The sequence below is a fragment of the Salminus brasiliensis genome, chromosome 4 (assembly GCF_030463535.1).
Source record: "Salminus brasiliensis chromosome 4, fSalBra1.hap2, whole genome shotgun sequence".
Lineage (NCBI taxonomy): Eukaryota > Metazoa > Chordata > Actinopteri > Characiformes > Bryconidae > Salminus > Salminus brasiliensis.
In genome coordinates, this window is record NC_132881.1 from 32,373,491 (window position 1) to 32,445,579 (window position 72,089).

At 40.2% G+C, this 72,089-nt stretch overlaps 1 protein-coding gene across 9 annotated transcripts; it reads right to left on the reverse strand.

Annotated features, from left to right (window-relative positions):
- Positions 1–24,113: 24,113 nt before the first annotated feature.
- pax2a (paired box 2a) lies at positions 24,114–51,999 on the reverse strand. 9 transcript variants are annotated; one of them, XM_072678059.1, is made up of 11 exons: positions 51,957–51,999; positions 49,881–50,046; positions 48,874–49,071; positions 45,570–45,655; positions 45,321–45,440; positions 44,299–44,343; positions 37,904–38,079; positions 35,444–35,564; positions 26,467–26,568; positions 24,667–24,753; positions 24,114–24,235 (listed from the first exon to the last, which is right to left on the reverse strand). In XM_072678059.1, the coding sequence occupies exons 1-11, from the start codon at positions 51,997–51,999 to the stop codon at positions 24,114–24,116; spliced, it is 1,266 nt and encodes a 421-aa protein (XP_072534160.1). The 9 variants fall into 9 exon arrangements, with proteins under 9 accessions (XP_072534160.1, XP_072534159.1, XP_072534161.1 ...); XM_072678058.1 differs by having other exon boundaries at positions 49,881–50,058; XM_072678065.1 differs by having other exon boundaries at positions 24,178–24,254.
- Between the last annotated feature and the right edge of the window lie 20,090 nt (positions 52,000–72,089).

Here is a 72,089-nt window from a genome sequence, read left to right on the forward strand (position 1 = left end):
GAAAATATAGGTTCTCTACACACCCAAATCTAATTTAAAAAATAGTTCTTCAAAAAACCAGTTTCTCAATGGGGAATCAAAAGTGGTTCTTCACTGATGTCTCTGAAGAGAACCCCTTTTTGGCACCTATATGTGTTTAAGACAGTAAAATAAGAGACCATGCTAGATTTGATTTCATTCCTTCTCCTTGCCGTGCTATTCATGCTATTCATGATGAAACTCCCCATTGCATGTTTTTCTCTACTTCATACATCATTCATTTAGTATCAATTCTATTTTTTGGGAGGGGAAAAATATATGTATAGCTGAAGAAATTGATACAGTCCGACTGTGTTTAATGCCGGCAATGCCTAAATCGGACCTTGGATTTGGAAGGGTCGTCACTGGCACACACGAGTGCATGCATCACAGAGCAGGAGTGCTCAGCCAACTCCCCCAAAAAGCCTGTCCCCCGGTACGGGGAATTACACGACCTCTCTCAGCTCACCGTAACCCCCTCATTATACACACACCAATGAGCTCGGATCATATTTTCCTGGGCAGTGGGAAAAAATGGAAATGGGAGGCGGGGTGGTGCCATGCATTTGAACAATGCTTTGCTGTTTTTTTAAATGGATTCATGGAGAAGTTTAGGAGCAGCGCTGCTCAGTAGAAATCCCCATTTGTGTGCAACTTAGAACACCTTATGGGAAAATTGGAGATGTTCACCTTGAAGGAAAATGCATTGGGCTTGGCTGAGGTTGATTTAAATGGAACATCTTGCTTTGTAGATGGAGAACAAATCAAATATCACTATTTATCTGTTGTTTGTAGATGTTTTTTATTTAGTAGTGTTATTTCCCTTTTAACAGTTACACTGACTGTGTTCTGTAATTAACGCTTATTCTCAAGATAGATATTTAATTCATTTTAATTTAATAACATTTTGTGTGTAATGACTGCAGTAAACAGTCATGGAGAGTTCGAAAAGAACTAGAGTGGACATTGTGTGCCTGAGCCTCTGTGCACTGCCTCCATCCATGGCCTCTCTCTTTTGGTCCCTCCATTCATTTTCAAATTAACCTCCTAATAGACCTCATCTGTCCATAGAGAGCCTATTAACTAAAGATCTGTTTTCATCTGCTGGACAACCTAGCAGAGGGGAGACCCCTGCCACACAGACCTGCACTCCTATGCCGTGAGCAGCACCAGGAAACAAAAATCGAATCAAAAAAGAGGCAACAAAAGGATTTCATTATATATAGTTAATTATCTCCTAGGCCTGGGCCGACCCTTTCCTGGCTAAAGAATTAGAGGGCCTTAATTGCTTTATCACCCAGCCCTGTGATTTCCAGCAATCAGGCTGACTCCATTTAATTTAACTGCCAGGAGAGGAAAGGGAGTGCAGTGCTCTCTGGCTGCTCTGGAGCACTGGAGCAGGCGCAGTTTAGAAGGGTGAGCCCCAAACTGGCAAATTTAGTGTCTGTAAATTAATGAAAATCAACAGCAAAGGCGGACGATTGCCCCTGAGGTGTGCTGGTGAAGGAAGCTGTACTGAAGAATGGCATGGATACAAAAAGCCTGTTTCAGCAGCGGCCTGAGATGAAGGCAATCCTTGCAGTGGCTCCCTCCGGATAATTGAAGGGTCCAAGGGATTTGGATGGCACTGCTGATATCTGAACAATTAACACGGCCTCTATGAGCACAGGGAAACCTGGCAGTGTCTTCCTGAATGTCAGCATGTCTGATTAAAAGGCATATATTAATTAGTGACATGTTACTTCATTAGACTGAAAGGATTAACATTCCTTATCTGTGAATACATTTTACATTTAGGTCTAGAGGGAAATAAGTCCTTAGTTATGAGAGGCTCTCTGTGTAAGATTTCGCAAAGCATGCTGTGGCATAAATCCTACATTAAAGTGTGTTCACTGAGAACTCAAGCAGAATAGTTAGGAGTGGACATATCTAAATTAGCTAAATTTCATCACAGAGCCTTTCTAAGTACATAATATAAATATATATAAATACATAATAGGTTATAATAAGTTTATTATGTACTTTCTAAGTATATCATTTCTAAGTAAATAATAAAATGTATGTAATAAATTATTGTTTTTGTGTTGTTTACTTTTATTATTACATAATTAAGTCAATGTATTGTTTATATATGTATATATATTATAATATTATTATATAATATTATACATATATTTTTTCAGTGATTTTCACTTTTTGCCAAAATTTAAAACTGCTGTCCTTCACATTATGTATTTTTAATATAGCACTATTGTAAATGTAATGTATTTTTATGATGCATATTGTGTATTGTCAAATGTTTTTTTTTTCTTATACCACCCACCCTGAACAATAGTCATGCTTCACTCCTTTTTAATTCCCAGAATATCCCCTCATGTAGAGATCATTGGCTCTGAAAGTTTGTGGAGTTCATATTTAGAGGAGGGAAGTGTATTACTCTACTGTCCCTTTGCTCTCCCACTCATCCTTGTGAGGCTAATGAGGTCAAATTTAAATCCAAAATCCCTGACAGTACATTTTCTGACGCTGCTGCTGCCAGGTTCTGCATGGCTGTTTGGATCAAAGAGTGGTTATCTCTTATATTGAGCTGTTCTAACCTCTGTCCAGTCTGATTAAACAGAGAATGCTGTGAATTTCCTCGTTAATCAGGACCAGCTTTCAGGGTCACTTAGTGTTTGAGACACTTTAGCAAGCAAAAATGCAAAGAGAGGTAGAAGAGTATACAGGCCAAAACAAATATCAATCCTCACAACATTTGAGCTGAATTGATTTCCAGGAACTCTTTGGATGGACAAAGACACAGAAGGAGGAAACAAGGAGTTTAGCTTTAACGTTTTAAAGAGCTTCAACAGATAGCTTCCTTTTATTGCTGCAATTATGCTTTATTTTAGTATGAATTAAATAAATGGTCGAGTGTGTGTGACTTGTACATTTTGTGTTTAGTGCAAAATAGGAATAGGGATTTTCTTTCTCACGTGGAAAGGGGGCAGGGGACTTTGGGGGGGGAAACTGGAAATCTCCAGCTGTGTTTATGAATTCCTGGTGCACCTGCCTGGTTAACAAAACTGTTGCATTCATGGATTATCCTTGAGGCTGTGGAGTGACAAAACCAAGGGAACAAAAAGTAAAACATGCAAATGCTAAAGTTTACCCTCCTTTATGAACATTCAGGACATTGGCCATTAATTAGTGGGAGAAAACGAAAACACAAGCTTTTCCTTCTTGTGCTATTGAAGCAGTTGTGCCCATTTGTAAAGTGCACTATGAAAACACAGTTCAAGGGCTCCAAGTCCATTCAGCCATTTATTAAAAGATGGGAAATATTTTTTCCCCACCAAATTAATGCATCAACAATTCACAATTTACACTTTTCCAATATGCCTTCTGAGGGAGCATATACGGTCTGAGCACCACTTCTACACTTCAGGAAGTTAGGTGGACTGTTTGTTTTCTTCGTGCAGCCTGCGCCAGACTACATCATCTGGTCTGACGACTTCAAGCCAAATCATTTTGATTTACTCTAACTGGGCTTACAATCTTCAGCAGACCAAGATGAACTTCAGACTTCTCTAATCCCTGTTTGCAATTTACAGTTTGTTTCCAACTGGCACAGGGTTTCTGCCTAATGTATTTACATAGCATCATTCGAGTTGTTTCAACAGTAGGTTTAAGTGTAAATTGTCAGTTCTTGATTAAAATGTTGACTTCTTAAAGCAGAATTAACTTGATTAATGTAATTGAATGTAAAAGCCCATAGCTCAGCACAGGGCATGATCAGTGGAGATGGATTAAGAGAGAAGGCTTTCAAATTGAATACAGTTCTCCCCCCTCAGCCTGTTAATTGTGCTGTTTACCACTACCTGAGTCAGTGACCACTGCTACTTAGTTTCTCTAATGATGATGCACAGTCGGCTTGGGCTGGAGATAATTAAAAAAACGCTGGGCCTCTCTGTCTCTGCCTTTACTTTTTTGGCCCATTGACAGCTGAGCTCAGACGAAATATTGAGCTGTCCTCTTGGCAGCATCTTGACTGCCAACACCAAGCTCCTCAAGCAGTCTCTTGTGCTCTCTTTAGATAGAAAGAACGGAAAAAAACTTTTATTGGTCTCTCTGGTCTTTTGCTCATGATTGACAGAGGACTTTTAAACTTTCTTTTCTTTTGGTCTTGTTTCTCACTGTCAGCACATGACAAGGTTTTGTGATGCTTTGAGTATAGATTTGTTGATGCAGAACGTTTTTTTATTGTTTGATTTCCATGTTGCAGTACTTGGTTGTTATGAAAACATGCATATAGTAAGCAGCTTGCAGAAACAATATAAAAGCGCAGAACTTGTAATTTACCATCTCTCTTTTTGGATTTAGGCTCAAATATATTGTCTAACAATGTTTCACATAACATTTAAAACAGCTAGTGCTGTTCATTGAACACAGGCTGTATGTAGGCCTGTATGTACTTAATTCAGCAATAGCTCTTAAAAGTACTACAGAGTAGTAGTCGTGTTGTATTGATAAGGACACGTACACACAAAAGTAGTTAGTAGGAATTGTACTGTTTGTAAATCACAAAGTTGCTCAGATAGCCCATAATGATTTACTTACAGTTTTGTAATTGCATGTGTCTGTTAATAAATCTATCATGACTGTTCTATAACTAAAGTACAGGTCCATGAGTATTTGGGCCAGCATCACAATTACTATAATTTTGCCACCGTACGTCGCCCCAGTGAATTTACAATAAAGCAATCAAGATGTGACTTTCAGCTATATTTTAATCTAGACATTTAGCAAATATTTTCACAAAGTCACTTCAATTTCACTGACCCAAAAGAAACTGTACAAACTATGATTATTATAACTAGTATTTTTTTATAAAATAGTATTTTTAATTCTTGGATGCAGTCTGAAACCCATGGACATCACCAAATGCTGAGTTTCCTCCATTGAGACGCTTTGCCAAGCCTGGATTTCAGTTGCTGCTTTCTTGTGAGTCTTTCTGGTTTTATTATTTTGACTTTTGTTCTCACTAAATGAAATGCATGCTCAGGTTGGCTGAGATCCGCCATTTGAGAACATTCTATGTCTTTGCCTTAAAGAAGCTCCTGAGTTGCATTTGCAGTTTTGGGTTATTATCTGTCTTTACAATAAAGTGTCCATTTCCACAGCTTTTGACTGAATATGAGCAGACTGTACAGCTCCATACACTTTAGAATTCTCCTGCTACATCTACAAGCAGTCCTACCATTAATAAAGACCAGTGATCCAGTTCCATTGGCAGCCACAAATGCCAGTACAGTAACAGTGCCTCCACCATATTTGACAGGTAATATGACATTGCTTCAGATCTCAAACGCTTCCTTTACGTCTCAGGTTAATCAGTCTAATCTGGCCTTTCTGTTTCTCGTGATTGTACATGGTTTATTATATTTCGTCAGTCTAATAATGACATCCTTTACCTGCAATTCCACCTCTTTGGACCACATATTTAAAAAATCAGTGCAATTAGTGCAGCATTAATTAAATGGTAATTAAATATTTTTATACCCTTTACACCCTTCAAATCAAACCTTCGTCTGTACATAAATTGTGTTACTGTCCAAATACCTATGGACTTGACTATAGGGTGGTGACAGCTAGAGATGCTAACATACAACAATGGTGTTCAAATACATTTGGAAGTGTGAATATAAGATATAAGTAATAAGACCAATCAGTTCATATTCTCTCGCTCTCACTTGCTCTCTCTCCCTGTCTTTCTCTCTCTCTCTATCTCTATCTCTCTCTATGTCAGCGTTGTCCTACTGCACACACATGGCCACAGGCTAAGTGACATCAGACCTCATTATATTCATCACATGCCACATTTGTAACCTGTTAGGGAGTGAATTGTGATGAGAGGCTGATCCCCCATGCTCGTCCTCATTGGCTGTGCAGAAATGTTCCTTTGCATTGATAGGTGCAGGGGAGGGTTAATTGGATGACTTTCACCCTGTTATTTTCTGCAGAGCTTCTGTCATGCAGTAGCTACTACATTTCAGACCTTGACTTTGCAAAAAACGTTGGTGTCTGGATGAAAACAGCAGCTTGCAGGTCGTTGTGGCCACCAGATGAGAGATATGACATTTTTATTTGCTGAGTCTGGTCAGAAGTGTTTAACCTAATCTGTAGTAAACAGATAACATCAGTAGATGAGGCTGTTTAATGAACTCCTTGAGATTCTGGCAGAAATGACTCCTTGACCTGCTTCCTCTTGTGCTTAGAGAGAGAGTTTTGTGGGGGGTGGGTGGAGGAAACCAGCATTATGATTTCCTCCAGTCATATACTTCTAACCTAATGATAGCTATTACTCGTAGGCGATGTACTGAATATTTACTAGGAAACCAGTAGGTTGAAGGTTCCTTTCCCTGCCCCAGTTCTTGGACACCACTCCTGGTACATATTCTCCTATATGTACTCATTTATAAACTGTAATAGTGTCTGCTAAATATGTAAATGTACATATTCAATATACATATAGAAAGGCAAAATTACAAATGTATGATACTGGTACAGTTGGTACAAAATAACTACAATTGTTTTCCACTTTTTATTGTTTTAATTTTATAAAAAAAACAGATTCATATATAAAATATTACATGTATCCACATCTGTATTGATTATTTTAAAACAATTTTTCAGATCAATATGTTCAATGTGTTAATGTCCAAGTTTGTATATCTTACTGGTATTGCATATCCACTTTTATTCTCTTTTACAGAGATTGTTAAAGAGAACCTTGTATTTTTGCACAATCCATTCATTTTTCAAAAACATACCTACAATATGGTGCTGCCACTCCCATTCTTAACTGTTGGGATGGTGTTAGGTTTATGCCATACAATTCTTTTTTACATTTTGGCTAAAGTATGCCATGTTTGTTATAGAACCCAATCATTCTGATGCATTCTGGTAAACTCCAAGCACTAAGGTTTATGTGGTGCATTGTCTATGCTGTGTCTGTGTGCTATGCACAATTGATTCAACAATTTCAGTGGAATATCTGACCACTTGTATATTTGTAGCCATTTTCTTTTCTTGTACATGTCTACGACTCTAAATCCATAGTTAGAATATCCATAATCCATATTTAGAAGGCTCTTTGGTCTTCATTTTTCCAGCATTCTCTCAGATTCAAAGTTTGACTAAGGGAACTTGAATTAAGGGAGTATTTTATAGAGAAGAGGATAATGGTTTAATGATTCACAGGTAGAGGCCATTTGTAAGCTAGTGTTTCTGCAGTCTCTTTCGTCTGTGTTAAATTGGAGCTAAATACGTATGAAATGATGTTTTTAGGTCATATTCTTGTCAACTTTATCTAAAAATTACTTGAACATATTTAATTGTATCAATAAAATATCAGAATGTGGTTTGTATTGTAATCTGTATAGTATAGTATTTGTAATGTCATAACTATAATACACAAGTATACACTGCAGTTATACCCCTATCAGTCATAACACAGAAAAACTTCATCATCTTCATCTACAGTGGCATCTGTCAAGGGTGGATAAATTAGGCAGCAAGTGAACAGTCACTTCTGGTGAACAGTTCAGTTCAAGGTGGCATGTTTAAAGCAGGAAAAATGGACAAGAGTAAGGATCTGAGTGACTTTGACAAGAGCCAGATTGTGATGGCTAGACGACTGGGTCAGATCATTGTTTTTTTTTTTTCTGGAATGCAGTGGTCAGGACCTACCAAAAGTGCTCCAGGAAAAGACAACAGGTACACTGGTGACAGGGTCATTGCTAAGGCTCACTGATGCAGTCCTTGGAGGCCCCAACTCCATGATTAAAGGTTTGAGTATTTGTCACTGTACAGTGTACGCTGTACAGCAAAATGTGTCCTCCGCATTTAACCCATCTGTGGTAGTGAACACACACACACACACACACTAGTGAACTAGGGCCAGTGAGTACACACACACCCAGAGCGGTAGGAAGCCAACTCCAGTGCCCAGGGAGCAGAGAGGGTAAAGGGCCTTGCTCAAGGGCCCAACAGTGGCAGCTTGCCGAGCCCGGGTATCGAACTCTAATTTACAGGACGTTGTGGTGCCAAATACCACAGAACGCCTTCAAAGGTCTTATGGAGTCCGTGCCTCAAATGGTCAGATCTATTGTGGCGGCACGAGGGGGGCCTACTCAGTATTAGGCAGATGGTAATAATGTTGTGGCTGATTAGTGTATATCCGCAATGAATATTTTTGACCAAGCGCTCTTAAGAGGAAATCTCTTCCTAAAATCCACAGTTTTTACAAAGATTCTGACATCCACCAATGTTTTCTAATTTGGGATATGTTTAGTTTACTAGGACAATGTGATCCATCGTTATCAGAGCAAAGCTGTGAGCAATTCTGCGGTTTAAAAACACATCATGTGAATCTGACGTAGACATTGTTTTTAAAACAAATTGAAGAAAATCTTTAGGAAGATATTGGTGAATGTATGCATAACTGTGTCACCTATCTCTAATGCCTGTTATTGCTGGTTGTGGTCACCTGCATTCGGCGAGTTGTTAATCATTAAAAACAGAGGTATTGGAGTTTTAATCATGTCAGTTTATTATTTTTATAAGATTTTTTGTTTAGTGTTCAGTATTCAGTAATTTTTATCCGTGCTTGGTAACGTTTTCAAGATGCATGTTGTTCACCTGTCACATGTTACGGTCGCTGCGTAATAAGCATGTACCGTACACTTTGTACACCTTCAGCTGACCTTCCATCTGCACATAGTGATTGCTCCAGATTGTTTTGTTTTTACCAAGGGAAGCAAATGGCAAAAGGCAAATATTGGGTACATAACAGAAATTAAACAAGAGCTTTAAACAAGGAATTTGAACATTTACACCCACAGATCAAAATATGCTTCAGAAATATACAAAGGACATGTTTTCGCATATCATATTTTGCAATGATTTTACTCCAGAGACTCTGCACATTTGTTCATGGAGACTGATTTCTCCTGTACACACTGGAAATACACTGTGTTTGATTCAGGTTACAGGTATATGAAGCAGTGCGTATTGTCATCTTGATTTTTAAATATGAAGTCTCACTTAAGCTCTCCAGAGGGGGGGGAATGTGCTTGAGTCTTTTCCCTGAAACAGAAGCAGAGAAGGGAAAAAAATGCTCTCAATTTATGCTGCCACCAGTGCTGAGCATATGCTGAAATAATTAGGGGGAAAAATCTTGCGCTTATGCAAACTTCCAATTGCCAAAAAAATAATCTGTCTCAGACAAAGGAAAGACCCCCATGGTGCTAGGGTCCACAGTTTCTGTCATATGTATTCCTGTGGGGTTTCACATGACAAAATGCAGAAAGTTGTTTTGTCCCTCTTCCTGTCATGTTACACCCCTTAACCAGAGTGTTTTCTCCCTCCCCCTTCTCTCTCTCTCTCTCTCCCTCTCTTTACTTCTCTCTCGTTCTCTCGCTCTCGCTCCCTCTCTCGCTCTCTCTCTATATATATATCTATCTCTCTTTCTCTCTCTCTCTCTCTCTTTCTCTCTCTCGCTCCCTCTCCCTCTCATGTTGTCTCGCTGTCTGTGCTGTCAGCCCATAGCCTGGCACCTGCTCTCATGTTCCTAATTAGTCTCATTTAATTAATTATATTCTGCTGCACATCTTCTTATCTGCCTCTCTGCTCATTTTTTCCCATTTACTGTAGGCTGGGAAATAAAGAGCTACTCAGACTGGTGAAAGTGTGTGTGTGTGTGCGTGTGTGTGCACTCAAAGAACTTAAAGAGCCAGTTCCCTAGAGAACTAGTAAAAATAATAGGGGATCAGGAGGTTATGTTCATTTCTCATCTTAAAATAAGTCTGGAGAGTAGATCTCATTTTCTTATATTCTCTATATATAGGGGTAATTAAATGCTTGTAACATCCGGATGAATACACTGTTTTCTTGTTAATGTTAAAGGACATCACATGCTACATATGCAGTATATATTCTGTATAGTATATACACTTACGGAGCACTCTATTAGAAAAACTATACTAAAATTGGATAGAGATATTATATTGGATATTTCTCTCAAAATAGCCTCGGTTCTTCATGGCATGGATTCTACAAGATGTTAGAAAGATTCCTTTGAGATTTTGGTCCATGTTGACATGATTGCATCATGTAATTCCTGCAGATACACTTTTACGCTGTGAATTTCAGATGTGGTGACTTGGACTTGGACCACTGGAAAACACTGAACTCCTTGTCTTGTTCATGAAGCCAGTTTGTAATGATCTCTGCTTGTTGGCATGGTTCATTATCAAACTGGAAGTAGAAGTAGGAAGTTGAGTAAAGAGTAGCCCAGGAGTGAGGCACATGGACAGCAACAAAAGTCATGTAGGCTGTGTCATTAAAGCCACAGGAACACATTCCCCACACCATTATATCACCCCCACCAGCCTGGACATGCATACATACACTGATCAGCCATAACATTAATACCAGCTGCCTAATACTGTGTCATACCCTGTCATGTCATCTCAAGATGAGCAGATCCTGTAAGTCCTGTAAGTTGCTGTAAGCAACAGTGAGCCTTGGGTGCCTATAACCCTGTCATCACTTTACAGGTTGTCTTTCCTTGAAGCATTTTTGGTAGGTACTAACCATTCATCTTGCATTCACAATTCGGAATCAACTTATCAGAATGTCTCAGATCCTTATGCTTTTTCCCATTATTTCTGCTTCAAGAACAGACTGTTCACTTTCTGCCTAATATGTATATTCTACACTGTGACAGGTCATTAAGGTAATACATCTCTCTGTCTTTCATTGGTAGGAAACAGCCTGCATCTTGCCTGTGTTATAAACCCACTCCACGCCACACATGACCTCAACATAAACTCTTAAATATGTTTACTCATGTATACTCAATTCTGCTTTATCTGTTCCTCATGGCCTCACTAATTACACTGCAGAGCTGACTAGCTTCTGAATGCAGGAACATGCGTTATTTACATATTCACTGACTGAAATGTGTTTTTAATTTAATACATTTTCTTTTTTAAAAACATCCCCTTATCACTTATCACTGCAAGGCTGCTGCTACACAGACCAAATGCAAGCACAGAACATAATAAATAAATACATTTACAATATATTGCTTTTTATTGCTCTTTGTCATTCTTAAATTATACAGACAAAACATATAATCATACATGATACAGTTCCGGTTCAAACATGAACATAGGAGCCCCTTTAGTGCAACGGCCAATGTCTTAGTTGCTGTCATTTCTGAGCTCCAAAATAGCAAGTAAATAACAATAACCATGTATTTGTGTTCAAAATACTCCCATTAGTAATATGCACACATTGCAGTGTTAGATTGTGCTTGCACAAAAATTAATCCCTAAATATCTGTTTTGGCCTGAATAGCCTGCAAAACTGTGCTGTTTTAAAAAGTTCAAGATCAAGATCAAACAGCTTAAGTAGTAAGTCCAAAAAATTTTGGTAAGAATCAAGCATCTGAGGTGAAGATCTGTTCTATTCCTCCCTTTTCGAGGTCATTTTGGTAAAAAAATATTAATAAACTTTGAATATCACAGGCATAACCAGTCAAGTAAATTATGTTGGGGTATAAAGTCGATTCTAGAAGGGTATAAAGCCCTCCAGCATTAAGCTGTGGAGAAGTGGAACTGTGTTCTCTGGAATGATGGCGCTCCATTTAATACTTTTGGGATGTGTTGGGGAGTTGGCTATGAGGTTGGGTGGTGATCATCCAAATTCCTGACCTCACTAATGTTCTTGTCATTAAATGCAATCAGATCTAATTGAAAGTCTTCCCTGGTCAGCAGAGACAAATACTTTAGTCCATTTAGTGTATGTTTATCATCATTCTACTACATAGTGATAACACAGTCAGTCTTATTTGGTCCTTCTTTAGCACTTCTTATGTACATGGCCTCAAGTGCATGCAGGACATTTGCTTACTGACATACTCGTGCTCTACTTCTTTAGCTTGCCCACGAAAACAAGTCAACTTTAAACACAGCGTGTGAGCTGCAGTCAGGAGAGCACTTCAGCAAAGACAGTTTACCTAAGCACCTTTTTCTTCTCTGTTAGCTTCTCTATTTCAATTGTCAGATTCACTCAGCTTGGATGCCAGCATTGTCTATCAGCTTTAAAGCTGGAGGAGGTAAACAGTGGGCTGCAGTGGAGTGTGGACTGTGAGGGAGCTTGATCAAGGGGCTAGGACACAGGCCAGAGTGGTCCTAATGTACCCAGTCCAAAGTCAGAGTGCAGAGCCTATAGGTAATCACTCATCATTTGATCCATGATAGTGGGCTTAGTTAGGTTCCACTGTATAGAGAAAGCTATGAGACAGAGACCCATCAGGCACTAAAGGTTCGTCATTATGTGAAAGCTTGCTTGAAAGTTAGCAAAGTTAATGGAGAAGGTCACTCACATAACACTTGTTAGTGCCACTGCTAGGACCTGCAGGGACTGTAGCTACATTATTGATCCAAAACATTATGAGCACCCATGTATTATTCTGCTTGTACCACTAAAACAGCTCACTGTGCAAGACCTCTGAATATGACATTTGGCACCAGCAGATCCCGTTAGCTATGTATGTTGTGAGGTGGAGGTGCTATAGATCAGACATGCTGTTCCAGCACATCCCACAAGTAAGGTAGCATGACATAAACAAAAACAACATCCGACCAGGCCACCTTTCTCCATTACTTCAAGATCCAGTTCTGATGCTGACATGTACATTGTAGGCACTTTTGTTGGTGACATGAGCTAGCATGGGTAACCTGCCCAGTTTGCAGCTGTGAAGAACCATACACAGTGGGGTTTCATGTATTGTATGTTGTGACATGTATCTCCCATAACCAACATTAAAGGTTAAAGCAGACATTACAGTAGCTCAGATGGGATTGCTTTTGTTGCCCTCATGTTTTGATGAGCCGGGTGTCTCCGGTTTGTGGCTTGCCCCTCCTTGGACCATTGTTGACCAGGAACCCCAAAGTTTTAAGTGTTGATAGACAGTCATCTGGCTATACTAATTGGCTATACTAATTCAAGTCATACCGAATCATTTCTCCCATATCCACACTGACTATGAGAACCAACTATTCAGTTAAAGGCTAACATATTTTCCAGACTTTGACATGTTCTGCTGTCAGTGTTATTCAGTGGTCATAATGCATTGTGTCATTGTTGTATGTCATAAAACCCTCATCATCAATTTTGTTTACATTGTTTTTAGCATGTAAAGCTCATTGAAACAAGCAACATAATTCTGCCAAAATCTAGTAGAAAGACTTCCCTGGACAGTAGAGACAGTTTTAAATACCCTTGATTTCAGAAGAAACAATAAAAGAGCAGGTGTCCCAATACTTTTGTCCCTACGATGTAGCAAATATTTACCTCAGGTGCTGTGTTAATGCACCTTAAACACTGCTGGGCAGCTCGCAATGCGACCTGTTCTTCTGAGCACCCGTTCTGAATGGATGTGAGTTCCATTTGGCGGGTGCACTGCAGCCCTTTTCATTCAAGTGACAACCATGCAAGGCCATCCAAGGTAGCAGCACCTTCACTCACAGCAGCACAGTGGAAAGAGCCTCGAGTTTCACTTGGTGCTGATGGAGAGGACGGGCGGACGGGCCTGTGGTGAGGAGCTGCCCCCCAGCTGCCTCCCTCCAGCCTCCTCTTACAGCATGTCCAGTGCTCGGCTCAAGAAAGGGTCCCATCAATAATTCAGCCCACTGATCAGGACCTCAACAATGGAGAAGATCAAACTTTTGGCTCAGCTGCAGCAGAAGCAGCCCGATAGTATTTCCCCTGCTCAGATAGCTTTGCATTGACCATATGGACATCATAATTACCAATGGGATGAGGCGGCACCCGCTTGATCACCAGCCCAAAAATCACACGACACCTTAATTAGTTTGGGCTGCTCCAGAGCCCTGCCTGGGCTAATTTGGTGTCGTGATGACTTGTTTTTTAGAGGAGATACTTAAGATATGAATCTTTGATTCCATTTAAATCTGTCTCCTGTTCTAGTAATGAATTTACAGTGGAGCACAGGAAGTTTATGAAAAAATATTGTGAGCAGGGCTGCAAAACAATGCAAGTCATTTTCTGCTTATTTATAGTCTACTCAATTAAGATATGTAGACACGCTTGGGTAGCGCTACACAGAGCCGAGCTTTGCCTGTTACGCATCTCGAAGGTTTGTGGAGGTACAGTAATGTTCTGTCAGTCAAAAACATTTTCCATTTGAAACATTTTAAGCTGAATTTTGTATAGTTTCTGAAACATGTTGTAATTTCAACAAAGCAAGTTCTGATTCCACCTAAACTACATACACAAATCCTAGTTAATTATTCAGACTCTTCCATAAAGACTATCCCTCATTTCTAAGTAAAAGTAAAGTGGAGTTTTTCTGCATTTTCTAAGTGAAAATGCCAACATTCAGTTTCATAAAGTTGTAACCGAAATTGTAATGTCTGCATATTTTAATGCACAATTACTGTTTACTGTTACTCATTTGCTTCTTCCTGGTCAGGGTCTGGAGCCTACAGACAACCAGTCCATCAAAAGGTAACACACACACCCATTCATGCATACACAATAATACGTAGGGTCAGTTTTTTGTTTTTTGATATTTGATAATATGATATTTTAGTTTTTAATTAATAGAAATTGTTTTCTAGAAATTGTGTATTTTAAACAAATCTGTAAATAATGTAGCAATATATAAATATCAATTATATAAAAATAATAAATATAAATAGTAAATAATCAATGTTGCATATCATTAAAAAATATTGAAATATCATAATATAATATTTTATCACCCACCCTACCAGAGTACCAGAAGAAAAACCTGCATCAAAACACCAACTTCTTTAGACAGAGACCAGTAGTGATGATTGAGGCCACAATCTTAGGAACTTGGAGCTGTGTCACACAGACTGTACCTTTTTCACAAAAAATACAGTGTAAAAGGTTAGAGCACATTTTATATGCTATGTTTCATGTTTTCTGTAGAGGACTTTGTTCAGCTACTTTCACTTAGAAAATCAACAAAGCATGCTATTTCATCCATACGTAGATTCTTTTTTTTTGTGAAAAAAAACAAACATATTAAACGTTGTTGCTATCACACAAAAAACAACAAAACAGCAGCAAATATTTTGGACACACATTCACTGTAGCTAACCTGCTTGTTCTTTGTATTGTGAATGATCAAATGTGAATGAACCCAAGTGTGAATGGGTTCTACTACTATGTGGTAAAGGACTGTTTGTTTTTTTGTTTTCTATCAACTTTTCTTAAAATAACTTCAAATGATTCCACATTACACAACATGTTTTTTTACATAAGTGATCTGTTACCACCACAACTAAAAAAGTAGGTATTCTAGAGAGATGTATTGTCCAGCAGCATGAAAAAAGAAAGTGTGGGCTATTCTGCTAAGCTGTTTTATTAACCTCAGTGTGGTGTTAAAGAATCTGTTTATGGTAAGGAAATGACAAGAAGTCAGGTTGACAGGCCTGGAGTGAGACAGTTAAATGCCCCTCGCTGCTTTGGATAATTAATAAATAAAGCACCAGGGGAGCCCTGCCATGCCTTCCTGTATGACAGGGGCTGTCTCCAGTGCGCTAAAGCATTAAATGACCAATTTCTGTCAGACTAACTTCCACTATGCACTCACTCTCTTTCTCCCTCTCTTCCTCTCTTTCTCTCTCTCTCTCTCTCTCTCTCTGCACCTCCCTCCTCCCTCGCTCATTCCCCTTTTCCAAAGTAAGCTACTTTGCTCTCTTTGCACTGAGTTTTTCAGCGACTGATGGCTCTAGTTCATTTCTGCTGAATTAATTGGTCCCTGAATGAATTCTGTTGACAGGGCAATTCATCATGTGTTTGGCCTGACAGTGACTGGGTGTTGGGGAAGGGGTGGTGGGGGGGGTGGAAGGAGAGAGAGAAAGAGAGAGGAAAGGGAAGCTAGGGGGAGGTTGGGGTTAAGGGAGAGAATGGGGGCTGGTTATTCTGTTCTCTTGCTCTCTTTCTCTCTCTCTCTCTCTCTCTCTCTCTCTCTCTTTTCTCTCTTCTCTCTCTCTCTCTCTGACTGACCCTTAAAAAGGCACGATGATCCTTACTGCGCAGACATGAGGAGTGTAAATGGGGGATTGTGTATGTGTCTGTGTGTGTGGGTTTGTATGTGTGTGCATTTTCCTCTCTCCCTTGGATGTCCAGAGTGCCCCTGGGTTACAAACAAACAACCCCCCTTAGGCTGAGTCTTTGTCAGGCTTAAGAAGATCTCCACTTGATTGGACAGTCAAGTCAAAATAGTCTTTTCCCTTTTAGACAACACTTTGAGTTCTTTGGAGCACTGCCATAGAAGAACCACTTTTGGTGCCACAGAGAGCCTGTGAGTGTATGTGAAGAACCCTTTTAAAGTGTAGAGAAATCTAAACTTTCAGTATCAATTAGCTTTGTAACATCATAGCGTGCAAGCCGAGAACCGCTGAGGAACCTTTATTTGTGACAGTGAATTTGAGTTCTGCTGCTGCCTCCTTATGTGACATAATCACACAGAGAGGCGGACTGTATTAGCTCTTAATTGCATGATGTGTCACACAATAGCCATTAGACGCAATCATTTAGCTGCTGAAAGAAAATGGGTTTTGGCTGCCGATTGAAGTGGCCAGATTTGGCAGGGATGAGGCACCAGGTCTCAGACCATGCAGGCTTCCATAAGATTCCTGTGCTAATAATATAACTAATAAAACCACCCCATTGTTTAGCGCAGGAGCTGAACTCTGCAGCGCCTCAGCGCCACCCAAGCTGATCTTTTTACAATGTGAAGTCAATCAATGCTCGCTCATTAGGAAGCTCACCAACTTATGTAACTGTCTCCTGGATGGGCTCACGCAGCTCGGGTAAAAATGACCTCATAATTACAGAGCAGCCATCAGGAAAGGCTTGCTGCTCCACTGACACCATGCTCCAAACAGCGGGAATACAGGCAAAAAGAGAAGCCCTACATAGCCTACATTGCCACAGCCATTTCAATACAGTTTGTGTGATAGAGGACTGACTTTGGAATAGCTAAGAGCTGAAAGCACTGTGGTGTGTGCTAATGGTACACATGGTTCCATGAAGAACTATGTTCGTAGTAAAGATGTGTGATATTTTAAAGCTCTACTGGTTTTAAATATGTCAAAATTAGTTTAGTACTAAAGATATGCCACAGAATAATCATTTTCCAGTGTTATATTTGTTGGTGCAGCTGTGTTTGTTTACAGAAATCATCACATTATGAAATGAAAGGCGGAGATGTTATACTGAGGTTATGGGGCGAGATATACGGCCGACAAAACAGAAAATTTCCATGCTGTTTTAGTGAATAACGAGGAAAAGACACCACAGGACTGTATGTTGAGTGTGGAGCTTAGACTACCACACTCCACATACAGTCGAGTTTCACACGAAGCTTAAACGTGCAAGTGTTTGCCCGATCTGATGTTAGAACACATTTAGTCCCGCCCAACCTAAATCCAACAGAGCAAAACTACTAAAAACTGAAATAGTTGTGAAAAGTAATTTTAAAATTTATTTTATTTTATTTTATTTTTTTGCCAGGTAGTACATTCTTCACAAAACTATAGATGGTAGATAGAGAATTGTGGAAATGAGTAGACAGGGGCTTTAAAGGTTGATGTAGACCATCACTTGATGTAAACCTTATTTACCAATTTAAAGATTCTTCACACTCGCACATCTCTACTACAGACATGGTTCCTCTATGAAATCACTCAAAAAAACATTTGGAGCACTTTTACATTTTAGTTTGTGTAGTGGTTTCAATGTAGTCACTGTCATATTAAAACCTTGTATCTTCATTTTTCTTATAAATGAATTCATGTATTTATTATTTTTATACAGCAGCTGATTTTCATATTTTATCGTGAATTACCCAATAGAAAAGACTCAAAATGACATCATAATAAATTCTCACTACACAACCCTACATACAAGTTGTTTTTTCCATTTTAGACATTTGAGAGATCTTGTAATGTTTATGATTTGCATTTTTGTACAGTATATCAGCATGAAAATAGACTTTTGAAAAATGAGTTGATTTGAACAAAAATTGATTAATGTCATTCTTACTGGTTTTATATTATGGGTGCTGGGTTTGCTGAATATAAGCATGTGTAGCACTTTGTGACCATTGGGCCTTTTCCCCAACTGTTCTTATAAAGAAATGTCTTCTTAAAACCAACTTGCTCAGTTTTCACAAAGATTCTGATTCTCATAGATTCCTGTTTGGGGTTTGTTCAATTTATGAAAACAGTGACATCCATCATAATAAAAGCACAGCAATGAACAATTCTGTAATGTAAAAACACTTCATGAATCAGACATAGACTTTTTGTTAGGAATTTTGTTTGGTAGGTGAAAAATGTCAAGGCATGTCAAGACTTTTTCCCCCCCCAATGATTCACACTGTATGCTAAATATGTTATATATATGTGCCCAGCTGTATACCTGATAATAAGTCATTTCTTTCTTATACTGCATCATATTATAAACTCCAACAACAGCCCAGTTTTTTTTCTAATGTGTCTTTCTGACTTTTAATGCACACCATATTTTGTACCATTGTAGACTTTATCAGAAACTGTGAAACCACAAAGCTCTAATTCTTTCAGGCTACAGTTTGTGCACTTAGCTCTCAACAACAGAAGACATTGTGAAAAATATAGTAGGCCTACATAAATTCATTTTCAGTCATCCTCTGCCCTCGCTGGAAATTTCATAATTAGCACTGTCCCTAATGAGGTGGATTTGATTGGCAGCCCCGGGTTGGCCTTTCCCCTCCACAGCATCAAAAATGACAGTGATGATGATGATGAGCACGTTCACTGTTGACAGGACTTTAACAGTGAGCGCTGTCCACTGCTACTCCTCTGATACCCCTCCTCTCTCCTCTGTGACACCGCATGACAGATAAGGCTGCTTTCTCCCCATTCAGCCCTCCCACACCGGCCCTGCTTTCACCATGTTCCAAATAAAGTGTCGCCAAATCTTTATCACATGCAGAAATTTACATAAAAGTACATGGATACGTTTCCGTGTTATTACCATTTCCGATAACGCTTGATGGGATTGGGGTGGTGTCACACTGGCTTGTCAACCAGTAACACGTGTACTATGAAGTGATCGGGTTATTCAAGTAAGACCTGTGCTGTGTAGTCGCTGATTAGTTGTGTTACTGTGTGAGCTTCCTCAATCACATGATTAGACTGTAAGTCGCCCTGGATAAGGGTGTCTGCCAAACGCTAATGTTAATGTAAATCTCAGGCTTATTCACTAACTGGAAATATGCAAAATGTGGATTTTCTTTATCATTTGCTATGGACAATACGTAGATTTGATGCAGATGTGTAACAGAGTGCTGCAATGCAACTCTGATAATCTAGATTTTACTCAGCTACACAATCCTGTAAGCATAATGTGCCAATAAAAGAGACTAGATGCAGTACATTTTTTATTACTTGAAATGCAAGAATATCACTTTAAATATTCAAAAACTGGGGAAGACAGCAAAAATAAATTTATTAAAATATATATAGCCAATAGAATATGACTCTGGACCAGATAAACATGAACCTATCTGCACCATGCATAATGCTGGGCGTGGGCTAGAGGGGTATAAAGCATTGAGCTGTGAAACAGTGGAACTGTGTCCTCCGGAATAATGGTGGGTGCTACATCCAGTACTTTTGGGATGAGTTGGGGATGTGGTGGGACGGTGATCATCCAACATCCTCAGTAATGCTCTTGTCACTGAATGCAAACAAATGCAGTATGTTTGCCCATATAGGAATATTTTGAAATAAATTACATTATCTTGCATAATCTAATAAGAAATCTTGTTTTTAACAATTGCTGTAAATAGCAGCATATCATTTGCTATGATGTAAAATAGGGTGGGCTATTTGGTAAAAAATATTACAAGAACATATTTTTCTCAATAAACAATATTTATTGAGATGTTTCGTCTCGCATAACAAATGCACCAGTAGCAGCAGATTAAAACATGATATACAAATACTATCCCATACTTAGTACAGTTTTTATATTCCAATATTTGCTGCACTCCATCTAACCAAACCAGACTTTGCTTAAGAATTACTCTCTTTTTAATAAAACATGCAGTTGTGTAGTGTTCCTTAAGGACGATATCCACAGTATGCTAAGGAAATGCATAGTGTGTAAAATGATGTAAAAAATTAAAGAAATGCTACAATATTGTCATACTGTCACCTCTAAAGTCTTAAAAAGAGTGAAAACAACATTTTAACCTTTTAAAGGTTCTTTACACTCACACGTCTTTTTTTACGCACATGCCTCTTTATGGAACCAAGAGTGGTTGTTCTATGGCATTGCACAAAGAACCATTTGAAGCAGCTTTATTTATCAAAGTGTAGCAATAATAATAATAATAATAATAATAATAATAATAATGTTAATAAAGATATATTTTTTCTAAGCTGTTGGACAGACTCATACTGTTACTAGTGGAAAGGGAGGTAAAACAATAAATAACCATGAGAATTACTGTGTGAGTGTGTGTAGCTGTTTTTCGAAGCGCAGCAGTACAAGGCTGGGGCCCCTGACTGGGGTTTGAGGAGCCTGGAGGATGACAGGTGCTTTTTGTAATGCCTTGCTGATGAGAGCCAATCAGCTGATTCCTTCTTGCTTCTCACCCCCCTCCTCTCCCTCTCCCTTGTTGTCATCTGGCATGCTAAAGTAAAGATGAGCCTGATTGACAGATGCATCCGGGTTCACAGTTTATTGGTTTCAGCAAAAGAGGCAGATATGCCAATTTAGACAGGGTAGTGACAAAAAAGTTTCCATCTAAATGGAATAATTTTACCACTGGGAATTCTCAGCTGGGGGAAGAGTGGAGGCAAGGCTCTTTTTCGTTATTTTAACAAGGCCTGAATGACAAACATATACGACAGTAAGAGGCTGACAGAACAGCAGCTTTTGATGCTTCACAGGGGAGCTATGAAATAAACAATAGGCAGAGCAATTGAATTACAACTGGGTTGGATTGTCTGCTCCAGCAGGAGGAGCAAGCAGTGGTGTGCTGCAGAGGAAACCCGGCATCATTACATATCTTCTCTCTCTCTCTCTCTCTCTCTCTCTCTCTCTCTCTCTCTCTCTCTCTCTCTCTCTCTCTCTCTCTCACACACACACACACACAAGCACTCACTCTTTTTTTTCTGGTTTAAATGTTTTGTGCTGTGTATAATATGCAGTATATTTCAGTATATAGTGTGTCTTATTATTAATATCATTATCATTATCAGTTATATACATTACATTATTTCACTCTGTCTTTGTCACACCAGCACACAAAGACAGTCATACAGACACTATTCTGTAAACCAGTAATGCACACCGTTGTAGTATGTCATTCATAAAACGTGTCATTAGTACCGTGGGTGTCCTTGACCTCTTGTAGCGGAGGTTAATAATAACTACCACTCTCACAGGTTGACATACAAAAAATTTATTTCTCATGTGCACAAAAAAGGGAATTGGACAGAAGTGGAACAGAGCAATGATTGAGGCCACATGGCTTTTGTTATAGATTTTCATCAGAAACTCTTGTTATGTCCGTGACATATCTCCTGTATCATTTTAACAACTGGTGGAGAACCATGTCCTCTGCCTTGCTCTAATGATGTAGGTCTTTTCTGTCTGCCTCTTTTAAAAAGACAAAAAACATGTAGTGCAATGAGTGGGACAGAACTCTCTCCATTCTAAGCGGGACTGCACTTTTGACCTTTTCAGCTGTAACTATATTCATCCTTTTATTCTTAACTGCTGTTCTCTCCATGCTGCCGAAAGCTTTATTGACGTGGAGGACATTTTTTCTGTGTACAAACACAGGTTGTCTACCTCTGTGTATAATCTGTGAATGTGCTGCTGCAACATTATAGTGGCTCAAGAACCTGACAGTGACAGGGTTCACTTTGCTGCAGGTTAGAACATCAAGCAGTGGTCAGTGTAAGACGACTGGTGTGAAGCACAGTCCACAGAACCAGGCATGTATTTGTTTGCTGGTACAGACTGTAGGATTAACAGGAATCAGGATAAGAGGCTGTAGGATCAACCGGAAACGGGAACGTCGGATTGAACGCAGTAATAAAACAGAATACAGAACGCCATTTTACTTGATTTGCATAGTGACTTAAAAAATGATGAACAATTCAAGAAAAACCGAACCAAACATACAACCGGCCGTACATGTGATGAGTGTCATTTGAAACCCACAGAATATTTTTTTTTCCTTTTTTTTCTTTTTTTTTGTTGTGCTTTAAGTGCAAAACACAACACGTAAGACACAAATGTATGTAATCCTTTTTTTTCTTCCTCAAATCGCATATGTACAAATGGAATCAGTAAATTAGTACGATACTGCAATGGTCAGATGTAGGTGATCTTATATACATAGAAGAATTGTCTTCACATTATACACAAATTCTACAAAGCAGCAATTTGTTGCAAATGACATAACATTAAGTAACTGAATACACCTTGTTCTTCGTGTACACTGTAATGTGTATTTGATGGACCCTTTTGCATTTTTGCATTTTAACATTTCCAACATACAATCAGTGTTGACTACTATTAAAACATAATACTGCTTTATTAATGCATACAGATACTGCAAATAAAATATTAAATATCAAACTAAGTCTTTGGCAAATGTGGTAAAAGTTACATTCACTTTACATTTTCCAGGAGTGGAATGCCATGAATCATTTTTTACTTCCGTCTTGAATGTCCCACCTAGATTTAGAGAAATCGTGATCAACAACACAAATGTTGTGTTACATGCATGTCTACCTCTCAGGACTACAGCCAATGTTTTTTTTTTTAACCCATGGATTTAGGGGGTTAAAAGGATAGGGAATGGTAGTAAGGCAGTACTAGGAGTGTTACTTAGACATACAGAACATTTTCTCCCTTAGCAAGAATAGCAGAGTGTGTTTCACTTCTTGAAATAATTTAACAGTAGTCTGCAAACTTGATGTTAATCAAGTCTAAATAATTATGACTGTGAAAAATAAACATTGAAATGATCATGTCCAATTATTTTGCCCAAATATGCTACATAGTTAGCATTTCAATTGAATAGTTGCATGTGTTTATGCATATAATCGGATCAACTTTGCCAGCTCACTCCATTTTGAAATCTTGTGATTAAATAGTGCAAAAATGAGCAAAGCATGAAATATTATGAAAGTGTAATTGAATGAACTTCACTGTAACTGATTCAACGGCGAGACTGAAGTCTGGCATAATACTGAATGTGTAAATAAAAAAGATAGAAAGACATTGAGCTCAATAAACCAGAAAAAAAACAGCTTTAACAATAATCATTTCTTTTCAGGCCATTTCAAATCATGGTCTCTTTTTTATTCTTAGTATTCAGATTTTTACATATGATTGTGTATCACAGAAAAGAACGTATGTCTTTTGCTATTATCATGCCATCAATCAGAGGCAGCAGATGACTAAACTGCTCATTATGACCGGGGTGTGAGTAGAAGCCTTCTACTGCAGGTCTCTTCTTCTCTGTACCCCTTGCATAATTGATGTGTCCGTGAGAGGTAAGACAGTGGTAATGGTAGGACATTGGCAAAGGACAATTCTAAATGCCTCGGTCAATCCTAGGTCAGTGATATAAGTACAGTATGTAAAGGAATGCATTGATGGAAAAAAGCAACAAAAAAACACATCACTGTTACTTTGTATTTTTCACACGGTTTGTCATGTTTTATATTTTATAATATATATATTTTGTATAATCTTTCAGAGTCTTTCGGAAAAAAAAATTCAGTCTTTTTTTTTTTGTTTGTTTTTTTCCGCCGAGCTGAAGAACGAGGGCTCTGGTGTAGATGATCAGAAGGGTCGAAGAGGCAAAAACCCACCGCTGCTTGACCCTCTTAATCTCAGCTTGACCCCACGAAACTGAAGATTGCGAAGAGAGTCACGTTCAATCCCGTGGACCTTAATGCCGTTCAGACTGGTACAATATGGAGGCCACGACCATGGTGCTGCAGTTTGATTGGGTTGCCATGGTAACTAGTGGCGGTCATAGGCAGTGGCAGCAGTGGGAGGGGCGGAGCCCCGGGATGCGGCACTATAATAATAAGGGGAACCTGGAAGTTAACAGAAGAGCGGACCGTTTGAAACCACCCAGTGCACCAAATCACCACAGCATAGGAACATTCAGGCCCACACAAAAGCAGAGGAAAATATGAGCTCATTTCAGACTAAAAGCAGGTAGTGTGGCTTGAAGTAATAATTATTTAAGCTTACATAAATAGCCTTCATTTGAACAATAGTAAATAATATATGTAGTTACATCAGAAATCTATACAATTTGTAAATATCACATATCACTACATCAGCGTTCAGACTACTTAATATCAGGAAAAAAAACAAGTTATGAAAAATGTAGGCAAATACAATTTTAAATTGCCAAGTTTTGTAAATATTATTTATATAAGCCCACTTTACAGATCCAGTAACATATGGGATAAACATGTAGATTAAAATGCTAATACTCACTTAATAATGCAGGGTTGCTGAACCTCCAAGCCTCATTGTAGGTTGTGTATTGTGGATGGGAGTAGGGGTTTCCTGAAAAATCGCTTCCTAAAAAAACAAAACAAACGACACTCTAAAAAGCATATAATGAAATATCCAATTCAGTTGATGCAGCTTACTCTAGTTATACCAGAACATATTGTCTGCTCATGTGAATGGGTTTAAATTACTGTTGTCTTTATACTTTCCTGAAATATTGTCGGAGCACTTGAAACTTGGGTTGCTTATGTTTTAAGCCCCTTAGCCCTGAGCATTTTGGTTGAATTTGCCTTTTGAATTTGAACTCTAACTCTCTGCTATGTTTTGAGATTTTTTTTTATATCTGTCATTGTGATTAGAGTTCACTTTCCCTGCTTTCCGCAAAGTTCCAAAAGCTCCCTCTTTATATAGCCTGGATTCGACTTTCAGGGAACAGCCGCAAGCGTGTCAGTGAGCAATGCTGTTGGTCCCCCCCACGTTTCTTTCTTTTATGAGACAATAAAGGCTGGGGTTTATATGAAGCTGGTGAGGAATGGCTTTTGCTTTAACAGTGTTTGGGGTCTGTCACTAAATCTTAGTCGTCCGGGGACCAGATGAATGGGAGTGCACACTAAACCCACGGCTGCTGGATTTAAGAGGATTTCTCAGTGTGTGTGTGACCAGCGAAAATGAATCTTTGATGAAACCATATTTGATGTACCTGTAAAGATATGTTTGCCCAACAAATGAATTCTGTCACTGAATTAAATTTGCCCAGAAAAAAAACAGTATTCATGTTTGCAGCCTAGGGAGCCTGAATCTGGCTGAAGCACTCAACAGTGACCGGCACCAGAATCCTTCTGTGTTTGATGTAAAATATTTGTTTTCCAATTTTTTTGCTCAAAGTATGTTTGTGCAGATGCTGTGGGGTGCATTTTGTCACTGATGTTGAGGCCAGGCCTGGGATAAAGCATGAAAGCGTCCTACAGGTACCGCTGGCCTCTTACAGTACTGTACTGTACAGAACTCGTGTTGTGTGTGTGTGTATCCATGTCTCTGTGTGCGCTGTTTGGGGAGAGGGCACTAGTCTGTTGCCAGATTGCATCCTGTCCTGGTGGCTGGCAGTGAAACTCAAGCCGGGTCCCTCTGAGAGATAGTGATTTAAATATTTACAGGCCTTCCCGCCCGCTGTTTTGTGACCCTTAACTGTTTGCTGTGAACCTGAACTGCAGGTTAAGTAGAGGGGGAAAGAGATACGCTCTACAGCACTGCAGGCTGGGGCGGAGAGAGCCCTGTTTATCGATGGTCCGTGAGAATGCTGTTGGGGGGGTGGGGGGGTGGTAATGAGTGCTGGAACCCGAGTGGAACTGAGAGGAACTGTCCTATATCCCGCACCCTGATCGCTTATTGAGCAGCGCTAATTTGCTCCTACTCAGCCAATAAGCAGCCTGATGCTTCCTTACAGGTCAATTATGTGTCTGAAGAGGCCTACGAGTCAGATGTTGTCCTTAATAAGCCTATAGTCACTGCATGGTTGCCCTTCTTTGTTCACACTATACTTAGCATTCTGCTAAAACACAAATCTAGTATTTAGTACTTTTGTCTGCTTCTGTATTTAATTGGAAGTCTCAGCAGACACGCTAAGTCCTGGCACACTATAAAAAAGTAAGCCCTCCAAACATTTCTTTATGAACTTTATGTTGGCTTTGAATGACCTCAGGTTTGCTGAAGATGGTCAATTGGTGAAAATATTACGAGCTCTCTTAAAATTAACAGCCCCATAAAACGAGTAATGTCACTTACCAGGGACCATTCCAGCAAGTGTTGAGGTGGGGTAGCTTCCCTGCCCAGTGGGGGGGACATGAGGGGGGTAGCCTGGGAGAGTCGTGCTGGCCATGTCTCGACCTGAAAAAAAAAAAAAGGCAGAGAATGTAAAATCAGCTCCAGGACTGAGTCTGAACTGAAGGAGACATGCTTCATATATAAACATATGGACATGAAAAGTTGAATCCTGACTAGTTTGATTTCCATAATCTTTCAAAAAACCTTTACAAGAAAAAAAAAGAAAAGCAGTTGCTCTTTGACATACTGTAGGTATGTAAGTGTATGGTGTAGACCACATTTCACTGTAAAGTTTATGGTGCATAAAATAAACTGGAAAAGAGCCCTAAGCTTTCAGCAGTAACGCAATGTGAAGATATGTGACCTTGAGCACAACAACCATAAATGCTTTCAATCAAATCAAAACATTTCCTCCTCTTTTCCACCGTAGCAGTGTCAGTAATCACCAGTAATGCTTCAGATCCAAATCTCATCAGTTATCAAAGAGGGCGCCAGCAAACCAGCCACAGATGATTAGAAAGACAAACAACGAGGCTATATTGTCCAAAACTCATTACAGGCAAACCATGCTGTGGTCAAAGATCATCTCTACACTCCACCATTCAAAATCTGCTTACACAGCAGAATGCCATAGCTTTTTTTTCTGTCATCTTGGCTTTCAACTTCCACCGCTTCATAGAGCAACACCGAATGCCAGTTTTCACTCATGTGTCTTTTTTTTGTAAAGTGACAGAGATGAACAGAACTGAAAGCTGTTCTTTGGGAGAGCTTTTACTGAAGACCTCAGTACTGCTGAGGGTAGAAGCACGCTTGGCCTCCACATTCAGTGCCATAATTAGTGGTGACGGCCAGCTCTTCTGGATGAGCCATTGGCCCTGGCTCTGGAACATGGGCCTTTACTGGGCCTCCTGCCTTTGTTAGCAAGAGTGCCTCTGTACAGCCATGAGGGATAGTGGTAGCTAGCAGTCTGAGTTGCTTACTTTTTAAATAAGAGAAATGTGCTAGTACCATGAAATGACACCTGCATCTGTGTATAAGAAGATGAGCTAACTGAGTAAATGAACACCATTCATTACAAAATACAGCTAAGGTGTGTAAAATTTAGGTAGAGACTAATACTAATACAACTCCTAATAGTAGTGGACTAGTGATTGTAGCACTATGCATTATTCCATCAATGCTAATTTCCTGATTCTTCTGTGCCTATTGCATTAGCAACTCAGCAAACAATCTGTAATCTCCTGCACCTAAAGGCCATTTAAACAAAATGATGAACATTTGCTTGTATATCTTGGCCCCATTTCACAAATCATGAGCAACAGTCACTTTCAGAGCACTGTTACTGAGCCCTGCATGCCTCATTTAAAATTCTGTATTCATTTAAATGGTTAGCATTAGTCTGCAGAAGCAGTCCGATGATGTACAGATTCATACATCCTGGCCTGTACATATATTTATTTTTTTTAAATCAAGGGTTCTTTTGTCAAACCTATTTTCCTATTGACTTATTTCATCCTCCAAACAAAAATAAACACAAACCCAGCAGGACAATGTCACTCTGCCATAACAGATTTTGGGCTAATTTACATAATTTACCATTTGGACTCGATGAACAATAGGGCCTCCATATATCAATCAAATGATGAAGGCAGTGGATTATTTGTTTTAGCTGTGCAAAAGCTGTAGTCCATGAATACTTGATCTCATCATCAGACTTCACACAGCTATACAGCAGTCATTTTTAACAGGATAGAAAAACTTTTTTACTACATTTACTATATAACTGTTTCTTCAGTCCAGTTCGCCTCAAGATTTTGAGATTATTTACATAATTAAAACTACTTAAACTTAACAGACATAAATAATCAAATAATGATGCAGACCTATTATTTACTTGTTATTATTATTGTTATTATTATTATTATTATTATTAATAATAATAATAATAATAATAAAAATGTGAAAAGAGTGAAGGGGCCTTGTGTATATGTTTTACATGTGTTTTTATAGTAAATAATAAAAAGATAAATACTCAGAGATCCAGTTATTGTTTTGATGATGATAGATGGTGATAGAAGTTATGCAGGTATGTATAATAGTGTCACTGTCATGCAAAAGCCTTGCAAACTAGAACTTTATGGTAAAATTCAATGAAATTATAATGAAAGCTGAAAAGTATTAAATGGCAATTTACATAAAGATATCATTTTTGTGACAGTGATGATATGCATGTATGCATGATAGATAATGTAAATTGAAGTCTGTGATTTTAGAGACAAGTACAAAAACGAGGACGCAAAGACAAGAACCATATCGCCAAACCACTCCCAGCATAACAAGGATCACAAAACCAGTCATCATCATTTTCTTTGGAAGTAGCTCTAGAGTTGAGGTGGACTATACTGGACTACAGTAGGGCAGTAGCTGTCTCCCCCCAACCAGCGCAGGGTACAATAATCTTTTCTTTTTTTTCTTTACTCCAGTAGGGCTGTACCTGCTATAATAGGCTGGCTTGCATACTGGCCGTAGCTGGGGCCATGGTGGGCATAGGCACCGTAGCAGGGGGTGGAGGCGTCTACTGACACGCTGGGCTGGAAGGGCAACAGTTCCGCTAGGCCCGAGGTTGCCAGCGAGGAGGGGGTGAAAGGAGCCAGCGAAGCCTCGTGTGGCTCTTGCTTAACACACACCGAGGACGAATGGGACTCTGCCGGGTGGAGAAACAAAACAAAAGCCACACACACAATCAGACAATGCACAGGCACACACACAAGCACAAAAACAAAACAAAAAAATGGAATGTGAAGGATGGGTGATGTGAATGGGACCAGTCGGTCAAAGCCAGCGGAACAAAAGGAAGATGGAATGAATTTTGGATTTGTCCGACTGTGTGCTGTGATAGTGTGTGTGTGTGTGTTATTTTGTTTTGATAAAGTAAATCTTGTGTGGTAACGTATGACTGCATTGTGTTGAGACCCAGTCATCCAGTTTATCCTGAAGTATTAGCATATTGTCGCTGCCTTGAATCTTCAATTTTATATTTTTTACTTTTTTACATAATTTTTCATCCAGAATTCCACAGTGAATAAACTAACTAAACTGCTCCAAAATTTTGGTATAAACTCCGTTTTTACATTACATGACTCTGTTACATTATATGAATCTCCTCCTGTAAAGTTGCTATTTTAGATATAAGGTTTTTGCATGACCATGACAATGTGCTTTATTAACCTGTATGTATATCTGTGTAATGTCTTAGTCAGCTGGCAGGTTAGCTGGGTTCAAAGAGCATGAGGAGGACACACACACACACGCACACACACATAAACCCAGATCACACAGACAGTGTTTACAGTAGCACACACAGCGTGTAAGGCGACTGACCCCCACATAATTAGACTGGCGATAGCTTGAACATACTTTGTTAAGCAAGGGGAATCTAATGCGGTCATCTCCTACAGCTCGTGAATGTAAATCCCAGAGCGTGAAGAGCATTCTTCACTTAAAAGGCCCAGATAAATCTTTCTCAGCCCAAACCCTTGGGTTTTTCCTTTGAAATCTTGGCTGAATACAAGTCTGAAGGTGAAGTGTCAGGCAAGAGATAACTCCACTTTCCAGCACACAAGTGGTCTGTTTTGTTGTGCAACAACTCATGCATAGGATATATTTAATTTCTGCAACCTGAATCCTTGTAATGAACCTAAGCAACATGAATTATTTTAAAGCAAATTATGGCTTGTTGGGTTTCGTTTTACGCTAACAAATGAGAATGTTTCCTCGTTATTAGGTCATTTCAGTGTGTACAGTATTTGTAAAATAATATCAACAAGCAACAGTAAGCCTCCCAGGTCGATCAAGCTCGGATATCAGGGAAATTTCCCTCAGGTTTACGAGTATGAAAATAACCAGCTGAAAAAAAGACATCAAATTATAAAACAGCCTGTTTGAAACATCGGCATTAATATCATATAGCTGATGAAACGTGGCACTTTTCATTCATCTTAGTGGGTTTGCTTTTGCAACCCAAACAATCAGTGTAATTTCTCTCTGTTTCTCTCTCTCTCTCTCTCTCTCTCTCTGTTTCTATCTCTCTCTTTCTCTCTTTGCCTTTCTCCCTCTCCCCCCCTTTCCTCATCCTCTTTAACATCCTCTGCTGTTAGCGTGGTCTGTGGGGAGGGCTCTCACAGCTCCATGATAGCCTCATTAGCTGCTTCCCAACTATTGTTGTTTTACAACCGAGCTGTGTGCAGAGAATCCCTCATTAAGATAAGGCCTCCTTTATGTCGGACGCAACCCTGACAACCCTTTCAGACCTAACGCCAGGAAATCGGGCAACTTAACTGGCCTCTTTCCCACACAAATCAATGGCAGAATTTCCCTTTCTGCGCAGGCCTGCGTCTACCGGCCATGTCCACATGCAGTACCTGACCAATAAACGCTGGTTTTTAGTGGCACGCTTGTTAGAGAATGTAAAACTGTTGTTACCATCCACACAAAATAAGGCAGTGAAAAATGAGTAGCTCGGATGACTATATTTGGGACAGAAGGAGATGTCGGCCATAAAGCCCGCTTTCGAGACGAAAAGCTCTGAGGCCAATAAAGGAGAGGGAAAGAGGCTTTTTTTTGTAGGGAATTAGGCCTCCTGTTTTCACACGCGGCGCTCTGCTGTTGTCAGACAGACAAGGGCACCGTGCTACGCTGACCTGGGTTTAGTGTTCAAGATCAGTGAACTTTGAAACTAATCAGAAGTGCTGTTGCTTATTGTCCCGCGGACGAGCGAGGCCTGCGAAGAAGGAAGGCTGTCAAGCTCCTGATTACTGAGATGGGAGATAAACACAGGTCTGTGCGGAGGCTCTCTCGCAGCAAAACACATCAGAGCATCGGGCCTATAGAGTTCTCCACGTCTGTCTCTGTCCAGTGCATGGTTTCACATGGGTGCGTATACTGAGGGGAGCGTGTCTCTGTGTGTGGGTTGGGGGGGTTGACCTTGCTTTTTTAAGCCTGGCAGCTACAGCAAAGTCACCTGCACACAAGTCTTTAGAGATTTCACAATATTTTAATTTCTCTGCAACAGGGACACCTTCATATATGTAAGAATAACAGTAACTAAAATCTTTGACCTCCATTTTTCAGCTTTCGGGAGCTAGCCATTTATCACAGGTCTACAAAAAAGAAACAAATCTAATCAATTACGACTAAGCGAAGAATGTTTGGAGAGGCGAATTAAAGTTGAATTCCCTGTCTGTGTGTTTAAAAGTCATTTGTTATCAAATGTGTGCTCAAAGGTTAGTGTGCTATTGTGAGGATGAAATAAACATTAATTTGGGCAGCAGGGCCTGGCGGGGCTGTGCTGAGCTGAGCTGAGACACAGGTAGTTTGTCACCGGGCCACACATCAGGCGCCTCAGCCGAGCCGGCTGCCTGTTGTTCGCTGCTCACTGGAGAATAGCAAGCCACACTTAAAAAATGGCTCTCTGGCGGATATATTTCAGCCGGAGTTCATCAGCGGCATAGGCCGACACAAAGCAGTCTTTTCTTTTCTCTCTGCCTGCGTATGCTGCTTTTCCTTCTAACTTCACCTACACCATGCTTTCTTTTCCTTTCTTTCTTTTCTTTTTTTAAACACGGCCTCCAGACATGGAGCTGTGTTGCTTTCAGGCGCAGCACTCCCAGCACCCCCTCCCCAACTTCAACCCTTCCACCCACCCCACCACCATCTCCAAAGAGATTTGGAACAAGGGAGATCCCTTCAGCACCTGCTCAGGTTTTCAGCGGGTCAGAGGGGTGCCCATTTACACGGTACCATCCCACTGGCACCAGGAAGACTTCCATTATATGCCTCTGCAGGGAGGGCGCTTAAGAATGTGCACTGGCCATTCATTCTAGAGGTATGTGCAAAACGGCCTTTTCAAAAAAGACGAGTCATGTCGGGAAAGCGCCCAAGTTCGTTTCCATAGATGGAATAAATCATGCCTTTGTTTTTTTTTTTTGTTTTTTTCAGTACTGTAAATGCATGTGTTGGAATGTGAAGCCTCCTTGATCCTGATAAGACAGTGGTGCAAAAAAAAAAAACAATACCACAAAAAGAGTACAATTCACCTCTGAACTGACGTGAAGCTGAGCGTGGAGTTTAGAAATCTGACATTTATGCATTATTCAGCTCTTAATCCACTTGACTTCATTTGCAGTGGCCTAGCATGTTAGCATTAAATGCAGTGCTTTTATGTACCTATGTACAGACTTAATAATGAAAGTGCTGCAAAAGGTTACCCTAGAAGTGATGGCATAGAATAATTATTTTTGATTGCATAAAAAAACATGTTTGTAAAAGTAAAATTACAAACGGTTAAAAGACTCAATGTTTAAAGGTTTAAAGGTTCTTCACACTCATATCTCCTTTACAGAAAAGGTTCTGCATGGAACCAGAAGTGGTTCTTCTAAGTGCATCTGCACAGAAATTACTACATACTTTCACTCTAATAGAAAAGCATATCTTTCACTACACAGCAGTGAAGAAGAGAGAGGAGACGCTGACCTACTCCAAAAACACCCCTGTATGGATAAGCGAATCCAGCTACCAAACAGTGCTTGCTGTCTTTTGCAGCCCCAGAACAGCAGTCCTTGCTCCTTGTGCTAATAGGATAAGCAGCCAACAGAAAATAGCCGTGTCTCCTTCGCCTCGCGCTGCCCTTAAAATTCCAATTTCTGTTTTGTAATGAAGAGTTCATTAATCATTCATCTTTAATAGATTATGCAAATCTCATGACATAAAATCAACATGATCAATGACAGCGTGAATTTTAATTGGCCCAGGAAAACATTGCAGGGAATGACCATAATCTGCAGCTCTATCCAATGGCAGGGAGTCATTTATTCCAAATTGGCTCTCAATGTAAATGCAGGGGATAATTTAGCACCTCTTTTAACTTGGTCCTTATACCCATTTCCAAAGTTTATCACATGCTAGAACACCATAACATCCAGTTATTGCATATCACTCCACATTACTTGCTCAGCACTGCATTATAAATGGAGTTATTACTGCCAAAAGCCATTTAAAATTCCATGCGCAACATTTAATATTCAAGGCCTCCGAAGAAAGAGGTTTGTGCCCAGTGCATCAGAAAGTCAGTGGTGAAAATAATTACGATATCATTTCATGTTCGAAAAATACACATAACAATTTAAGGTTCTGCTGGCATTGTTCTTTGGTTCTTTCTGTTCTGTAAACCTTGCCACGCACTGCATCACACTAAACACTTTCATTCTAAGCCCTAAGTAAACACACTCTAATTATACAACTACATAGTCATTACACACCTATTAAAAATCCAGATCCTCTATGAGGGAAGCTTTATTTTGTCAAACGAAAGGTGGTCTCCACTGAAACCCCCTTGTGGAGTCCCATCCCAGGTGCAAGAAAGGCCACCTGCCATAAGGGTGCTCCCCAGACCGAGACTGCTTTCATACAAAGGACAAAAACACACCTTTCTTCTCCAGGGGCCCAACTTTCTGGAGGGAATCCTACCTCCCACATATTACTGGGAGGAAAAAAAAGCCCTTTCTTTTCGCATAACACTAGCCAGCTATCATTTGAGAAGGGGGCACAGCAATTTTCAATCATCCTGTCCTACGCCCACACAGAACTCATTGGCTTTGATGGCTCCTGCATAATTATGTGAATTTTATTAAAAGCTCAGTGTATTAATCTCTGAGCGACAGTTGGCTATCAGTAAACTTAACCTTCTCCGAGGTAATAACAGCCGCTGCAATGAAACAATATTTCAATTAGCCAGGCTGACATTAACCACTACATACCAATAGACGACAAGCGAGGGAAGGAGGGGTGGGGGGGTATTACTGGAGCACTGCAGAGCAGTACACATAGTACTGTTTCTGACCATGTGTCTGAAAGGTACAGTCTAAATAAAATACTCTCACAACAGTCGTGTTTACACAGGAAGGCATCATTGACCACTTTCATCCGCCCTTCCTCGGTAAGTGAAGGAGACAAGCAGAAGCCGGCACATCAATTATCGCACAGTGACTTGCTTGACACTGTCAGTCAGCACTCAAATCATCACTTCGAGTGTTCCCACCCTGCCATGCAAGTATCAGCACCTGTCTGTAGTCAGAGCAGGTCACTCTAATCTGACCACTTTAGATATAAATGGCAGATTCACACAGACACTTAGCTCAGCTTGCTCTGTATAGCTCACTTTACCACTCAGCATGTCTAGAAAAAAGGTCACACACAAAAATTTAACAGTGAAGATAAATCCTGATGCTAGCTAATGCTAGCCAAAAGGCTATTGGCCTGAGCAGAGGTGGGTAGGCCTTGGGATACAAATCTTGCTTACTTCCACTCTAGCCATTTACTAGAGTTACTCCTTCCTTCTTGTTTTTATTTATTTATTTAATTATGTTATGATGGTAACAGCATCTGTATGATTCCCAACATCTGATTTTTACGATTGGTCAAACCTCTGACTTAAGAGGTTATATATTTTATTTTAGACCAATATTTCACCAAAAAGAGAATGGCGCGGCCTCACTTCTTAAGCTGAGAGATGCTGACCGTATCGCATTCTGCTGTACGTTCCTGGATATATTGTCGCTGTCACCCAAAAAACTTGTATGTCCATTTTTCAGTTTCTGACATCATTAACATCTGTTCAGGATGTTTCAGTTTCAGGATGAGTGAACCAATAGAAATGCTATGATTGGGAATGAAATCTTTTAACACTGACTTCCATTAAAAATGTTCCTCTTGTAAAGGTGCCGTTTTTGTGTGACAGTGACGACATGTAGTAAAAGTTACTCAGTACTTAAGTAGTGTATTTATTATAAGTTTTCTGCCAGATTCATCTCCTTGTGTGTTGGTTTAGGCTACGCTACCCACCTCCGGGCCTGGACTAGGACAGGTGATCCAGCGCTCTTACCTGTCACTACCGGGTAGCTCTGCGACACACTGGAGCCCAATTCTGAGCTGGCGCTGGTCGACAGACTGGGCTTGACCTCGTCCAGTCCTGGGTTCAGTGCTGGTAGTGCGTATTCATTAGCCTGCCAATGAGGGGGACACTTTAAACAGGCGCACAGCAGCACAGCTCTCTGCCTAACTCTCTGTTCGAGGTGTCCAATTATAAAGCTAACTGCTTCTGAGCTGCCAGTCAGCCAAAGTATGTTCCATTATCATGTGAAGCCATGTTTAGTGCTTTGTCTATCCTTTTTTATGGTGTGTAGTACTATGAGGAAAAGGAAGGGAAAGGTTAATCTAGGTTAATCTACTGGCCGCTCAGGTGGTAGCTGTGTAACTTTATAAATGAGCACCTGGAATACAGTGATACTGAAATTCTGTAGCATCTCCTTTCTACCCATTCACAGTAGAGAGACTGTAAGGCCTGAGTGTGTATTTTGGTGAGAGGGCATGTGCATAGTGAGTGCATACATTAAGATTTTTTTTTTTTTTGAGCGGAGCTGAGAGTAGGATTTGGAGCGGGTTGAAAGGCAGGGGTGTCAGCTGCCTCTTTGTGCTTGACTGCAGCCATCCCCCTGACCAGCCAAGGGAAGAGACGGCCCTGCTTTGTTAGATTACCGACATGTGGCCCCGTTTCTAGAGCCAGAACCGACCGTTTGTAATTGTTTTCTTTGGGGAAAAAAATGATGACACATGCAAGTGCCAGACAGAACAATTAAAGAGATTTGTATTATTTTGAATTCACAATGGATTTATGCCCTATTTGCTGAATTGCATTTTTGGATGGGTGTAATAATGATCTAAATGTGATTTATGTAATTGTTTAGGTTATATATTAAAGGAGTTCAAGATTTTCAGCAAGAACAGTAATTTTCATGGATGGCCCAGATTCTGAAAAAGTGTTGTGTTATGCAAATATTTGACTGATAAAAACAGTAGAATAGGCATTGAGCAGATATGATGATGTTGGGGAAACTTCTCCATATGTCTTTCATGAGAGGTCTCTCGCATTCTTTATACTTAGCTCTGCTGGTTATCTCGCTGCTAATGAAACGAGGCCTCTAATGTGTGTGTGCATATATACAAACACACACAGCACACACTTGGGTGTGTGCGCACGAGTGTGTCCGTGCATCTGTGTGCCTCAATGGACCAGTGTCCCAAAGGGAAATGCCGTGACCCCGGTCTTGTCTGTCTCTATCCCAGATAAACTCTAATTGTCTGATACAACTGTTCACTGGGCCAGTGGCGGATGTTCCTCTCTATTTGGCCTGGCCTCAGATGCACAACAGCCATTTTATCATGCAGATAGGGGCAGGTTGGGCGTGGGGCAACTGAAGAGCCATCTGAAAAGGATGACCAAATGGCTGGCAGAAGTGTGGGAGGGGTGAGTCCATTGAGTTCAGCATTTCCAAAATGGCTTTTTAATGCCTTGCTTCAGACACCAGACATTGGCTAATAGGGCCGCCCTTTCAAGAGTTAAAAAAGGGGGCCGAATAAGAGACCAGTAAAAGGGAATAAGGTGTGATTAATATTACGCTGAATTAAAAGTGATTTTTCTGGACTGTTCCAGGGCCGTTTTTTTCCCCCTTGCGCTTAACCTCTTTCCCTACAATTTTAATACCTTCTCTGGCTCTCTTTGTGATTGCAAGTCATTTCCAATTCGTTTTGGTATTGATCTTCCAATAGAAATCAGTTTTGTAATTAGCTCCAAATTAGGCCCTCTACTAGGGGTGAGGGCTGTCCCCCTGATTTATCACCAGTGTAATTCGCCACGATTGGAGAGAAATTAAAATGAACTCAATTAGGCCTCTGCTTTTGCTTTATGGGCCTCCACTTGGAGTTTCAAGGGAAAAATTACTAGTCGCTTGTTGTTTAATAGTCTAATTAAAGTAAATAAAGGTTAAGTCTATGACTTTAAATAAGAGGTTGTATACAGAAAGATTTGCTTTGCTGCCTGTGTTGCTAAGCTGAAAATCTGACTGCACTAGCACACTGCTTGGATCATTTTTGTATGTTATAATCATTATAGTTGTGTTAATCCAGTAGACGTGTGGTCTAGTTCATTTAAGACAATCAATTAAACCAAATAGCAAATTTTTACAAACAATAATACTTAATTTGGAGTATAAGATTTAGCATTCATTGCAGAATCATGACTTGCTAAAGTAAGTAGATATTGTTTATAGTTGTCATTACACAGCTATTGATGTTCATTTGAGTTTTATTGTTATGAGCAGGAGAACTGTAAAAGACTATCAGTTCTCTTGGAGATACCAAGGGAGTCACCTTATTTTTTAATAAAGTGCTCAAATAAAACGGTATCTTGCTTGACTTATTATCCATTTATACGTTTTGTATTAGATCTGCTGAATGGGTTTGTTGTTATTGTAGTTATTCTCCAGTTAGCCTTAGTGTTACTGACCTGCTCTGGCTTGATGTGCTCTGACGTTGGGAAGACGTCGGGGTACGAGGGCCGCTCAAACACCCGGTCCAGAGCCTCCAGCTGCTGCTGAGTGAAGGCATCAGCCCTCAGGTGCTTCCGTAAACTCTCCACACTACCCTGAGAATCACTGTTTGGGCCAGAGCCATCTGAGCCATCTACGAGAGGAGAGAGGGACAAGGCCACATGCTAGTAGCAGTCATTATGGCCCCATTTCTATTGCAGGGCAGCCACCCAAAAGAAGAAGAAGGGAAAAAAAACTCCCTGCTCTCATAGCCTGGCCTAGTGCACCTCTCAGCACCAGCAGTGAGAGCAGAGTTGAAAGATAGGAGTATATCAGTTCAAATTCAGTCAGCACTAGCCTCAAACAGATCCTAATAGCTGTGGATAGACAGCGCCAGAAAGGAGGGGGGGGGGCTGTGGGGGGGTGAAGCGAGTGCCAGAAAGAAAAAGAAGGGGGAAAGTAAGAGGGGAGGAGAGAGAGAGAGAGAGTGAGGTTCTCCTCCTCCTACACTTCCACCTCCCCCTCCCTGTCCAGCATCAGCACCATCATCATGTGATAGGTCTGCAGTAATTGATGGATTACCTTCAGTGCAAACATAGACTTGTTGGGAAGACCATGTGTTTTAGTATGAGCTGTAGCAATAAGGGGGGTGGTGGTGGTGGTGTTGGGATGGTGGGGGGGTTGTTCTCATTCGGTGGCTGGTGGAAATGGAGAGCTATTATTTAAAGGCACAATTTCCTTTAGAATGTAATGCTGCTTTCACTTTCAGATTGCTTTTCCCTGGAAAAATGGGGGCCAGCTACAGCTTGAATACAATTACACTGCTTGACTGCTAGCTTATGCATTTCCTTCAGACCCACTGTCTATAAACAAATGAGCAGTTTCCCCTCGGATTCTGACCTCATCACCTCGCCAAAGCAGGTGCTCTGGATTCCCCACTGCTTCATCTTCCTTTTTTTGCTCTCGAAAAAAACCCTTTCGCAAACCTCCAGCCAACGTTCCTGCAACCCCCGGCCCACCGTGTCCACAGCAGCCCAACCTCCCAGCTTTTGGCTTTAGTTCCCTTACAAATCTGTCATTCTAAATTTGCAGCAGATTATGTTCTCTCCTCGGCGCGAGTGTGGTGATATATGATATGCAAGGCCCCTATTGATTGCCTGATCTGGTGGCAGGAGGGAGGCGAAATGAACTTGAAATGAACATCATGCCTCAACTCATTGTGCGTATAATACTCTACTTAATCCCACATTTTTCTGTGCTATGGAATTCAATTGATCAATCATGTTCCACTGATAGTACCATTTCAGGGGTGTTATTGCCATTCTACCCGCCAGCTTGACCTTTTTTCAATGGCTGAAGCCATAGGATGAACCTGACTTTCACAGAGAAATAGATCCATAGAGAGCTGTGATAGAGAGTGGTTTGTGTGTCTGAGTGTGTGTGTGTGCAGTATTCTTTGTGTGTAGCATCAAGAAAAAAAGCCATATATATTTTCCCCCTTCCTGTTAATCCCTCTTGTGGCATGTATGCTTTTCATACATGCGTTTTCCCCCCTGGCATTATTTGAATCATTCCATATTTGAGGTCAGGCATTTCTTACGGATGACTCCCTTGGGGGCCTTTCATACGGCCTCGTATTGTTGCTGTATAAAACTCAATTGTTCTCTTTGGTACAGAAGAAAATAGAGTCATTAATTACTTTCTATCAGTTGGCCTAAGTGCAAACGGCGATCAATAAGCAAGCGTTTGTCATTCACTGTGCTACAGCATGCCTCCCATACTCAAAAAGCCCAAAAGCGCACAGGGCTGCTGGTGGACACAGGGGACGCAGCTGCCGCTCGAGCAATGGTGGGGGTGGGTGGGGAGGGGAGCTGGGCTGCTCTACACTACATTACAATATTTAGAGGAGATCTGAGCTAGACCAAGGTTACATCAGCTTTTCTTGTTCTTGCATGTTCCTGACTCAGTGTGCTTCGCCTGCCATAATGTTTTATGATTTTGGTATTTAATAACACCATTCTGACCTCCGAGAAGCTGCATCTTAGGAGGTGATTGCATAGCAAAAAGAGGCTATTACGCTGTTGCTGCCTCCGTTTGTTTGCTGATGTCCCTGTGGTTGTGCTGTATTGATCACATTGGGACACTTTGTGCGTTTGTTTCGACATCCTCGTACATTAGCACTCTGGTGCTATGGGACCACCACTCTGTCAGATCAGATAACCAGAGTCCATAAAACACTCTTCTCCTGAGTGTCCTCCTCCAGAGAGCCCGGTCCTGATAAAGCTAAGCAGGACAGAGCTAAACTTTCATCAGAGATTCATGACCAGACGCTGCTGAAATATCAGGTGTGTAATATTTAAAGAACCTTTGTATCAACATCGTTTAAGCTATAAAGGGTTCTTCAAACATAGGGCTACATCCCGTTTGCAAAAATGGTTCTTCTATGGCATCACTCAAAGAAACCCTTTATAACTCAGTCTTTGAGTGAGGGCAGGTTCTGCGAAGAATTTACTGTTTGCATTAAGTTCCTTTTTACTGATTTACCGAAACAAGTCAAAAAGATGAGAGTAAATTCTGATGATTCTGCTTTGCTCAAAAACATTGTGTAACTGTTTGTGTGTTCACCTGAACACTTCCTGCGCCCTCCTTAGCTGGCTAAAAAAAAACGGGTGAAAAAATCAATTTTTAAGGGAACAGACCTAAAAGCTCACAGTGAGAGAGAGAGAGAAAGTCGGAGAAGAGAGAGAGAGAGAGAGAGAGAGAGAGAGAGAGAGAGAGAGAGGAATTGAGCGAGGGGGCAAGTACACCTTCCATGTCAGCTGTACTTAGTTTGAGAAAAAAATCCCCTATTTATGAAAGCCGTGGAGCGGAAAGGCTGCACAGCAAATAACTGTATCGTAAGAGATGAGAATGGGAGAAACAGAGAGAGAGAGCGCGCAAGAGAGAGAGAGAGCAGGAAGAGATAGAGAGAGGTGCTGCTATTGCTGCTGCCGGTGCTGGTAGTGGTGGTGGCAGCAGCACAACCGGGGCTGTTAATTTCCTGTTATGTTGCGGCATGTTTAAAGGCTTTATTAATTCAATTTAGCCGTGCTGAGCAGGGTGCAGGCTGGCAGTGGGCTGAGGAATTAGAGCTGATCTCTCTCTCTCTCTATCTCTCTCTCTCTCTCTCTCTCTTTCTCTCGTTGTCAGAGTGGGTTTCTCCTCTCACCCATATCACACATCCTCTACTGTACTCACACCCAGTCCGTCGTTTAGCACATTGGCCTCATGTGATGCAACGTTCTGGAACGCAATTAATGAATGCATCTTCCTCTTCCCTCTCTTTCTCTCTCTCCCTCACTCTCACTTACTCCCTGAATCTCTCTCTCTCTCTCTCTTGCTCCTTTTTTAAAACCTGAGTAATGCAGCGCACCATTAATTCTCAGCATCAGTGCCCATAATTGACTTTTCTCTGACATGATTCCTCTTCAAGCGAACCACCCTGTCCTTAGATATTTCCATGCTGTGGATTTGTGAGGTGTCTGGGGTTTTTTGTGTGAGCGGGCCAGCAGCAGCTAAAGCAGCGGCGGCGAGTGGCAGCAGCAGCAGCAGCAGCAGACAGCGAAAGGAGGTCTGCTTGAATGCAGATGTATCAGCAGAGCAGGGCATAGACCTTTTGTGTCCTTTGATAAGGAGCCTTGACACCTACTTCTCTCATGGTTCCGCTCTGCAGCCCAGCTCAAATCTGGGCTTTCTCTTTCATACAGAGAGCCATCATCGTGATGAAATCGGTGGGATGTTCTTATTCGATTTAGACGTGAGGCCAATCCATTTCTTGGTTTGGATGTATTTCATTTCTATTCCCCTCCTTTTTTTAGAGTTGAATCCATATTGACACAATAGAATCTTACAAGCCATGAAATGGAAGCACCAGGCTAAAGCGTTGTAGCTGCAGGCCAAACTATTTTAACATGGGGTGGGTGGAGGGGGTTGGGGGATTTGAGGTGTGCATGGGGCCATGCTCTCTCAAAGCGATGCCTGTCAAATGAACAAACAAGCTACAAAAAGGGAAGTGCCGGGGCTTTTGCGTGCCTTGACCATGATGGCATGGGCAGTGCGGATGTAATCTCTTTATCATGCTAATGTCAAATAAATAAGCTGCTATGCCTTTTAAATCACCCCACTTTAATTTCTCTCTCCTGCACGCACACACTGGTCCACTCCCACAGAGAATTCAGCCGTCACGTCTTTTTTTTTTGTAGGTAATTTATTACGGCTAGCCTCAAACGCTCCAACTCCCTAAGTAGCCTGTGTTTGCCTGGATTTCATACGGAGGAAGAAGACAGTAGGAGGAGAGTGGGGTCACGCCAACCTGCTTATCAGCCATTGCAAGGTCATAATCATCTGAAAACTGCTGAGGATGGGAGTAACATATAGTATAGTATCAATACACTGTTCAAGCCTAAACGCTAGTAATTAACCCAGTGCATTCATTTGTCTTTTTCAGAATAGAGGTCTTAATGGATGAGTGAAAAACCCCCCAAAACAGGCTTAAATTCCCCCTTTTTGCCATTAATGCATTTGGCAAGAGAGGCATTCTATTTTCCATAATGAGATACACAAATAAATCTGGCAATGGATTGAGGGGCCTGCGAAGGCAGCAATAAGGTTGAGGCGCATTCTCGGTGTGCTGGTATAATTGGTATCACTGCTTGCAGACATATAAACCAATCTTTACACAGATAGGGCTGCAGCTCTCTCTCTCTCTTCCCCTTTAGGCTATTTCTTTTGTCTTTTCAATAGCTTGTGCATCCGTGATAGAGGAAGGGGGATGTTAATTTGTGAATTAATAGCTTTTCTCTGCAGAATTGCAAATTCTCTTAAATGTCACTATGTTCAACGTGCAGGGAGCTATTGCCACCAAAGAACTAATCTAGAGAGGTAACCCCCCCCCCATTCAACCCCCCCCACAACACCCCCACCCCACCACCCCCTGCCTTTCCCCTCTGCACCACGCTCAACATCACCCACAGCCAACGAGTGTAACATGCTACTTTTAATTTGCAATAACACATGAAAATGGCAGATTAATGACTCTTATGACACCTATGTCCCTGAAGCTCCCCTTACGAAGACCTGTGTACATAACGCGTGTCACACTACATTATCTCCACATCCCTCTTGTAATGGGGACCTTTTTTTTCTTAAAGGGCACTGCCAACATCAATGCACAGGCGGCAGAGACCTGGCCTCTGTGTCTGCAAGTAAAGCATGGTGGCCTGGTATTGCTCTGTGCCGAGGGAACTAACATCTTTTTTTACGCTACTCAAAAACAAGCAAAAATCTGACAACTCAACTTTTTTTCTGGTAAAATCAGTTTCCATGTTTTAGCTCATGTTGCATTTGGAGGTATCACTGTATGCATTACTCTACCTAGCCCTCAAATCGGATTAGCATATTTTCAGTTATGTCATCAGCTAATGAAGGCGAGTCTTGCAGCACCCAAGCCAAATATGGCTCAGGTAGCCCAAGGCTGCTGTGCTGCTATGAAATTGAAACCAGGCGCTGGCTGTCGAGCGGCCTCCCTGATGTCTCTGTGTGAAATAAGGGCTAAGTTTAAATAACTCACAGCTTTTTTGGACAATTGGCACCGCATCAAAAAAGTGGGCTATGAGGTCTTCATTAGGGTCACAGCATGGCATATGCATTCAGTATGAATGGACTAAGTATGTATACAAACAGACAGCAAAGCTTAAACTATTTCAAACATATGTACATATAAAATAATTTCAGTAATGTTTACCTTGCAGTAGTAATGGCAGTAGTAGTCATTATACAAACCATTACAGCAACAGTAATAAATGTCTAAGAATATCGTAATATCAAGGTGAGCAGAATCACAAACTGACCTTTTACAGCCAACTGATCGGCAGAACAATTAAAAATGAGTCCAGCACTCATATTTAATAAACTATAAACAAACTGTATCACCATTTACATCTGAGTGTTATAATTACCTATATACCTTTCTGCTTTCTGCTTTTAGACACAGTCTGTGGCAACAGTGGAGGGAAAAGGCTTTCTAAAATCAAAAAGCTCCAAAGCAACATACCACGTTCTAGCAAATGTAGCAAATCTGCTAAAGACACGTTCTCTCACAGTATATATATATATATATATATAATATACAGGAATATCTCCATAACAACACATATAGATCCCCACTCTGTATCCCTCCATCACCACCACCGCCACCACCACCATAAACCCTCCCACCCAGTCTTCACCCGGGCTTCCACACACACACATACACACACCCTCACATGGCCACTTGATCAGAGTCGAGTGGCCCGTGATTCAGCAAGCAAAGAGAAGGTGGGCTAACAGAACTTACAATATCCTATTTTCCTCCCATCCAAGTGGTTGCCACTCCAGAGAACTAAAGAGATGGAAACATAAAAGAAGCAAGTAGGCCTGCTTTGATAAATGTTTTAAAAGATCATTTCCAACCACTTCACCCTCCCTCCCCTCAACTGCTGCTATGTCTGTGTGCTTGTTCGGCCCAGCGCCACTCTAATGTTTATTCACTAGCGTTCAAAAGCTGATTGTTTGAAGAGCAGATCAGCCATTGGGCCTTAGACGGTGTGAGCCCCCTCGTTTTGAAAAGGAGGGAAAATGTTGGTCAGAAGAGGTCAGCTTCCCTGTTTTTGTAACTTGTTATGTGGACTATGGTTGCAGCGTGTGTCTATTGGAAGTATTTCTTATGCAAATACAGACAGCCAGGAGCTCCTGAAGGTCTGCTACTCTAACTGGATATATTTAAACTTGCACATTTGAAAGTGCATGACTGACAACAAACCATGAAAACGTTTTCTTTTTTTTCTTTTTTTTTTTATCAAATGATAAATCAGTGTCATTTAATTTAAAGCTAACACTTTATAGATTGTCTGCTGTGAATTAATTCCACACCTTCACAAATACACTTCCAAGAATGGATGCTGTTGACCAGAAACTCTAGAGCAGCTTTTTAGTTGTGGTATTTACAAAGGAATGGAGCTTTTAAGTTTGGCACACTACTTGCTTACATGTATTAGTATAATGCCCACCACATGACAGTGCCTCATGCTGTATGATCATTTTCTAGTTGGTGCTGAGATGCTATTTCATTCAAATAACAAAGGAGCTTCCACTCCACAAACAGCAGAGTAACAACCAGCTGAATGAAATAGTCCAATCTGCATTACTGCATCACAAGTCGCTTGAAAACGCTTTAACAGAATGCTTCTTCCAGTGCTATCAAAGTGCCACCTTCATCTCCCTGCAGATACTGTATTTGAATTTACAGGCGCTCGTAGAATGGCACAGAGAAGGAGCTTAAGAGGAGTACAAGCAGTGGAGTATAATCCAGTCTCTTACCATCGTCACGTTTTCTCTTTTCGCCATTAGAGCGAGGGATTCCGAGGATGCCGTTGATGGAGTAGGAGCCCACCGGGTCGTTGGAAGCACTTGATACGGGTGGAGAGGTCGTGCTAGGCACTGACAAAGCACAGGGAAATGTAAGAGACCCATTCTCTACATTAACTGCCCAATCAGAAAAGTAATGTATTTGTTTATTTATGCTACAATGAGATAATATAAACATATACATATGTAGTCTAGTCTTACCTATAGTGTGTCCTGCTGTGGTAAGGGTAGTCCCCGTCCCGTCTGGAGATGGATGGAAAGGCTGCTGAACTTTGGTCCTTATTATCCTGCAAAGATGAACAGATGCTGCTCACTATGTTGCCAGATCTTTAGAGGCTAAACTGCTCAACAGAGCTCTGTTACAAATGTACACTGCTGCGATGGACCGGGTAAAACTGAGTTGTTTTGGGCCCTTCCCATAAGGATACTTGGGTCTGTCACAAATAACCAATCCGAGAGCATTAGGGACAATCATGGCGTAGATGTTTAAGGCTGAGTGAGAGCTACCCCAGAGAGCACAGATTCAATCAGACGGGATCCCAGCTTTAGAAATATGATAAAGTCCCACTACCTCAAAGGTGTGATATGGGGGGAAAGTCTTCATTGCACTTTGGTCTGAACGATCTTGCAAACAAAGCATGAAATCACATCAATTCACCTCAATGATGGGCTTCACTGCCTCGACCTGGCCTCAACTTTAATAATCTCTCTCTCACTCTCTGCCTCCCTCGTTCTCTCTTTCTGTGTCCCTCCCTCCATCCCTCTCTTTCTCTGTTCTCGCACCTAACTATCCTTTTGAAGATGTGAAGATCCCTTATAGACTGAGACTGCTGACTTCCCTGATCAGAGCATTTTTTTTCTAGTACAAACATCCCAGACTGCCAATGCGGATGAGGCCCTATTGATTAGGACTTGGAGATAAGAAAAAAAAAAGTTGGGAATTAATAGTAGAGGAGAACAGATGCAAATGGAGGGCTATAAATTATATGTGACAGGAAAGCAATAGTGTCTCATTGCCTCACAAAAGCCCACTGCAACATTTGATGTCTTTAATCTGGGACACACTTCTGAGAGAAGGAGCTGTCACCTTTTGCTGGGAATGCATTTATATTGTTCAAAGCTATATTCTGCACTCTATACCCCACAGTATGTATGCAGCTACATTATATTTGAGATCTAATTTTGCAGGAAATTCAGTTTGATCTAAATTCATCAGCTCTATAATGTTGTAGATTGTGTTTATGTGCTGAAGAAATACTACTATTCCCACTGCTAACATTTCAGCTTTAGTGAAATGGTTGTGGGTAGAGTTCCTAAACTGCCACTTTTGGCCCTAATTTATGTGACGTGCTGGTAAACTATGAAACACAGTGGCTCTTTCTAATATCTCTTTTAATGCTTGCTTTTACCAGTCTACAGTATCTCCTTGGTCTGCCCTTTGGCAAGAATGGCAAGATCTCCAAGCCTTTCTTGGAAAAAAAATACACACATTAATATTTTATTAGAATTTCTAACAACTAACCATAACAATGATTTGACCCCATGACTTAGACAAGCCATATAAATTCAAGGACTTTATTTGGAATCTATGTACTTCCTATTGAATAAGCAATCCAGAAGGCTGAATTAATGACTTGCCACAGTGGTGAAAATTCCCTGTAGAAATATGAAAATATGAATCGATAGCATTGAAAGGCACTTAGGGTCATGGTGTTAGCAGTGCTCAGTCGTAGGTGTGCGCTGGTGAATCCACGTTGTATGGAGGACACTGTGTCCACCTAGCCTGTGTGTAATCTTTAATAATTCATGCAGAGAAAATGTGCTTAAAGCTGGGACATCTTCTAATGTCAGCAGAGCAGAGGTCAACTGCCTAACCACTCAAAATATATCCCAACTCCAGAGAAGGGAAATGCTTGCAGGCACACTGCTGTTTGAAATGGATGAGTTTTGCAGCCTGACCTTAATATTTCAGCAAATAGGAATTTGTTCATGTTTGGTAAGAGAATATCAGGTTTCTTTAACAGGACTTTTATTTGTGATTTGTTTTGGTGGGGGAGATCAAACCAGTGTTCATCACTGGTTATATATGACCACACAAAACAATGTGATGCAACTTACGCACTTTGATTGTTCAAAGTTCATCACGTTTCAAAAGAGTTTACACACTATTAAAAAATACAACCCGTCTTCTGACAGGTCTGAAAATTCAAAAACACTCATTTGCTTGTTGAAACAGGCTCTTTCAGTGCCCTCTAACTTTACTAGAACCCAAAGTTTACCGGTTCTCTTTTTGTGGCATTAACGCGGATTTGGAGTATACCATATACATGTGTTGAGATCTGTTCAAATTGCCCTTTTTAAGCAGTCACGGTGCATGAAATGAATTTTTTCAGCCTCTCTTTCCCCCATTTTTTTCGCGGAAATGTCTAGTGCGGGTCGGCCCATGATCTCACTTCAGCTCATTAAAATGTAATGCTGCTGGCCAGCTCTATGGAACAGTGCCTCCTAACCAAAGTTCATTACTCTCGCTCGCAGGTAGGCCTTTTGCACCTCGCGCTTTTTTCCCGGCCTCACTCGGGATACTTCTCCGAGATCTTCCTGTTTCATCGAGGAACGAATGGAGGAAAGCCAACGAGTTGTTAATATTACTTGTTTTGCATTGGGAATGTTTAATGGATTATATTAATATGTAAATCCCAATCGAATGCGTCCCCGACCACCAGCCTTATTCTTTTACTACACCACTGTTTAATTACAAAAATAAAAAATAAGTAGAGAAATAAATAAAGAAAAGAGTTTCCTATTCGTTTTGTTTCCTTCAGCTTCCCATACAGTCTGTTCACCAGTGCATACGATAGCTTATATATAAAACAATACAGCAGTAATAATAATAATAATAATAATAATAATAATTAGCTACATGTGATATTTGTAACAATAACTGTAATAATAATTAAAATAATGGATTTAATTCGCTAAACATTTCTGTTGCCGTTACAACGATCTTTAATTCCAAAACTTCATTTAATTCCTTTCCAGGATTTTGCTCCCACACCGCTTGCAGTGCGCGTTGGGCATGTATTCACTTCACACATGTGCTTCTGACCGCGGTCAGTCTGAGAGCTCGAGAGCGGCCTGAGTGCAACTTAACGAGACCCAAACTTTAGCAGTGGACAGATCTAATGGTTTCGCCGCGTTCAGCAACACGTTAACACTAACGCGATTAAGTATACAATTATTTTATACATTTGTATTTTGTTCTTTATTAGACTTTTTCCTAATTTATAAAATCATGTTTTACATTTCTAACACTATATCAATATTACATAGTAATATATCTAAAAATGGAAATGATCTAGGAACCTGTATTTTACACAGTTGTAACGTTGCGCCGCCAGTGTTCAGGTGTAATCGATAAGGGAGAATAAATGCCTGCAGTGTTTCCCTCAGATTATGCCATTTTCCCTCAGCGCCGTAATGACAGTGAAGTGTTTGATTCTGTTACCTGTTGATAGACGACACGCTTGGCACTGTGTCGTTGTCACACACTCCCTCGGCCAGCAGTCTGTCTCTGATCTCCCAGGCGAACATGGTGGGGTTCTGCCGCTTGTACTCTGCGATTTTATCCACTACTTTTGGGGTGGCCACTTTGGGTTTGGACCCGCCAATAACTCCAGGTTTAATGCTGCCGGTCTCATAGTATCTGCAGGACACGGATCGAAGGTCATTTCACTGATATATAAAAAATAACAGTATCAATACAGTAAAAGTCACATAATAATATTAATAATATCACACTTGTGGCTTTTATTAATATTAGTTATCATTATTATTAGTAGTACATTTCCAGTCAATCTGACCAAAACAGCAGTAGGTTATTCAATTTGAGACACACACACACACACACACACACATATATATATATATATAAACTTATTTTACAGCAGTATTTCGTGTTAATTCTGATTTTGTCGGTTTTGGATATTTCTCGTCACATTGGAAGCTTCTGAGTACGTTAATAATATGTTTCTTTTATTGGTATGGTTATGTCCCATGCACCCATTAAAACATGCCACCAACATAAAGACTAGCTCATCTTTTCTATTCCACATTCCAAATGTATAAAACAAAATACCTCATAAAATCCTTTTGAAAGCTGAAAAATATTTCAGAAAATTCAAATATGCATCTAGAAGACGAGGCCAGTAAACAGTTTAGCTTTTCTCCTTGCCTGACAACAATAAGCCATCAATTAAAGCGAATTATGTCACCAGTGAGGAGCAAGTTGGGAGAGGAAGCTGTTTGTGGTGATCTGAGATGTGTTAAAAGCTGACTGACTGATAAACTGATAGGCTGGGAGATAGATGAGGCTGGTGGTGGTCTAGCTGTCAGCCTGTTTCAGCTTTTGGCGATCAGCTATGGTGTTTTGACGACATGCATGCACAAAGAGCCACAAAGCTGTGTGTGAGTAAGTGTGTGTGCGCGCGTGCTTCCTTGCTGTTTCTCTCCTACCTGCCGAGGATTTTGCTGACACAGCCGTGGCTGACCCGGAGTTGTCTGGAGATGTCACAAGGTCTGACCCCTTGATGCGCCAGCTCCACGATCCTTTGCCTGACCACATCAGGTAGAGGTCTGCCATTCACAAACACCCCGCCTAGCTGGTTTACACCCCCATGCCCTAGATGGTATATAACACATACACACACGCGTTACATTAGTACATTACACTACATGCGTGCAGAAGACACACTATAGCAAAATCTTAAACAAGGCCACCGACTACCCTGTTCATAATCTAATCTACATATACCGCACACTGTAGGCCTTTTACTTTTCCCCCCTCTCTATCTCTCTCTTCCTTTCTTTCGTTCTCTCTCTCTCTCTCTCTCTCTCTCTCTCTCTCTCTCTCTCTCTCTCTCTGTCGTCTATATCTAAATCACACACACAGCGCATAAACACATACCACAAACCATGGCACATAAACCCAGACATGGACTGAATGCTGTTCATTATGCTTCTGAGAAAATTGAGATGTTATTGTATTTTCTAATATTATATTTTTTCTAACGTATAAAAGAGTAGAATTAATAAAGATTTAAATGCTAGGCTTGTTTATGTCCATTCAAAATATCTACATTATTTTTTGCTTTATAACCATTTAAATCCCAATTCATTCTCAGTTAATTCTCTAATGTTATTATTATTATTATTATTATTATTATTATTATTATTATTATTATTATCATTATTATTGTCATTATTATTATGAATATCATTATTGGTAGTAGTTGAAATGGTGGTGATATTAGTAGTAGTATTATCAGCAGTAGTAGGATTGTTATTATTGTTATTAGTATAAGTATTAAGACTAGTACATTAGTATGACTAGGAGTCACAAACACTGAGTGTAATGATTCATAACTGTATTGATTTCACACACATACATGCACACACAAAAGCACACGCACGCGCAAATAGACTGGTGTATTTTTGTTAGCCCGGCGAAACTCATAAACTCGTGCTACTCTATCCATAACCCAGTGTTTTCCTCTGCTCTTCACTGCAGCTGAACACATGTCGCACAGATTATGTTTCGAGCTGTTTCATTCGCCTCGCACAATTATTGTAAATAATTAAAAGGAGCTTTGATAACTCATATTACCACTCCAGAGAAGGCAACTGCGAAATGATTAAGAATTAATTATTAAATTAGCCGCTGGTGGACAATCATCTGGTTACAAACTTCAGTTTTAGGAGGTAAATCCTGATATTATTATATCAGATATATGTGACAGATATATTTATTAATGTTATTATTTTTAGTGAGAACAAATAACATGCGCGTGTTGCGCTCGTTACAATTTTATTTCCAAACTTAGCTAAACATATTACTATGGGTTTTACTGTTATTAAAATTATCAGGCATGTTGAGTATACTGTATTTAGCACTACTTAATATAAATAACATATTTATACATCCAATAACGATAATTAGCGCCATATTAAATTACCATCATTTCGTCAACTCTCTAGTCTTGCATTTTTGGCTTCAACATTCAGTTTAAAATGCAAGAAAAAGTAAAGCTGGCGTAAAAAGAATTTCTCTGGCATTCACTATAGTGCATAAATCCAGTTAAACAGTAATAATGTTCAGAAATACGCCAGTCAGTTTTACAGGATCTTTACAGGTCTTGTTTGATTGTACGGAATTTCATCGACTTTTTAGTAGCTACAACTTCATCCAGTGCTGCACAGTTCAGGAGAACACAAGCGACGATATGGCCAATCATCTCTGCTGCTCTGCCGCTGTGTGCTGCTCTATCACAGTTAATACAATAATTAACTACTAGAGTTTATGTATAATTTAACCATACATTTTATATATTTTTATTATTTTATATTATTTGGTATTAGTTTTACAGTTCCGCACAAACCAGACTCGGAAGCGTGAGACTCTACAGAAGAATCGTATTAGGAAGCCTAGCGTGTGCGTGATTAAGTTTTAAACAATAAATAGCACGTATTTACTGTCTTATTTTCTATTCTAAAAACCCAGAGATTTAGAAGAGAAAGCGAGCGTCTACTTACGGTGCATGGCGGTGAAGGGGTCTGCCTTGCAGTGAATATCCATTGGATAGCAAAGGAAGGAGAGATAATCGACTGAGGTCGCCGTCTCGCCTCGGTTATGCAGCTTTAAGCGTGAGTTGTAAAAAAATTAACAGAAGAAAAAAAATCAGGCGGCTCGGAGGAGAGGGTCCGAGGCCCAGAGGGGTGGGTTCGCAGGGGGGAACTTCTTCAGCAAGTTCAGCTCTGAGCCTCCAGTTCTGTCCCTTCAATCAGTGATGGAGCAGCAGCGCTGGACAGTACAGCATGTCCGCCACTCGTCTCGCGGAGAGAGGAAAAACACACACAGGCACGCTCACACACACACTCAGGCACAGACACTGGCTCTCTCGCGCGCTGCGGGATTGGGCTTGAAGTGCTCGCTCAGTCAGTCAGTGCACCGCCGCGTGCCACATGTTTCAGAGGAAGGAGCGCGAGCTGCTGCTGTCAGCCGTGTAATATCCTTGGCTTTTCAGCGCGAGCGTTCGAGCTGAGGCCGGAGCGAAGGCGCGAGGCTACGGGCGCTGAAGAGCATAGACACAGCGAAGGGCTGTGAGTGGGTCCCCCTCTCTTCAGGAATGGGATGTGCCTGTTAGAAGCTTTGGGCTGAGAATGAAAGCCCTCTTCCCAGTGTGTCTGTTTCTAAAAGCTGCAGTCCGCCGCCACCCCCCTCCTCCTCCTACTCCTCACCCAAACCTCCCCCCCCCCACCCCACCTTCTTCTCCTCCTCCTCCTCCTCAGATCCCCCTCGCATAGAGATGGATGACTTGTCAGACAAAGGCAATAGATTCCAACACTTTGTGATTCGCCAACGCGGAGGAAGAAGAAGAAGGGAAAAAAAGCTGGAGCCCAAATGAGGAGGTCTCTTCATGTGACACTTCGGAAGGGGAGGGATGCAAACAGGGAAATTAGTGGAGTTTGGGTGAAGAAATCGAGGAAATTAAAAGAGAGAAAGGGGAAGGAAACAATAAGAGCACGGGCTCAAGTATTGTGTGATTTCAACACTGCATGCAACCAGTAATGATCTTTACGTTGTGGTGGAAGACCAGCATTTCACATTTCTGCAAGGTTTACATTGTCCTGGAGTTCTGCTGTAGGACATTTGCTCTCATAACAACAGATTCAGGTTTTTCATATTCCCAATGCTTTGTGCCACATTACCTGTCTTTCAGAATTGAGGAGTTTATCGATTATAAATATTCGTCCCTACGTCATGGACTGGTCGAGGCTTGGGGCGCCCTCATGTGTGATTTTCCATTGAGATATCTGTGAGAGAAAGAAATAGCCTCTCTCTCTCTCTCTCTCTCTCTCTCTCTCTCTCTCTCTCTCTCTCTCTTCCAAATCTTTCAGAACTTTGTATTTTTTCTTTTTCGAACATGCTTTGGAATCATACTTCAGCTCCTATCTACCAAGCTGCTTGAACTTCACCTGCGTGTGCTCTTCAGCTCTTCACAGTGCAGACTGGTGTAATTCTGCTGCTTGTCCTGCCCAGTGTTTGCTTGTTGTGATGAGAGCTGCAGGTGTATGGTTTGAGCCCTGCTGTGCTGAGCTGTGCTCTGTAGATGGCGCTGCCTCGTATGCTTTACTTCCTCACGCTCGCGCCCCTAGTTTGAGGAATGATGTGGGGTCGCACATAACAAGGCTGAATGTATCTGGCAAGTGTTTGAAACTATTTATTAAAATAGGCTTTTTTATTTCTATACTTTTATTATTATTTGAAGTCTAGTTTCAGGTCTGCTTGAAATTATATTTCTGCTAAATGCCTCTATCAACAATATGCAGTTATATGGTATAATCTTCGTGAACACTGTTGTGCACTGTTGTAATTGTATCTGTGTGTGAGGCGTGATTAGGATAAGGATAAGGAGAAGACTTTTTCAGTGGTCCAATCAGAGATCATTATCATTTTATTATTTCATTCATTCTCTCACAACATTTGCCCTAATCAGCACATTATTCAACTATTGGTTGCAATAGTCTGCTGGTTTCTAAAAGGCGCTTGTAACAAATGTTGCTTTAATCAAACATATTTACTGCTATTAATATTATTGTACAGTATGATATAAACTTAGCTGATCTGTCAGTTATGTTTTTTTTTGTTTATATATGTGAATATTGTTCTTTTTATTATTAGTATAATTTTATGACTATTGCTTTTATTATAATAATAATAATAATTATTATTATTATTATTACTGTTGTTGTTATTGGCCATGGTAATAATTATATTCATTATTATTCGTCATTATTATTATTTTTGTTAGTAGTAGTAATATTAGTATTGCATTAATGAATATGTGAAGTTGTGTAGGATATCACATTAAACATGTGCCCACATTGCTGTACAAGTCAGGGCAGTAACACAGTGCTGTGGTCGCAGTGGTGTAAGTAAGAAATGCCTTAGCCGGGCTTTTCTGGTAATATGCCTAAATTCAGTGTAAGAAGCGTCTGGTCGTGGGGAAACCGCGCTTTCGTTTAGCCACTGTGTGCTTTGTGGTCGATGTAGATTGGACTAAAAGAACAGGAGGCCATGTTGTGTTGTGCCTCGCGGCCAAATTTGGGGACGATTCTTCTTTTTGTTAGTGTTTTTGGAGGGAGCTTCTGGTACAATATGTAACACCATGGGCTGTAATTTCACACTCCACTACACATTTCCCCTAAAGCTGCTTTTATTTCCCCGCAAGACCCCTGCTTTTCGCCTCCACTCCCCTTCAGTGTATTAGTTACTTCCCGTGTTAAATTGAAGGAAAACTAATTGCAACTGATCATACTGGAGTAGCCTTTGTACGGTGGAGATACTGCGACTTTTACCCGAGCAAAAATATAGCTAGCACTGATGTGGCCAGATTATGCATGCATGTTTTTGTCTCTCTCTCTCTCTCTCTCTCTCGCTCTCTCTCTCTCTCTCTCTCTCTCTCTTTTGTTAAGCTAGCCCACTCCTCGAGTCCGGTTGTGAAATTTAAGAACAAAAGTAAAGTAGGCAGTTATGATGAATAACGAGCTCTTCGGCAGTGTTTACATTGCATGCTTCCTTTGTTTAATCTGTAATACGGTTGATAATCAGCTGTCAGAGAGAGAGAGAGAGAGAGAGAGAGAGAGAGAGAGAGAGGTGTAGTGTTTGATGTGCGGCTCCTCATCGTTCCCTTCAGTCTTTAGTATGTTAGTATGCCACCCAAGTTTGTCAGGAGCAGAGTCAACCATGTGAACAGTAATGAACTTCCAATGAGGAAGCGCTGAATCTGTTTGCTGCGTGTTCTCTGGCCTATAGCACCTCGTCCCATCCACCTTCAAATTAGTATGGCAACGTCACCAATCGATATTTCACTCCAGCGCCACGCTTCACGTTAGTTTCAGTCATCCTGCTCTAGCCTAGCTTACCTTACAGCAGCAGTGTCAGAGTAGAAATGCAGGAAGCCTGTTTACTTTGAACTGGATTGTATTCAGTATTAAGTATTGTAGTATATCGTACTACAGTATATAGTCATGTTTGATATTGTATGGAAATCTATTAATCAGTTAAAATAGCAAAAAAATAGCACAAATATAAAACTTAAATAGTTAAATCGTTTTTTATTATTATTAAACATTATTAATACTACTAGTAGTAGTATAATGATAATAATAAGAAGAAGAGCAAAACAATAATATTATAATATAATATATTATATACAATATATTATAATATAATATAATGTTTTTATTCTATTTATCACGATGCATTTTATTTCCTCAATAAGCGACAGTAAACATAATGGGAAGAGATTGATTTTTTGTGCCTATGAGACAACCCTTTACTCTGCTCAGATGTAACGTATCCAAATATTTAGCTGTTTCCTGACAAACAGCAGGACGGCTTCCCCAGCGCCATGATATCAGCTGCGTCCTTATATTGCCTATTCATGTTGTCTATAGGGTGAACAGATGGACCATCAATTTAATTCTATCCTCGACACCATCAGAGATTGATTTTGTACTTGGTTTTAATTTTGCCATAATTAATTAGATCATTACAACTGTTTTTCATTGATCTTCCCATTTACACCCAAAATGGAAAGGTGAATTAGCATGTGATCTATGTTTTCAATTAAGTGACTGGCATAAGACAATATTAATTACCATACTTAAATTGTACCACTAATACAATAAACAACATTTTCAATACTAACAATAATAAAAATAAAATAATAATACGATTAGTCATGAATACATATTTAATGCCGTTTTCTTATATTTCCAATAATAATAATAATAATAATAATAATAACAATAACATACGTGTGAAAAAAATTGTATAATATCTACAGTATAAGCTATATTGAGGGCAGAAATACGTTAACACTCAGGCCCCTTTACATCAATCAGTTCAGCGCTAATATAGCTGTAATGGCTGAATGTACAGTGCTTTACATGTACAGTGCTTTACCAGGCAAACAGAGAGCACTTGTGAGGAGCCTTTTCCTGCCAGCTGTATGAAAGTGGCTGCAGCGGCGCGCACGCGGCGCTTAAAGTAAGCCCACTGTACGCTGCTAGCCCAGCTGAAGGCGGCTCACCTCTAAAGCCAGCAAATAAACACTGACACTGTTTGGCACGGGGCAACTACAGCGGAGAAGAAAAACGCACGCGGCGCTTACCTGATCGACCAGGGCTGTGAGCCATGGCTTTCCTCTGGCTAATGGTCCGTCTCCTCGATGCAGCCCACTGGATGTGGCCGGCCTCCTGCGCTCCCTTCCCGGCTGGCCGTCCTGCCTCTCCCCGCTGCCTGTCACAATATTTGACCGATCAGCCAAAACTAAACGGTTTAGACGACAACAGCAAAAAAAAAAAAAAAAAAAAGGCAGAGCAACCCCTGCTCCACTGAACTAGGGACTGATAAAGGAGGGAAATAGCAATCAAAGCAAATAAAGCGTTGCAGGTGTTATATATAAAAAAGAAAGAATAAAACTTGTCTGCGAGAAGAGAAGTGAGAGAGGGAAGACTAAGAGTATGGAGATATGCTAAGATCTGCTCACGGGGCTGATGCAAGTGTAGTAGGCTCAAAGGTAGGACTAATAGCGATGAATATTCATGATCATTTCAGTTGGTATTTGCGCTCTTGTTTTGTGTATTTGCTGTGTGTCAACGCTTTTTTTTTTGATCCCATATGATGTGTCATAACTTTAGTGAAGTTTGAGGAAGAAAGTTGGCGGAAAGGTGAAAGGCGAGCTGTGTTTCTCATTGGCTGGACTTCGAGGTGAACCTGTGCTCTGGTAGGAGGGTCTCCGGCTGCCTGAGTTGATGTGTGTATCAGCGGTAATGAAACGGGTGTTCTCATAAAAGTTCGCGTAGTTAAATAAAGTGTTTTGATGATCATCTCTCCTGATTGGAGGTTTTTTTTCAGGCGGTTCTCCACAAGAAGAGTTTCAGCTCTTCAGCGCTTTTCGTTTTACGCAACAACTCCAGCAGTGATTATGCAGACCTGCAGCTCCGTCATTGTTTCCACACAACTAAGATAGACACAAGTTTTTAAACAACCATGGATGATGTGTTTGACCATGACCGACAGAGTTTGTTTGATTTATTATTATATATATTTTTGAGATGTTAAGATGCACTTACAAACATTTTGTCATTGTCTTGAATTATCACCATCATCATCACCATCATTATTATTATTATTATTATTATTATCCCTTACGAATGAATTCATTTCATAGCTATAATTTCCTGTAGACGACATTTATTTTGGAATGTTAAAATGTGTTCTCTGTAATGAGAAATCTGTAATGATGTGAAGATGGTTAGGAAGGGAGGAATAAGGTGGTCGTATTGGTGAGCTGAAAAGAGCCCAGTAAACTTCTTTATGTGGGGTGAACTTGTAAGGATGTTACTGTATATAAACAAAGAACAACATAAAGGTGTGTTCACATCCACACAAAACACCGACGCACGCGCTTAAACACACACACAAACACACACTAGAACGTGTGAAATGTTACCATAACTTTAATTTAACTTTATTAATAATTGTAATAACCTGTATAATTGTAATTATTAATTTATTTGTTTGTTAGTTAACGGTTTAATTTGTGTTTTTATTTATTTATTAATGAATTTGTTTGTTATTTAGTTTACTTATTTTGTTTCCTCTTTTAGCGTCTTGCAGTTTCCTGCGGTTCGCTGCTTTCTCTGAGTGTGTAACTCTGTTGGCCAGAAGGGGCACTGCAACTCACTGCCGAAGACAAATGGATATTTCAGCTGGAGTGGAACTTGAAAATGGCAGTTCGCAGCATTACTGCATGCTAAGTAGCAAGAAAGACAAACAAACATGTGAACTTGAGAGTTAATTAGGCGTCTTGGTAAAAAAAATGCGATAAATAAACAAATAAGCTACTCATTTTTTTTTTTTTTTTTAAAGTATTATACATTTGACATGTATATATTTTCTTCCATTCAGCCCCTACACAGCCAGATCACTCTCTCCAGGTGTGTAAAAATCCAGGAGTAAATTCTGAAACTGCTCTGATTTCTGTTTGAGGTAGAACACTTGCACTTGTTGTGTCTAATGCGAGCCTGCTTTTACCTGAGCTCCTTCTAGCAATTCTTATTGGCCTCATTAGCAGCTTATAAGTAGTTATTAATGTTCTTACCAGAGCTGATTAAAGCACATACTGTCAATATCTTCACAGAAAACAACAACAAAGAATGCTTGTTCTAAAAATCAGATCTCAGATGATCCGCTTTTGGAAAAAAAAAAAAGCGATTTTCACACAAAATGTTTGTTAAATAGGAAATATAGAGCCCATAATAATTTAATGTGAAATTTTACAGCTTTACCACGCTCTGCCGTTCTTTTGGATATTGTATTATCGCATTTTTACAAGTTACTCGTCTGTTAATGTTCCAGTTAGTGGGCTTTATCATCCCTTTCCGTTTGTTCCTCTTTGGATTGGGCCGCGCTGTTAAACTCTGCGCTGAGGTGTGTGTGTGTGTGACAGAGAGAGAGAGAGAGAGAGAGAGAGAGAGAGAGTGTGAATGGCTAAAATGACCGAGACTTCAGCCTCCACCGCAGCTCTAAACATGGTTTTATATCTACTGCTTTAATGTGGAGCCCCTGACTCTGGCTCTCCTTGCATAGATGGTCTTTCTCAACCAGGCAGTCAGAACTTTGATGGTAAATGGAGGGGCTGTTATGCTTAATTCGTTTTCTGGAACGACGAGGAACGTTTTGTCTCATCAACTGTCTGATTTACTGTATTACTCCAAAACGACGCCGCCTTTCCAGCGCTGTGTTTTAATGTTTCCGGCTGATCAGAGGATCAGTGTGTGTTTGCCTTCACCTCTCTCAGCGCTCCGTTGTTGACAGTAACAGCCGTCCACACTTCAGCAAGCGTTTATTCTTCTTTCCTAGAAGATGAAGATAAATTACAAAACGAGGCAAAAAAAGAATAAAGTTCTTACAATGAAATAAACGATGAATAACAAACTATAGCTCAGAATCATGTGATCGTTTTAGACATTTTTAGCCTTTAATGAAATCATAACAGTAATTAGCCTGCTTTAGTTCGGGAGGGTAGAAACCTACACTTTTAATAAATGTGCCTATTATACATTTTCTGCAATAATAATGATTATATGTAAATATATTTGTGAGACAACGCCTTTCCAGTGCAATGTGCAATGTACAATAGTGTGTGTGTGTGTGTGTGTGTGTGTGTGTGTTGGCCCCTGAGGCTGTCTAGGGTGCTCTCAACCCAGCTGCCACTGTCTAAAGCAGACAGGAAACAGCTTCCACTTACATGTCTGCAATATGGAGAGCAACGACCTCCTCAATGCACCCCATGTCATGACACACACACAATCACACACACTCACGCACACACATCAAGACAAACAAGCACACACAGGCACAGTATATGCACATTTTCAGCCTTTTGGTTTATTTTGACTGAGCCATACAAAATCATTGTTTTGTATTATTACAAAATAAATATTATTTTGTATTATATTATGTTCATTATTTTGTTTTTTATTTTTAGTTTGTTTATCTTCTTTTTGTTTTCAGAAATACTGAAACACCGAAACACTGCACAATCAGACCACTTAGAAATCACCCACACAAAACACTACCAATAAGGGTTCTTCAGCATAGCCAAAGAGTCTTTTAATGGATGAATAAATGTGTGACACCTTTCAAGCTTTAAAGATCCACCACATAATGCAAAGGTTCCGTACCATTGTAAGATTGTTTCCTTAGAACCCTACATACAAGCCTAGAAGCAAACACACTTTTACTTTTAAGAGCAGGATCCCACAAGCCTCTCTGATCAGTCCCCGGTAAACGCGGCCTGTCACGGTCAGTGGTGTAATGATCATGGAAACAGTGACCTTGATCTATGGAAAGCCATAATAGGGCACAATGAGCCTCCCTTACACACACTGCTTAGCGCTGGCAGTGCAGGCCGGCATACGGGAGAAGCCTGAGGAGTGATCTGAACAGGGCTATTTGATTGGCAATAAAGGCAGTTGGAGTATCCAGTAATGGATGTGAGATTCCTCTCGTTGATGTCCTTTTGGCCTGGCCGTCGAGACTGAAGTCAGTGTGTGTCCAGATTGGAAACTCGGGGAGAGGCTGATTATGGTGTGTGGTGGGGTTTTATTGCACAGTCCATTATGCTGGTCAGCGCTTACACTATACACAGCGTCTCCCAAAGCAAAGGCTGGGTGGATTAATGGAGCACCACTGCGGTACACGTTCCAGCCCCCCTCGCACATCCCCACCTTTTCTTTCCTTTCAGGGAGACTTTGAACGTGTCCCAATTCCTGCAGCATTTAACTTTAAATAAGTTTCACCCTCCCTTCTTCTCCAGAGAAGGGCACAGCAGGTCCCTGCACCCTGCGAGCGCGCCATTCATCATTTATCTCCCCCCTATTTTTGGAAAGGATGGACAACAAATGTCAGTGACTTTTCTGGAATAGGTAAAAAAAAAGTTCACAGAAACATCAAATGACTTTTTGTTAATAGAAATGTTTGCTGTTTTTAAAACAAGCCTTTTAAGTATTTACTATTAAAATAGAAGGTTTTTTCTACAGAACCTTTTTTTGTAACAGAAACTTTAATTTTATTGTGAGGTTCTTTAGAAAAGGGTTCCTTACACTTGCACATCCCATTAGCAAAAAAAAAGAAAAAAAAAGAAAAAGAAATTCTTGGTTCAATGATTCTTTAGAGGCATTGCTCCAAAGAAACCTTTTTGGTACCAGTTTTTAGAGCGTGGGTATTTATTAAATTGCATAGCATAAATAACATAAACAGTTATAATTCAAGTATGTAACTGGTTCAAATTGGTAAGTTTTAAAGGTTTAAAAATTTTAGCTGTTGCTTTGCTATTTGTGCTATTCAAAATAAACATGCTATTCAAAATTTAACAGCAAAACAAAACCAAAAATGGTTCATTAAAAACATCCATTGGTGGATAAATGCTTCTTCAGTGGCACTGCTCCAAAACCCCCTTTTTGGTTATTTTTAAACTGCATAGCACAACTGAGATAAAAAGGGTTCCACAATAGTTTTTAGATAAGATGTATGATCTACAGAACCTTTTATAGTAGTTTTATGTGGAGGTTCTCTTAAAGAATGTCCTTCATACATGCACATTCCATTAAAAAACTAAACAAACAAAAAATGGTTCTTCAGTGGCATCGCTTCAAAAGCCCTTTTTGATACCTTCAATTTTTAGAGTGTGGATATTTATTAAAACACATTGCATAAATGACATTAAATGGTTATGTTATGTCATGCTTGCAGAACAGTATGAAAATAGCAAGCACACCATACTAGAACAGCACAATAAAGAATGGAAGAAAAGTAGGAAATTCTCCCTGCGGAAATCTGGACTGCTTTGTGAAATCTGGTCCCCACACCAGCAAGCCCCATCAACTCATCTCCCCTTGCCAGCTTTTCATATTTAAAGCCAGTACGGGTTTAATTACCAAATGATGACAGTGTCATATGGTGCCATGATGGCACAGGATATGTGCGAGACACTGAGTGACAGTGGGAAGCTGGGAAGCTGGAAAGCAAAACAGGAGAGAGGGAGGGAGAAAAAAAAATAGCTGAGACAGTAAAACATCTGTAATTTGCAATTCGCTGGTGTTCAATGGTTGCTCATGGATTAAAGATTAAAAACTATTGTCTGGCAGATGGAAGAGAGGGAGAGAGAAAGAGGGAGGGAGGGGGAGCTTCTAAGCAGCCCATTTACATTTGTATAAAAGCAGCACTGTTAGGATAATCACATGGAAGAAAAAAAAATAAGCTGTCTCCATTATACACTCAAAGCAATGCCTCCATTAGCCTTATATCCAGATGTAGATGCTACCAAATCAAATCGACATGATGTGCCGTGTAATATTGTTTAATATGTGTCCCGATATAACGCTTTAATTAATGGCAACTGTAAACTGTTGGATGTTTCCACAAAGAACCAGCCCAAATCCTGCCTTGCATACACCGAGAATGAGCTCCATTTTTAAGATCAGAGCCCAAGACAGTTGAAGTGCGTACAACACTGTTGAACCGACACAACTGAACAGTGTCTGACATAGTCTAGTTTCTTTTTCTTTCTCACACTGGATGAATGAGGAGAGCTCCTACACCTGATCCTTAATTGTAATTGTAATTAATTGCTGTTTTGTTAGTCATGCTGAGTCTTAATGAGTTTGTTCTTGCTAATAAAGAGTGAGCACCAACACATCCTATATGAACGGATACCACATACCCATACCAAAGCGGTTTTAAAATATTGTTCTGGTCGAATGCTACTGTATATCTCCAAGACTGACCCAGGGGTTAGCCTGGTTTGATATGCTCAGAGGTTTCTTTGATGCGTCTCTGTGAGTCGTTATGGGTGGGGGTAATGGGCGGGCCACTGGAGCATGGCAGACCACCTGAGAGTTGTTTTTTGGGCACTGGGAGGTCACCTGACACCAGCGCTCCAGAGAAGGTGCACGGCGCTGGATTTCATGAAAGCACTGACGGAGCTGAATTAAAGGACCTCTTCAATAAAACATCAGCTGCTTTGAATGGCGCACGCTTGAGCTGCTTGTGTAATTGACTATTTGGCTTTTTTTCTTCTTCTTCTTTTAGGATTTGCATGGACTCTCCAAAAGGAGCTCACCTGGATAGCGTTGCTCTCCTCCAAAATTACAGTGCTATGTGTGTTATGTTACATATAATAACCGCTCTCCACTGGCCGCTGCTACTCAATAGGCTTTCTTAATTCTGGCTTGCCTCTGAGAGGGGCCTTCTCTGTTAAGCAATCACTGAGACTGTGTTAAAGTAGATCTGTATTAAGTACAAATAAGCTGTACTAATGGGGTGAATGTCGCTTTCACTGTTAAAGTATAATGGTATGTTATTTTTGTCACTACTGGAACAAACCCCAAAATTTAGTTTGGGATGTCTTTATTAATCTTTAATAATGTCATTCTGAATATTTGCATTTAATGATCATGGAAGGTTCAGACAACATGAAAGTTTCCAGTGGTGTTAAAAATAAATATTAAAATGTAATAATAAAAAAAGGGTTTGATATAACATACTTATAATGTACTTTTCCTTTTTTTTGCTAGTCAGTATTCCACAAACACCTTGATGACAGATGTTGACTATGAGATTGGCAGCCAAGTAAAGCAAGCCTGTGAGATTGGCAGCTTTTTAGCGTTGTATTTTTTTCTTGATCTATGAAAAGTAAATAAAATATCACATCTAAGTTTAGATTCCCCAAAATAATTGTAGCATAAAGATTATCAAAAGAGTGACAGAAGAGTGAGTAATCAGTCTGAACCCTCTGTCTAACAGTCAAGATGTTCAGATGGCAGTGTCTCTGCACGCATGAATCCGATCTATCAAGAGGAAAAAGAATTATTGGAGTACTTTGCTTAGGAGTGATCTAAACGTTAGGTAGCGTTAGATAAAGTAGCTCCATAGCAAGCTGTATTGAATAGATGAGTGAGAGCCAAAGGTGAATTACACAGGGGGTTGTTGGTATCTGTGCCTCTGATCTCCCTCTGATAGCCCCTCACTGCCGAACATCTGTCACGCCGCATGCTGCGCTCACTCACACCCGGAATGTCAGGTGATGGTGCTGCGTGGTTATCCCTGCAAGGTGGTCCACATGGAGATATCCAACACCAGCGCTCATTAGCAGGGAAACAGGGCTGGGCTGTTGGAGCTGTGGCTGGGCCTCGAGATGGAGCCTGGCAAAGTGGGCTGCAACATCCACAACGGGCAACCCCCGCCAGATTGCAGGGATATCAGAAGTGACATCACAAAGCCAACAAAAATTAGCATCCCTAATGGTCTGCCAGGCCAAACATTATTCTTCATGATGAGGAGCAGCCATGCCTGCCCAGGGCTCTTGGTGATTCAGCCAAAAGCAGTGGAGGCCTCTGAGTGCTGAGCCCAGCCAAAACCGACAGGCTTCATCCTCCAGGGCCACATAGGAGGTTTTAAGATACTGTGCTTGAAAAATAAATAAATAAATAAAGGTGCCATAAAAGTTTTCTTGGAGCGATGCCATGGAAGAATCACTTTTTGTTTACCTTCAATTGCTTGGTTTGAATAAGTTTTTAAAGAACCATCAACTTCATCAACAAAGTTAACTAATATGGCATCAGTTCCACAAAAGCATCTTTGTGCAAAGATGATTCTTAAATGGCTGTGCAAGCATCAGATTGAACACTGTCTCTACTTTATCTAATTGGATCCTTAAAATAAGATGCATTTGAAAAACTGGACCCTGATTTTTATGTATTGCATCAGCACTGTTAAAATAAAAAATTAAACATTTACATTAAAACCAAAATAAAAAATCAACTAAAGAAAAGCAATTCGATCTAAGTATGTATTTGAATGAAAGAAACCTATTTAAATTGTTTGTTATCACATAAAGATCTTTTTTAGAGCTGAATGGACTGACCATTTTCAACTTATTATGATCATATTCACCTAATGAAAATGGCAGGAGCAACACAAGTTATTAATGTACTACCCAGCCACAACAGGAACATGCTCAGCAGCTTAAGTCATGATTCCTTGCAATTACAGCCAACAACAACAAGGTTAGGTGATTTTCCAAAGGGTATAAGAAAGATTCACACACAAAGGAAGGTAAGCCGGGGTAAGGACAACAATTAGGGTATGCAAAACAGGTAAAACAATCAGACAGATGATGAAAGAAGCCAATAGGAAAAAGGCTGAGCTCCACTTAACACTGTGAACCTAAAATGGTTAATCCTCTTAAAAAACTCATATTTTAGTTATAGTTGCTGTATATTTTTAGGGGAGTCTACAGCAAATACAGTTGACTCAAATGGACTCACTTTTAAATAGTTCTCATAACACTCAGCCTTTTTCTAGTTCTGTAGGCTAAGCTAAGGTTTGTTGAGCAAGTGTAAAGTGAATGTACACCAGATGCTAAATGCTGTATATTAGATTAAAAGTAACCATAATAAGTTAGTAGTAATCATTCTACTTAAAGTGAACCTTTTGAGTTATCTTATTAACTCACATCTACCATCTTGCCAAATGCTGACAGTTTAATCTTGCATTAGTGCATCAGTGGTCAGAAAGGGGACCTACATATAGATTACAGGTGGTGGAACACCCTGGAGGGGGAAGCATGACAACAATTGATGGTAAGGGAGGGGAAAGGGAGGGGAAAGGGCATATGCCCACTATCCAAATAGATGGTACCAAGAACCTTTTGGGAAACAGCTGCAGATTCAAGGTCGTAGAAGTTCGCTCAACATTTAAGTTTTAATTAAGGTAAACTTCAAAAACTAACCGATTGATTGAGGTCTTAAAGAAATAATAAAAATAATAAGAAATAAGTATTTTTGCTACTGGGTTTCCCTAAAGTCATAAAGTGTAATGTGGGCTTTGAGCCTCCACTAAAGGACACACTTTACACATGCATTTCTGGATAAGCTGAGAAATACAGTGAAAGGGAAAGAAGCACGTGGACTGATGCTGTAAAGTAATATTACAGGGTTACAGAGTGTTCCGAAGTTTAATAGAAGCCTTTTCTGCCCACTTCATCAAATTTTCATAGTGCAGCTAGCAGCACTAGCGTAAGCGGATCTCAGAGTAGTAATGACAGAGATGCTACTCAACGAGTCAGTGGAGCTTCACAATAATTTTGAAGTTCTTATTTTAAGGTGAAAAAGCTACATAATGTTGCTTTAATGTAGACCAGCAAAGTGAATGAAAAATCAACATTACTTGTTTTAGGTTAGAAAAAAAAAGCTTTTTACTGAAGGTTACACTGGACAACTAAACACCTGTTAAGATAATCTGACAACTATTATTTTATACTATTAACAATTATTTTACTGATGTAATACAACTGACCCAATTTTACTGTTACATGCATCTCCATGCATACATGTTCCAAACTGAGTGTATTTCTGAGTGTAGATTTTTCAAGCTATTGAATTTATCCAACTAAAAAAAAAACTTCTGAATAAACCATTATTTGATAAAAACTTATAAGTTCAATAAATCCAATTGCTTGTTCCTACGTGCAGTCTTGAATGGACAAACATTTTTTTTTACAGTTTAGTTAGGCTATGCTACTCACTAAGAGGGCTACAGTAGTATTTTGAGTTCTATGGACAGTACATCACAGCCATTCTGACAGCATTATAACTGGCCCACACTTCCCTCCAAATGAAAAAAAGTAAAGTCATGAAAGATCAATGAAAAGAGAAAAGAGGCTTGGCAGATTTAATTAATTACAGCATATTAAAATGTTTGTTTACAGAAGTGAATACTTACAAGGGGTCTGATGTTAATTAATTTGAAACGTTCTTCCCCCAGCCCCTGCGACATGTCAGCAGCAGCTGAGGTGGTTTCATGGCAGGTACGCGTACGTCTCATTGGATTTCCATCAATTGCTCAAAGGTGTGTTGAAAAAACAAAGATGCATGGTACGCAAATTAGCCTGAATGGTAACATGATTGCATATTAAGAAATCTAATTAGCATTCAAGACAATAGGAAGAGAAGAGTGGCACAATGTAAAGGCAAAGCATATCTACTATTAGCACTTTCACACTAGTCAAGATTGTATTGCCATTCTCTGTTCTTTTGTTTTTGTCCATGTTGAATGGTGTGCCTTGTAAAGTTGCATACAAAACATTGGGCACCCTTTAGTCAAATCACATGTTTTGTTGATTTTGTAAGAATAATAAATAAATATATATTCTCTAATCTGCAAATTTCAATGTACAATTATTACTTATTTGCTTAATTTTATATAAAAGGAATTTATAACACCTAAACCATGGACTGTATAAAGGTTATGACATATATTATAGGCTTTTCTCCCAATATATTAAATAAAATAAATAAAAATAAATTAAAAGAAAGTGTGCTCTTTTCTCCTGTTTACAGTAAAATGCTGTTTTCATTGTTCTGTAGATAATTTCTTTAATTATTTTCATTTATTAAACAACAATGTCCAAACTTTTGCACATGATTGTCTGTCAGAAATGTTCAGTGATGATAGCACTTTTACATTTTATTGTGTCTCGATTAAGTGTGAAAAGGTCATTCTCTTATAATGCTGTAACATGTACTCTCTGTGTAAGCGTATGTGTGTGTAAGTGTGGTCAGGAGGTCTCCTGAGGTCCTTCTTCTGGACAATGATGTATTTAAGTCCCCTTAGAGGTCAGATGGACTCTGTCCAGGACATCACCTGCAATCAATAGTGTTGGTAAACCAGGCTCAACAGAGTGGCTGTGAAGACTCCCCTTATAAACAAACTCACAGAGAGGCCGGCACGGCCCATTGCTCTGCTAAAACCGCAGCCAGGATCCTTACAGACTCTCTCTCTTTCTCTCGCTCTCTCTCTCTCTCTCTCTCTCTCTCTCTCTCTCTCTCTCTCTCTCATACACACACACACACACATGCAGTGGCGTTCTGAGAAAGACCATTGAGGAGAAAAAGTGACAGGAAATAAGGGTAAATTGACAGTCGCATGAATGTGTTTATAAATGCCGGTGGGTGGCATCGCTGCAGAGCAGCAAGAGGCAGGCGAGAGAGTGAGAGAGAGAAAGAGAGAGAGAGAGAGAGAAGTTCATTGGGGTGAGGGATGAGTGTGTTATGAAGGACGTGTGTAATTATTTTGCCTCATAGAGCCATTATTGGTCCCGCTCACTGCTGACAGTGCTTAAGGACTAGGACTCAGGATGCAGCTCACTGTGGAACATGAATGCAACATGCTGAAATAGCTATTAAACACGTGTAACAAGATTTTATGCCATTGTGGGCTTATATCTGATCTCAATTGTCATGCTCTCGTGCATTCGCAGGTTATACTGTTAGAATGAAGCTGTTTCCTCTCTGACAGGCTGCATCTAAACATCACCAAACAAGCTTCAGCAAAAGGGTTTACAGGGTTTAGATATTTCACACCAGTGTTATTCAAAACTTTAAGATCTTTTTGAAGTTATTTTGAATGACATAATGGAGATCATGATGTTGATATATTGATATATGATATATTATACATTGAGTGTTGTATTAAGTGTAGAAAGCTTTTCATAAACAGCAGAGACAGTTACTCCAACAAAAGCAGGATGAACTTGTTTTAATATATTTGATTTCAGAAGAAACAACAAATGATTAGGTATCCCAATACCTTTGTCCATATAGTGTACATAATTTGTTTTGCTGCTTTATCTTGTTTTTGTGATATGAATCTGTCAGTTATCAAAATGTCATTGTGGACAGACCAATAGAAATGATCCAAAATGACTATTCCAAATAATAAAAATGAATAAATAAATAAATAAATAAATATATGGCTCTCTATATATAATTCTATTTACTGTGACTCCCATTACAATTTAATAAGGTCTTTTTCTTCCTTTGTAAAGCTGCCATTGTTCACGACAATATCTATGTATGTGACATACCTAGACTAAAACTGTTGTTGAGAATGTTGTCCTTCTTCACAGCGGCACTGTGTTTTTTTTATCTACAAAACCACAGGTGAAATGGGTGTTTAGGGTTAATCCAGACCTTGCTACTTAGATTGAGAAGACCCTAAGAGCCCGGGCAACAAAGGCAGATGCTGCGGCGTGTGTCTCTACTGTAAGTGGCTTTTGAAGAATTGGCACAGTCATCTGGCGAGCACCTCACATCTCTCACAAACAAATGAAGACCCGGCGCTTCAAAGTGAGATTGATATCTCTCTCTGAAGTTCATCCCGAATATTCTGAATATTGAGAGAGGTGCGCTCCTCCCTCGGGATCGTCGCGGCGCCTTCTCCTCCCCTGCTCCGCCAAAGAGGGGAAAAAGATTGCCCCTGTAGATCTTTCATGTTCATCAATATTCACTCATTCATCGTGAACCATGGCAGCTGAAATTCGTCCAAGTATTGCTGGATGGATGGCCCGGGGATCCACTTTGCCGCAGTAAGGATGTCTGAAATTGAGTCCCAGAATTAAAATAGAACAATCCCCAATTTTTATGGACTCCAGACACTGCTATAAATTTCACTTAGTGACTGAAAACTTTTCCATTTGTGCTATGGGTCCTCAATGTACCCAGCCATTTAATAGGTCATAGATAGATGTATCCGGGTTGGGCTGCTCACTGACTCAATGAGAAAAGCTTTTGTGTGGCCGCAAATATAGTTATTTGTTATTTTAAAAATGTTTATGGTTTTCAAATTCAGTTTTGCAAGGAGTTGAAGAGATTTCCATGAATCAAACATTCAGTTCAGAACACACAAGATTCCCATCACAACGCATTGGGTTACATTACAGAACAGCACTTGACTGAATAGGGTCCAGTTTTCAGAATGCATGAGTGTTAAATTCATCTTAACTGGTAGTGTGGGTGTTCTGTGGACAAAGTTATAAACACTTTTAAAGAGCAATATATTAATATAATTATGCTGAATTATACAGACACGTTAATAGAAAATATAGACTAACAGGCTAACCAATATAGGCTTTTTTACATTAGTGACACTGATGACTGTTTTTTGCCTTAGCTAGTTTACACAGTCAATATTATCAGCCATAAGAAAATTGGTTATCAGATGCTCCACTGACCTGGTCCTCCATGGGTCACAAAAGAGGCAAAGGGCTTTGCCACAGAGACACAAAGGCAATGGGCCAACTAGGTTTTACTCTTTGTCAATAACCCAGGAGGCAGGTGATGTACTGCTCCATTGATGTACTGTTCCTCAGCAAGAACCAGTTGCATTTGAACATCAGCATAAAGGTGGGTAATATGGCCAAAAATATAATATCTGAAGACATTTCATGATGCTAATGTTTTAATTTTTGTTTTCTTTGTGAACAAAGACAAATGCACCAGCAAAAAGGAATTTAAGGTGTTAAGGTGTTTACTTTGCCTTCTTTACTCTTTATGTTCTTTCTTCGGTTCTCCAGGTAGAACATCCCTTCCTTATAACACATGAGCACCATGACTGGTGAAGGGGTAGCAGCTTTCGTCATGTGTATGAAGCCATCTACCTCACTTTATTTAAACTATTGGTCACAGGGCACCGCAGAGGGGAATGCTAAGCCCTCAACTCTTCCACCTGATCATGCAGATGGTTGACTGGCTGGTGCAGCACACAGCGATAAGGAGAGATGAACTCTCTCCATGTGAATGCAGTCATTGGTGCTATCAAGAGCCCTCAGTCACAGACAGCACACAAACACCTGGGACATGGATCTGAATGGCATGGTCAGAGCTCACCTCTTGACTGCCCTTTGAACAACTGATCAATCCAGTCTTCCACTCTATCCACCCTATAATGATCTTCCCTGAGAAGTAAATCAATGATTGCAAAGCTACAAAGAGCATTTTGTCATAAAATGGTAATTACTATGGGTCTTGACCTCCCTCATGGCATCCCCCAGTCCCCCATCTGAGGACCAGGGCATGTCCAGAGTTGCCACTTAATGACGCTAACATTACACACTCGCTGAACATTGTCGTGCTTTTGTCTTCATTCACATCGAAATGAAGTTCTTGGGGCCCACGTTTATCAATCATGGTGGGGCTCCAGCTGTTCGCCAGTCTTTGGCCTGACTTCAACAGCCGTGCTTACAAATTGTCTCTGAATAGCATGGAGCACCCCCCTCCCTTTTTGTCACTGTCTCCTGACAAATGTTCCTCTGCAGCTTTTTCCCAGACATGGCCGACCCTACCTTCTGCTCCTCACCATTCATGCAGGGTTCTGGCCTCATGTTCCTCCACCGCAGACGTGCTTTAGAGTCTACTGGCTTGTTAGGGTGTTGTTAGATAATAGATGTTGCATTGCCACTGGGGTGAATAGGTCTTTAGTGCTGACGTAATTGTGTACTGGCCTACGAGATTAAGCATTAAAAAGGTCAATCTACTGTTTGCCACACATAGCACACCAGTTTATTTCTATATCCCTGTTTCTACACATCTCTCTTACACTCCAATGAAGTGTACATTAGAATGACTTGTACTGTAGTTACAGTTCTCTCTATTCAACCAGGAAAAGCAGGGCCCCTTGGGTCTCTCCTGCAGTCCATAAAACAATAGAAAACAAAAACACAAGCGAGACTGGTGAAGAGAACGGGTTGCCTCTTGCCTCAGAGGGATGAATGACATACAGTTTCTCTTTCTTGCTGCTTTGAAAAGTGAAATAATTAAGATAGATGGACAGATGAATTAGTTGTCTTCCAAGGTCAAACGCTGATTGCCTTATTACTCTATTACTTCACTGTTGTGAAACTGACACTTTTTCATGATATTCTGTACATCCACAAAAGAAAGGGAGTGAGTGGGGGAGTGAGAGAGATACAAATTGATTGTTTGGCGGCCAAATCAGTCATAGTCATCTTCGGTGGATGGATTAATGGGTTTGATGGCTGTTGCAGGTTCAGGCAGGGAGACGCGCTGAGAACAAGAGAAATTGGTTTGGGCCCCCGGGAGCTGAATCGATGTGAGTAGCATGTAAGCAGCGCACTGTTGTTTTGTGGATATGTGTGTGTGTGTGTATGTGTGTGTGTGTGTATGTCTTTTACAAAAGAGCTGGTTTGTTTTTGTTTTTAGGAAAAAGTGTTTCTCCTCTCCTTAGCGGAT

Coding starts and splice junctions, on each gene's coding strand:
- pax2a (XM_072678058.1), bottom strand. CDS start 51,999: ATGGATATTCACTGCAAGGCAGACCCCTTCACCGCCATGCACC. Junction 45,441..45,569: donor CACAGCAGGACACACTATAG/GTAAGACTAGAC, acceptor GTGCTTTGTCAG/TGCCTAGCACGACCTCTCCA. Junction 44,344..45,320: donor AAAGAGAAAACGTGACGATG/GTAAGAGACTGG, acceptor CCATCTCTTTAG/TTCTCTGGAGTGGCAACCAC.